At 34.1% G+C, this 72,089-nt stretch overlaps 2 protein-coding genes across 2 annotated transcripts; both read left to right on the top strand.

The window, feature by feature from the left end:
- The first annotated feature begins 23,555 nt into the window (after nucleotides 1-23,555).
- Nucleotides 23,556-26,042, top strand: LOC125834810 (uncharacterized). Its single transcript, XM_049513959.1, has 3 exons — nucleotides 23,556-23,900; nucleotides 24,016-24,136; nucleotides 25,687-26,042. Exons 1-3 carry the CDS (start codon nucleotides 23,607-23,609, stop codon nucleotides 25,857-25,859), a joined length of 588 nt encoding a protein of 195 aa, XP_049369916.1. The 5' UTR covers nucleotides 23,556-23,606; the 3' UTR covers nucleotides 25,860-26,042.
- Nucleotides 26,043-48,360: 22,318 nt separating this feature from the next.
- Nucleotides 48,361-51,198, top strand: LOC125834817 (uncharacterized). The gene has a single exon (XM_049513971.1). It carries the CDS (start codon nucleotides 48,361-48,363, stop codon nucleotides 51,196-51,198), a length of 2,838 nt encoding a protein of 945 aa, XP_049369928.1.
- The last annotated feature ends 20,891 nt before the right edge of the window (nucleotides 51,199-72,089 follow it).

Genomic DNA, 72,089 nt, shown 5'->3' with positions numbered 1-72,089 from the left:
GATCTTTTCGGCACATACTCGCCAGTAACTAGAATTACATTCATTTGGATGTTAATTTTGTTAGTTGTGGTATATGACCTCCAAATTCTTCAAATGAATGTGAAAACAACTCTCTTAAATGGAGAATTGGAGGAAGAAATTTACATGGAACAACCCGAGGGTTTTGTGGTTCATGGTAAAGAAAAGAAAGTGTGCGAACTTGTTAAGTTATTTTATGGACTAAAACAAGCGCCCAAACAATGACATAAGATATTTGACCAAACTATGTTGGTAAATGGATTTAAGAATGATGGAAGTGATAAATGTGTTTACATTAAAATCACTAGGTCATTGTTTATTTGTATAATTGGTGATATGTTGATCATCAATAGAGACACTAATGACATAAATGCTACTAAACGTATGCTAGAAAAGCAAGTTTGGAATGAAAAATCTTGAAGTTGCTGATGCGATCTTAGGTATAAGAATCCTTAGAACTCCAAGATGTTTAGCATTGTCACGGTCTCATTACATTGAAAAAGTATTTGACTAGTTCAAATATTTGGATTTTAATATTGTCAAGACTCCAATAATGTGAGCTTTACACTTCAAAAGAATGAAGGTGAAAGTGACTCACAATTGAATTATACTAGAGTATTGGGAAGTATGATGTATATCAAAAAGTGTACACGATCAGATATAGCTTGTGCTATTAATAAACTGAGTCGGTTCACAAATAATCTCAATTAAACTCATTGGATGAAAATGAAAAGAGTTTTGGGGTATTTAAAACATACTCAAAACTATGTCTTGCATTATACAAATATCATACAATATTGAAAGGATATAGTGATGTAAATTGGATCACCGGGATCAAATAGAGTAAAATCCACGAGTGGATATGTATTTACTCTTGGTGGAGGAGCAGTCTCTTGGAAATTTTTCAAAAAGACATGTATTGCTAGCTCTACAATGATCTCTGAGCTAGGTGCTCTAGATAAGGTCGGTGAACAAGTTGAAAGACTCCGAAATTTCTTGATAGATATTCTTTTTGGCCCAAACCTTTGGCATCAGTATGCATACACTTTGATAGTCAAGATGCAATAGGTAAGGCATGGAGCATGATGTATAACGGAATGTCTCGTCATATAAGACATAGACATGATACCGTTAGAAAACTACTCTCTAGTGGAATTATCATAATTGACTATGTAAAGTCAAAGGATAATGTGTCGAATCCACTTAAAAAAAAAGGCCTAACTAGAGAGAAAGTTGAAAGATCATCTAAGGGAATGGATTTACAGCTTAGGACAAGTCATCATGGCGGTAACTCTATCTAGCAGACTGGAGATCCCAAGAGCTAGATTCAAGGAGAAAAACAAAGTTGTGACTGACGGTTCGGCATTGTCAACTAACTCAATACATTCTCATGATGAAGACAATGCTCAGGAACAAGGATACATCATTAAGGCTTGTTATAGAGTTAATAAAGCTTAATGTTTTTAATGATTTGCTAAGTTTGGCAGATTTGACCAAATAGTGTATCTACGCGATAACACGGTTAGAAATCACCTATGTGAGTGTGAAGTGTAAGCCGCTTCAAAGAGGATGATTGTCAAAAGCCCATCTCTCTATACACTCATGAAACCAGGAGGTGTTCATGGCTGAAACGAACACAACCGTAAGAACCATAAACAGTAAAGGGTTAATTGTGTGACATATGGTTGTCTAGGTATACACCAAAGCTCGACGGTTCAAAGATATCGCATCTACCGATTGACCGAGTATATCCGACATATGTTCACTACGGAAAGTCCAAGGGGAAACCTACTTATCCAGATGCAATTAATTTTTGCTTGTAAAGTACACATACTTGTCCGTTTCTTTGTCTTGGAGTCATTCCCCATTCATGCGGGGGATTGTTGGGTTTTAAAAGGTGTGAATGGAAAATGAAGAGTTGCGACTTTTATGAAGAGTTGTGACTTTTATGAAGAGTTGCGACTTTTATGAAGAGTTGCGACTTTTATGAAGAGTTGCGACTTTTATGAAGAGTTGCGACTTTTATGAAAAGTTGTGACTTTTATGAAAGGTGGTGACCTTTCCGAAAGATTGTGACTTTTCCAAAGGTTTGTGACCTTTCCGGTAAGGCACAATAAGAACCTTTTCACACTACCCTTTGTTTTCTATAAATTGAGGGATTTCCTCTCATTTTAAAAGTGAACCAATTTCTGGACTTCTTCTTCTACTAATAAATCTAGTATTCTAAGTGTACTTTACTGCCGTTGAGTGGCTCGCTGACACCAGCGTTTTGGGTATCAATACATTGGTGATTGAGATCATTCTATCCTGGGAGGACATATTCCAAATCAAACCTCGGATACTAGAGGGGAATAATTTCCTTAAGGGGACACTGTGCATTCAGTGGGCTTGATCTTCTTTCTGTTTTTCCAGATTTCCAGATTCTGGTATGTGTTACAGATTTTAGATTTGTGAATTAATTTATGTTCTTCTGTTCTTCACCGGTTCATTAAACTTTGGTAACTTCGTGTTTCTGCAAAGTTTGTTGGAATCAGTAAGATTCTTTAAACACATATTGACAACAATTCTTCTTTAAGAAAAAAAATATTTCGTATATTTTATCTAATTTGTTTCTGATTCTAGTTTCTCTACTAGTTTTAATTTTCTAGTTGTGAAAATGTTCTTAAACTTTATTGTGTCTTACCAAGTTCTTCAAAGTTTTGTTCTAAGTATCTTGGGAATACAAGACGAACAACAGTTATCATCATCCTTCATTAGCAATTTCATAAAAGAAAAAAATGATGTCACGGGCCCTAATATTCTTTGCATGTTCTATCTCTATTCATAAACTTATTTTCCTTTTCTTTTAGCATTGTTGGCGCTCCTAGAACCAATAATGCTAAGAAAAAAGGGAAAGAAGTTTACGAAGAGAGTCAGAACATGCAAAGAACACCAGGGTCTGCAACGTCAAATTTCATTTTTATGAAATTGTCCGTGAAGGCTGAAGATATCTCCACACTGACTAATGAGATAAATGAAAAATAGTTTGTTAGTACTCATAATTAGTACAATTTATCATCTAAAAGAAAGACAATGCAGGAATTACCCGTAGAAAATTATTAGTATAACACCTCTTTGCACGAAACATCCTATATGGATCTAATGACAAGAGATGATATATCATATATATATATATATATATATATATGAATCTGATGGCAAGAGAAGATATATCATATAAGTATCTGATGATAAGAGACATTATGAGAAATAGAGTTAAATATGCATCGTTCTTTACCAGAAGATCTAGTAGTTGATATTCTATTAAGATTGCCTCTGAAAATACTCTTGTGCGTTTCAAATGTGTGTGCAAGCACTGGTGGGCTTTCATCAAAAGTATGAATTTCATAGAAAAATATTTTCTCCACAAGAACAATTGTGCACTTCTTCTCGTTTGCAACTTGAAAGTATCAAAGGAAGAACACGCCTTGTTGTATTCTCCTTACATCCTAAAAAAATAGTTTCGAGTGTATGTGAGAAATGAAAGCATAAAGAGAGGAATTCTCCTTTGAGTCTTGAGATATAGTGAAAAAATGAGGAGCAAATATGTCTATATTTATAGGACTATGAAATCTTCAAATGAGAAAAGTGGTCAATAATGTAGTACCCTTATTTAATTTGTTACTAATTATAATATGGCAGTGGAAAAGTGGGAAAAGAATAACGACAAAAAAACATCAATTTAAAAGAGTGAGGATTTTCTTTTTAAATCTTCTTCTTTAATAGTAAGACTTATAATGATTTTCTTTTTAAATCTTCTTCTTTAATAGTAAGACCTATAATATGAATAAAAAAGATTTTATCAATCTAGGAAAAATTACAAATATATTCCAAGTCAAGCAAAGTAGTTATAATAGATAACTCAATGTAATATTTGAAATTAAGTAGAATATACATTATAGATTGAAATTAATTTTTGAATGCTATATGTTAGCACTATTGTGGGTAAGAATATACTAAAAATGGTCAAAATTCCCTTAAACTATGTGAAATGAACAAAAACGCCTTCCGTTTATACTTTGGTCATAAGTGTCACTGTCAATATTTTGGTTCAAAAATGTCCTTGTCGTTAATACTTTGGTCCAGAAATAGCCCTATTGTTACTAAATGGATCAAAAATCCTTTTTTCCAAGTAAGTACATTATCACTTTTCTTTTAAAACACTTCTTGTTCCTAATAAAAACATTTCTTTCAAAAACCCCTATTCTTATTTTCCTTCTTTTAAAACAACTTTAGCTAACAAAATTGTAGGAAATAATTTTTTTTCTTCTTAATCTAATTTTATCAATTAAAATAGAATAACTTCTATCAATTAAAATAAAAACAATTTCATGTACCCTTTTAACAGACCAATTTACGTCATATATATAAGTTCAAAGTAAATTCAACATTAATTTGTATTTAGATAACGAAATAACTTTTCATGTGTGTTAGTCAATGAATTAATTTTTTTATTTATGATTTTCGATCACATATTTTCCAAAACATTTACAAGACCCTCTGTATTGACCTGGGAAATAATATGTATAGTCTCACAATGATCCACGCTATTTTTTTAGTATTTAGGAGCCACTTAACAAAAATTAGATGATTTTCTCAGTTTTTTGTGTATGTTATAGTCGATGAATATTTTGGTGATATAATTTTTGGACATTTTTTTTCTAAAACCTTTACAGGACCCTCTGTAATGATATGGGGAAACAATATGTATAGCATCACTGTGATCCACACCATTTTTTAAGCATTTAAGGGCCACTTAACAGAAATTAGGCAATTTTCTCAATTTTTCATGTGTATTAGTTAATGAATTCTTTGGTGAATTTTCGGGCACTTTCAAGTTGCAGACGAGGGTGTGTAATCCTTCCTCTACTACTTTCAATTTGCAAACGAGGAGCCGAGCATGATTATTCTTGTGATGAAATTTGTGTTCTATGAAACTCGAATTTTTTATGAGAGAATATAAGTTCTTGCACAAATATTTGAAACGCAAGAGGTTATTTCACATGCAATCTCAATAGAATATCAACTACTAGATCTTCTAGTAAAAGTCAGTGATTATTTAATTCAATTTCTCATAACGTCTCTTGTTATCAGATTCCAATTTGATATATATTCTCTTGTCATTAGATTCGTACATGATATATCATTTATTGTCATCAGATTCATATAGGATATTTCATGCAAAGAGAGGTAATACTGATAAATTTTTTACAGGCAATTGTTGCACCGTATGTACTTGTGATGGTAAATTATCACTACAACAAATTTGATTATCAGGGACGAATAATTTCGTCATCTATAAATCATATTTCGTCACTAAAACTCTTGTGTGACGAAAAAAGTTTCGTCAATCAGTCGTCACTAAACGTGCGTCACTAAAAGTATACAAAGACGATTTAGTGCTTCGTCACTAAAATATTATATTAACTACAAAAATAAAAATTGTCCCCAAATGCATAAACATTTGTGACAAATTTATTTGTCATAAAAAGTGTAACAATTTTGTAGTTAATAGTATGTTTTGTCACTAAAAATATTATTATTAGTGACAAAATTAAATCATCACTAATTATTCTGTTCAATCAATGATGACATCAAATGTCTCTAAAGCTATATGTATTTCGTAGTTGAAAAAATACAATATCGTCACTAATGACTATTTTTTTATATACAATTTTTTTTTGTCATTAAATCTAAAAATTAGGGACAAATTTATTATTATAAAAAAGGTTAATAATTTTGTGATTAAATATATCATTTTGTCACTAAAAGTGTTGCTTTTATCGACGATATATATTGTCCCTAAATATTATCATAAGTAGTGACAATTACAATTGTCACAAAATAAAAAAATAATTCATATTCAATAAAAGGGGTACTAGGACAATACATTTTGTGTCACTGAATGTAACTAACTTGTGATGAATTAATTTAATTCATGACACAAATATTTGTCATAAAATTCACCCATGATCATACAATAAAAACAACTAAAATTATACTAAATTAATAATATCTCATTACAAACTCCTAAAATAAAAGTAAAATATGTCCAATGACAAGAAAATCAAACTAAAAATATACTAAATATTACTCCTATACAAAGACATATAAGTAAAAAAATTTCCAAAATATCAATAATGTGGTAACACATAGCTTGTAATCAATCTTGATTCATTGCTCACCCTTTATACCTGTACAAAGAGAGAGAAAATAAAACAAAAATTTAGATTGAGATGTTTATACTAGAGTCAAAAGTAAAATAGGTAACACAATTTGTCTTTCATATGTTCTATTGCCCACTTTTATAAGGCTTATTTGATGGATTGTCCCTTGTATTTGTCACGATCCAAAAATGGACGTGATGGCACTCTCTTAACCCACCAAGACAAGTCAGCCTAAAACTCAACCATTACAATAAAATGCGGAATTTTGTTTATAATAAACTCAAATATATTCCCAAAATCTGGTTGTCACGTGTACAAGCCTCTAAAGTATTACAATTGAATCAAAAGAAAAATACAAGTCTCATATGACATTGTTTCTAGAGTAGAACAAGATCATAAATAGGAGTAAGAAGGATCCCTGAGAAGACAAACAACTACCTCACAAATCTCCCAGAAGCCTTGGAAAAGAAGAGAATGACAAGTACCGCAAAAATCCAGGCTCGTAACCTACAAAAATTTGTAGAAGCAAGGGGTGAGTACCAAACCACACGGTACTCAGCAAGTAAACCTCTAAACACGAGCTAAGGGGATAGAATACAAGTACTCCTTACACCCCAATCGAACCTTCAGAACTACAATCTGTATAAAATCAACCCAACCTAACAGTTCACAATTTACAAGCACATATCTCAACAACAACATTCTAACAATCATATATTCTCAACAACAAGCTCAATATTTATCAATTACCACCTCCACAACTACAACCTGCTTAGTACCAGCCCAACATAACAATTCACAGTTTACAAAGCACATCGCTCAACACAACACTTTAACAATTTCATATCTTCAACAATAAGCCCAATATTCATCAGTCACAAGTTTCATAGAAAGGCACTCGCAAGATCAGCAACGCACAAGATCAAGTTCACCAATAATAAAGAAGTGCAATGCAATGAAATGCAATGTCAAGTATAGTGATGCATGTCTGACCTAATGATATACACCCGCTGTCTCTCAGTCCGGGACCAATGGGAGATATATTTGTCCATGCATCCATCGCGGCGCCTGATACGACCCTCGATAATAGTAACCATCGCGGCGCGCGATACGTCCCTCGAAATATAGTATCCGTCGCAGAGCGCGACACGTTCCTCGAAATATAGTATCCATCGTGGCGCGCGATACGTCTTTCGAAATGGTACATCCTCTTTATTTTCTTATTCTTTCTCAATGCACATAACACTTGTCACAACCATGTCTCAGAACAATGCAAATGACATGTTCACACAAATAATAAAGAAATGACCATTTTCATAACATTGCACAATTCACAACAACACAATCAGGATACAACATCAACAATGATTCAACAAGCCTTTCAAACAATTCTCAACACATCACACAAACAATTGATCACATTGACTTTTATTATCCCTTTCTCATCATTAGAATTAATCAATGTGGACAAGTCAACCCATCACCAAGCCTCATTACCCTAAACACATATTACAAGGAAATACATGAATTACACTTAACAAGGGTTTAGAAATCCACTTGCCTTAAATAGTCAAACAATCACTCCGGGACTTGAGCCTTTCCCTTTCGTTGGGCTCCAAATTAATACAATCTATCCAAATAAATTACCACAATAAGATTTTGAAACTAACAACACCCACATTACTATGTGTTTAGCCTTGAACCAAAATTCACCCAAATTTATAATCAAGTTCATAAATCTTGATGTCAATTAACATTTCAACTATCATACTTTTCAAGTTTCAAGTCTAGGGTTAAGTTTTGATTCCCTCAAATAGCATAATTTTAATGGTATCCACATACTACAATACACCTAATATGTAATTAGGTATCTCAATATATTAAAATCTTGATCACAATATGCTAACCAAAAATAAACATAGAAACCAACTTGTTACGGAAGATAATACGCAGAACCTAAGTTAGCTACAACTTTTCTATTCCACTCATTATTATCTCATCATTAATTTCCTCATCATTACTCATCATGAAACATCAATCCACTGCCATAAATAAATACACCCAATCAAAAATAATTTACATTACAATATCTCCAACATTCTATAAATATTCAACTCTTCCAACCTACCAATTTAATAATTAATTAAACTCTTACTCCTAAAACTAGTACATATGAATTAGAGATGAAGATTAGTTAGGCGAATTCTTGTTTTACCTGAAGCGAGAATGCTTTCCTGTGGCGCCGAATTATCTGCTTCTATCATAAATATTTTTCTTTTCTTTGTAGTTAATAAAAACTAAACTCCATTCTACTTTAATTCATTCTCATACATGGGACAAATGGGTATATGATATTAATAAAATTATATTCTTGGCCCATTAATTACTAATTATATTAATTATTAAAGAATTCTTATCAATAAAATAACCATAGTTAAATGAGTAATTCAAAATTCTCATTAAAAATTTACAAAAAGGATCTTTTATGAAAAAGCGATGACTAATTTTCAAAATGACCTAATGTGATAACAGCAAGGTTAAGGGAGATCACAAATAGAGAATTAAATATTAGAATGCGGAAGCACAAAGAAAAGAAACAAAAAAACTAAATAAAGATATGGTAAATTCGAAGGAAAGATCCACGAATTTCCAAAGATTAGATGTTCTAAGGCCTTGAAAAGATCCAAGTAACAACGTATAGATTTATGGAAGAAATCTAACGCCTTTACTTGAGAAAACGAATCAAAACGATAGATTCGGATCTTGACCGCTTTATGAGTAACTAAAGACAATAATTAGTATGTAGAAACTAATCACCTTCTAAAGAATACCAAAAAGAAACCACAGATATCACAAGAAGAAGTTACTTTATACCTTAAACTATGAAACTAGTAAAGGTTTAAAGATAAATTCTCAAAGAACAAGTCACAAAGGTTCAAAGAACTCTCCCAAATATTATTAATATCAATCTAAATTGTCTTTAATGAATGAAAAGGACTCCTATATCTAGGAGAAGGGAAAAACGTCCAAGAAGCCAAACCCTAAAAAAACAATTACAAGGAATCCTACTCTAGAAAGGAAATAAAGTAACCTAACTAGGAACAAATTTAGTACTTCTAGGAAAGCATTAAATGGTACTTAGGAGACCATAAATAGACTAAGGAAAATATTAATAACCTATATATAAATAAATAAATAAGGTAAATCCCAACTAGGAAAAGAATCTTGACAATCTTGGAAAGTTTGACTAGTCTTCTCTCAAAACTTGGGCAGAAAGCAACTCTTGTTGTGGCTGATTCTTGGACTCTTCTTGACCTTTTTTGCACGAAATTGGACCTTAAAATTCCTCATCTTGGGCTTGAATTTGGGCCACCAAATAATTGTAGCATTTGGACAATTCCTCTCCCTTGGGCTTGAGCTCTTCTTCCCCAATAAGAAACCTTTGGATCCGCGATTGAAGCCCATTGAGCTTATCATTGAACTCCTTGGTTTGAGATCTTGTTATGGGCCTCCTTGGAGTTTCTAAAGCGTCATCCTTGTCCTTCAATGGAGTAGAGCTTCCTTGGATGCTATCATTCCCCTCTTCTTGAAGAGAATTCGTCCTCGAATTCAAATCTGCATCAAAATGGGAAAGATCAGAAACATTAAAAGTAGCACTAACTTGGAACTCACCAGGAAGATCAAGTTTATAAGCATTGTCTCCAATCCTTTCAAGGACTTTGTATGGCCCACTTCCTCTAGGATCTAGTTTGGTCTTTCTTTTGGAAGGAAATCTTTCCTTTCGCATATGCACCCAAACCAAGTCACCAGGTTTAAAAACAACATATTTTCTGCCCTTATTCCTTCGCAATGCAACTTCCTTGTTCTTCTTTTCAATTGCAAGCCTTGTTTGTTCATGAATTTTCTTCATCATATCAGCCTTCTTCTTACCATCAAGATTAGCAAAATCATTAGTAGGCAAAGGCAATAAATCAAGGGGGGTAAGGGGGTTGAATCCATATACAACTTCAAAAGGAGTCTTACCAGTAGAAGAATGGAAGGTCCTATTATAAGCAAATTCTACAATAGGTAAGTAATCTTCCCAAGAAGTCAACTTTCCTTTCAAAATAGCCCTCAACATGTTCCCTAAAGTTCTATTAACCACTTCCGTTTGCTCGTCCGTTTGTGGGTGACAAGATGTAGAAAATAGCAATTTAGTTCCCAACTTTCCCCAAAGAATTCTCCAAAAGTGACTTAAGAACTTGGCATCCCTATCGCTAACAATAGTTCTAGGTATTCCATGCAATTTAACCACTTCCTTTACAAACAAGTCAGCCACATGAGATGCATCATTAGTCTTTTTACATGGGATAAAACGAGCCATTTTAGAAAATCTATCTACTACCACAAATATACTATCCTTACCATACTTAGTCCTTGGCAGCCCCAATATGAAATCCATAGAAATATCAATCCAAGGGGAATTAGAAACAGGTAAAGGAGTATAAAGACCATGCGGCAATGTTCTAGACTTAGCCTGTTTACATTCAAGACAATAAGAACACACTTTTTCAACATCCTTTCTCATGCTAGGCCAATAAAAATGTTCAGAAAGTATTTCCAGTGTTTTGGGTACACCAAAATGTCCCATTAGCCCTCCACAATGTGCTTCCCTAACAAATAGTTCACGCAACGAGCAGTTAGGAACACATAATTTATTTTCCTTGAATAGAAATTCATCTTGAAGATTAAATTTCTCAAAAGGACCTAACTTACATTCAGCAAAAATCTCACCAAAATCAGAATCATTAGCATAGAGGAACTTGATTTGGTCAAAACCCAATAACTTTGAAGTAAGAGTAGAGATCAAAACATACCTTCTTGAGAGTGCATCAGCAACCACATTCTCCTTTCCTTGTTTGTAAGCAAATACATAAGGAAAAGTTTCAATAAACTCTACCCATTTAGCATGCCTACGACTAAGTTTACCTTGGCTCTTCAAGTATTTTAATGACTCATGATCAGTCTTGACCACAAATTCTCGAGGCCACAAGTAGTGCTGCCATGTAGCTAACGCCCTCACCAAGGCATATAGCTCCTTATCATAAGTTGAGTAGTTCAATGTTGCTCCACTTAGCTTTTCACTAAAGTAGGCAATTGGCTTGGACTCTTGCATCAAAACTGCACCTATGCCCTTACCAGAGGCATCACACTCAACTTCAAAAGACTTAGAAAAATCAGGCAATTGCAAAAGAGGCGCAGAACACAATTTATCCTTCAGCAAGTTAAATGCATCATCTTGTTCCTTTCCCCATGTAAAAACCTTATCTTTTTTAATAACTTCAGTTAAAGGAGCAGCAATGGTGCTAAAGTCTCGCACAAACCTCCTATAAAAACTAGCAAGTCCATGAAAACTCCTAACTTCAGTTACACTATTAGGTTTAGGCCATTCTTTTATTGCCTTGATTTTCTCATCATCTACTTCAACTCCCTTAGAACTGACCACAAAACCTAAGAAAACCACACGATCCACACAGAAAGTACACTTTTTGAGATTAGCAAATAAGCGCTGATTTCTAAGAACTTCAAAAACTTGTTTTAAGTGCTCTAGGTGTTCATCCAGATTTTGGGAAAAGATCAAGATGTCATCAAAATACACCACAATAAATTTTCCATGGAAATCTTTAAAAACATGATTCATTAGTCTCATAAAAGTGCTTGGTGCATTAGTCAAGCCAAAGGGCATAACTAACCACTCATAAAGTCCATATTTGGTCTTAAAAGCAGTTTTCCATTCATCTCCAGGATTCATACGAATCTGATGGTAACCACTCTTTAGATCAATTTTAGAAAAGATTTTGGAACCATACAGTTGGTCCAACATGTCATCAAGACGAGGGATAGGATGGCGATACTTTACCGTTATCTTGTTGATGGCTCGACAATCTACACACATCCTCCATGTTCCATCCTTTTTGGGGACCAATAGGACTGGAACAGAGCATGGGCTCATACTCTCTCGAACAAATCCCTTTACAAGCAATTCTTCAACTTGCCGTTGTAATTCTTTGGTCTCTTCAGGATTGCTCCTAGAGGCAGGCCTATTAGGAAGTTGAGACCCAGGCACAAAGTCTATTTGGTGCTCAATCCCTCTCAAAGGTGGCAATCCCTTTGGAGTGTCATCAGGAAAAACATCTTCAAAATTCTGCAAAAGAGAAGAAACACTATTTGGCAAAGAAGGAGTTAGTTGTTCAAAATTAATCAATACTTCTTTGTAAGTAAGTAGTATTATGGGCAGTCCCTCTCTCCTAGCATTCAAACACTCTTTGGCTTTTATATAAAGGCTCTCATTTTTCTTTTCCTTAGCCTCTTTCCTCTCACCAAAACATTTTATTTTTTTACTCACACCCTCTTTTACCTCTTTACTTAGATCGCTGCCCTCTCTCTCTTTCTCTCGGCCATCTCTCTTTTTTTCTATCTCTTGGCCTTTTTCTTTTCCCTCAAGCTCACTTTTTACCTCTCCCTTTTGTTTTCCCATTGTTTCCCTCAATCGTTTTTGATCTTCAAACACTTGAGAAGGAGATAATGGTGCAAGAGTATACTTCTTACCATTATGCAGAAGACTATACCTATTCTTTCTCCCATGATGAGTAGTATCCCTATCATACTGCCAAGGTCGGCCAAGTAAAACATGACATGCTTGCATTGGAACTACATCACAAAGAATCTCATCTTCATACCTACCAACATTGAATGAAATCATGCATTGTTTGTTTACTTTTACTTCTCCACAATCATTCAACCATTGGAGCCTATATGGGGTAGAGCGCTTCATGCATGCAATTCCTAGTTTATCCACCAAGTATGAACTCACCACATTTGCACAACTTCCCCCATCAATAATCATAGAATAGGTCTTCCCTTTTATCCCACACCTAGTATGAAACAAATTCTCTCTCTGCCCTTCATCAACACTACCCAAATTGATAGTCATAATTCTCCTAACCACCCCAATTATACCATCATTAGGCAGTTCCAAATCATCTTCCTCACTTACACCTTCTCCCTCTTCTTCTTCCCCCTCACTTTTTTCACTCTCATATTCTCCATTCTCTCTAAGTAGGATGTTTCTTCTACTTGGACATTCATGCATCATATGCCCCCTTCCATGACATTTGTGACATTGAATAGAACTTGAAGGTTTAGAAGATTTAGGATTAAAGGTTTTACCTCCCTCCTCAACCTTACCTTTACCTCTATCATCTTGAGGTTTGGAAGGAGCTTTCCCCTCTTGAGTTGACCATGGCTTCTTAGAGATAGTGTTTGGTCGACTTCTCCATGAGTTATTTTGCTGCTTTTTCTCAATTTGTTTTTCAACTTTTACAGACAAATCAACTAACTCATCTAAAGTTACATATTGTTGTATCTCTACTACATTAGCTATTTCTGTATTTAAACCATTTAAAAATCTAGCTATTGTAGCCTCTTCTTCCTCCATGCAGTTAGCTTGGATCATAGCCATATCCATGTTTTTGAAGTACTCATCCACCGACATGGAGCCTTGCTTCAAGCGTTGAAGGCGAGATTGTAGATCTCTTTGGAAGTATGATGGAATAAATCGCTTCCTCATTACCCTCTTCATCTCTGCCCACGTAGCAATAGGTGGTAACTCCTCTTGCAATCTGTCCCTAGCAAGCTTTTTCCACCAAGAAGCAGCATAATCAGAAAACTCAACAACAGCAAGTTTAACTTTCTTACCCTCAGAGTAGTTATGGCAATCAAAGATGGCTTCAACTCGTCTCTCCCAATCAAGGTACAAGTCTGGATCCCTTGTCCCCTTGAAAGATGGCATCTTCATCTTTATACTATTTATATTATCATCTTCTACTCTACCTCTTTGTCCCCTCCTATCTCTTCTTTCTAGATTAAATTCAACATCAAAATCATCATTATCATATTCAGGATTTACAAAAGGGATATGGGGTACATTCCTTCTAACTTGGGGTCTAACATTATTTGGGGGTACAACATTATTCTCCCTCCTAATTGCAGCTATGGTGTCATTCTGCTCGATAATCATATCCCTCATCTCTTGAAATTGAAGGGTCCATCTCTCAAATTGTTGGTGCATAGCTTGAAGGGTGAAGTCGTTCCTTCCTTTGACCTCGGCTTCTAAACGAGCCCTTTCCTCATCACCACCTGAATTAGACATCTAAAAAAAAAAGAATAAATGATCAAGTATCACACTTTTAATATGACTTTTACCCTCTTTTAAACTCACCCACACTTGCCTTTTTCCACTCAAAATCACCTTTGAACGAGAATACTTTGTAGATTTATAATTAAACCAAAACGTGTATCAAGTTCGTAGTAATAAAGTATGGAATCTTGGGGTACAAAAGAAAGTAAAGAACTAGTCCTAGAACAAGTAGGATTTAGTTGAAACAAAACGCGAATAAAAAGGAACTTATTTTAGAATTATAAGAACAAGAAAAAAAAAATTCCTCTTATTCTTAAAGGTCTAGAATCCCCTCTTCTTGCTACCTTCTTGCTTGGAAACAAATTAATGCAAAACTTGGAGATCAAGTAATAAGATTTCTAGAATGGCAAGTAATAAACTTTCTTGGGTATCAAGTAATCAAATTTCTTGGCCCATTAATTACTAATTATATTAATTATTAAAGAATTCTTATCAATAAAATAACCATAGTTAAATGAGTAATTCAAAATTCTCATTAAAAATTTACAAAAAGGATCTTTTATGAAAAAGCGATGACTAATTTTCAAAATGACCTAATGTGATAACAGCAAGGTTAAGGGAGATCACAAATAGAGAATTAAATATTAGAATGCGGAAGCACAAAGAAAAGAAACAAAAAAACTAAATAAAGATATGGTAAATTCGAAGGAAAGATCCACGAATTTCCAAAGATTAGATGTTCTAAGGCCTTGAAAAGATCCAAGTAACAACGTATAGATTTATGGAAGAAATCTAACGCCTTTACTTGAGAAAACGAATCAAAACGATAGATTCGGATCTTGACCGCTTTATGAGTAACTAAAGACAATAATTAGTATGTAGAAACTAATCACCTTCTAAAGAATACCAAAAAGAAACCACAGATATCACAAGAAGAAGTTACTTTATACCTTAAACTATGAAACTAGTAAAGGTTTAAAGATAAATTCTCAAAGAACAAGTCACAAAGGTTCAAAGAACTCTCCCAAATATTATTAATATCAATCTAAATTGTCTTTAATGAATGAAAAGGACTCCTATATATAGGAGAAGGGAAAAACGTCCAAGAAGCCAAACCCTAAAAAAACAATTACAAGGAATCCTACTCTAGAAAGGAAATAAAGTAACCTAACTAGGAACAAATTTAGTACTTCTAGGAAAGCATTAAATGGTACTTAGGAGACCATAAATAGACTAAGGAAAATATTAATAACCTATATATAAATAAATAAATAAGGTAAATCCCAACTAGGAAAAGAATCTTGACAATCTTGGAAAGTTTGACTAGTCTTCTCTCAAAACTTGGGCAGAAAGCAACTCTTGTTGTGGCTGATTCTTGGACTCTTCTTGACCTTTTTTGCACGAAATTGGACCTTAAAATTCCTCATCTTGGGCTTGAATTTGGGCCACCAAATAATTGTAGCATTTGGACAATTCCTCTCCCTTGGGCTTGAGCTCTTCTTCCCCAATAAGAAACCTTTGGATCCGCGATTGAAGCCCATTGAGCTTATCATTGAACTCCTTGGTTTGAGATCTTGTTATGGGCCTCCTTGGAGTTTCTAAAGCGTCATCCTTGTCCTTCAATGGAGTAGAGCTTCCTTGGATGCTATCATAATGGGTCATTACAGTATTACAATTATATATATATATATATATATATATATATATATATATATATATATATATATACACACACACACACACACTTTCTAATTTACAATATAAATTTTATCATTACAAGTTTAACACAAGTGAAAGTTTATGGAGTATATATCATCACAAACTACTCTACATGGCAACATAAACTCTATCATTCATGAAAACTATTAAAATATAATGTAATCTATGTAGGAATTCTCACTATCGAATCAAGCATGCGTGAATTAAAGGAGAAACTACATATAACTAGAATTTATAGCCTCATCCATTTTGTTGCAAAAAAAAAAAGACAAGAGTTCTAAAAAACAAAACTCAAGCAATTTCTTAGAACAAAATAGAAAAAGGCCATCAATCATAAAACAAATTAATGTGATTAAGAAATGACACAAATGAAGCAATCAAAAGTCTCTTTTTTCATAAAGTTGACAGATAAATACTTGAAAGTCCAAATCTTTTTTATCTAGCTCATTTAACTAAAAATTGAAATATTATGTCAGTTAATTAGGTGCATGTTATCAACAATGTAATTCGCATTTGCTAAATACAAAAGCCCTAAAATAACTCATGAATGTGACAGGTGAATACAAAAGCCAAGAACTGATGTTGTTTAGGCAATGAATAAAAGTCTCTTAATTGAAACAAATATTTCTAACGTGCCTAAAACTCACCTAGTATTAAAAGTACTTACTCTTATTTTGGTGAATTTTAGAGAACTAATCTTTCATTCTATTACTATATTAATTGATACTATTTTTAAATAAATTAATCCTCATATCAAAGGATTCAACTAATCCAAAATGAAGTAAATTCCATTTTAACAACATAACTCATTTGTTTGTTTATTAGGTAATCACATTTATTTTAAAATATGTAAATTAAAATAGACAATTGACATGAACATTAAGCTACAACAATGTCATAAAAATAGTGGCTTGGGCATGACAAAATTAAACAACAATAACAACAACAATAACAACAACAACAACAACAAATAAAATAAAACAATTCTTACATTATATAGGACTTCATTCATTAAATAGAGATATAACACTTTAACCCAATCTTCATTTCAATCAAATTATAAATAAAATAAAATTATAGAAAAACTTATCACATAATTACATAAATTTCCATAAATAAATTAAAAGATAAGGTCAAGTTGAGTACCACAAATGAAGAAATAAGAACCGCAAAATTTTGATCGAAACTCGATTAAAACGCTCATAAATACTTTTTTTGGTGTTGGTGTGTATTGTATATTTGTTTCTGTGTGTGGTTGTTGCTTTGCATGTATATTTTATTTTATTTTTGGTTTTTGCTGATCATCCCTTTTTTTTTGTGTGTTTTTGTGTGATGGTAGTATAGGAGTTTTTTTTTCCTTTTGTGCTTTTTTGTCGTTTGCTGGGTTTGGAGCAGTGTAGGTGTGTTGTTGATTCTTTTAGTTTTGGTTTATTGTTGTGTTAATACATGTAATGATTGTGTGTGTGGGTAGATAGTGGGTAAACAATTAGGGTAGTGGGAGGAAAATAGGATGGTGCAGGTGCAGTAGTGGGGTAAGAGGTAGTTTAGGTTGGTTTTTATTTATTTATATAAAAATTATAAAAATATTAGCTAATTATTTTGAACTAATGAAAATATAAGAAAAGATAATTAGTTAATCTAAAAATGTAATTAAAGAAAATATTAAAATTACTAGCTTATTTATTAAACCTAAATTAAAAGAAAACATATAAAAAAAATTATATTTTTTTATTTCTTTTTAAAACAATTGAAAAAATAAAACTTACCTAAAATTGCGATTCAATTTTTTGTGCTTTTCAAATCATTTAAAATAAACTTAATAAAATAAAATTAAAATTAAAATATTTAATTTAAATTTTAAAAAAATATTTAAGCACTAAAAATAATGTAAAACTTAAGTTTGATAAAAAAATTACATGTCTACACAATATATTAAATCAAATATAATAATCTAGAAAAATGACCTAATTGACTGTAGATGTATGAGGATATGAGGGTTTTAGAATAAAGAATTCAAAATAATATGGCCAAACGATTGTAATCTTAGTTGAATTGAGTGGCCTATTGTATTAGGAATTTAGTCAATTGAATTTAATTATTGCCAAATCGAATCAATTAGCTAAATTCGATTGAAGTTGAAATAAGACAAGTAATTATCGATTAATTATTTGAGGTTCTTAATTTAAATAAGACAAATTATTTCTTTAAGACATAAGTTAATTAATAATTATACATAAATATGAAGTTAACTAATTTAGAGTTATATATGTATGTGTGTGTGTATATATATATATATATATATATATAAAGTATTTAGAGAATATATTTAAACTATTTTTGAAATTTTCAAAAATAATGATTTCAAATTGAAGAAGCTCGATAATTAATACAAAGTGCATATGATCAAAATTGGGTGTCAACACTCGTGATGATTGAAAGGTGTCCTATATTATAATTGTATATAATCAATGTTTATACACACTTATAAAGTGCAGGTACATTATTTAAAAATTATCTAATTGATTTGTGTATGTGTTGTTTAATTATGTATAACAATATAAAAATTTATATAAGCACCTTTTGTACAATATTATACACGTATATATACAAGTGTGTACACTATTTTGAATTAAAAAAATATTCAGTATAATTATAAAGTTATATAAAATTAAACTTTCGACTTTATTAAAAGAAATACTAATTAATACTCAGTTCACTTCGATCGGTAAATCAAATTTAAAAAAAATATTGATACCCACAATGATAGTACTTTATCTTAATATATTCAAAATCTTAGTTGGTTAATTTTTTTCATTTGTGCTTTCATTTTTTTTAGTTTATTTCAATTTTCATTTTTTCATATAAAATAAATAAAAGATTTGATATTATTATTCAATTTCTCTACGTAAAATCAAATGAACAGAATAATAAAATTGATATATTTCAAAATAAAAAAAAATCTTAAAAATGGTGGAAAATCTACCATTTTATAAATTCAGCTTCTAAGATATCAAATAAATTTCCGTTAATAACATCGTTGGAGTACAAAATTTGGAATCAAAATATAAAAGTAATTTTTTTTTAATTTTATTCTAATTGCAGGAAATTCAATTTCTATTAAATATAAATAAATTTCTTTCTACAACTAACATTTTTCTTTTTATAATAAACTTTAGCATTCTCAAGTCATTAGTAGCAATAATATATTTCATTTCATCTTCCATTGAATAAGAATCAGGACTTGTATCTTCTTTTACTGTGAATTTTGTTTTCAATCATTGAGGTAAAGTTCTTTTCTTCAGAGTAATTTGAAGAAAAAGTAGTGGGAAAGAGAAACAACTAAAATATGGGTTAAAGACCTAATTTCACATAGACATGAGTTCTATTTGTATAAAAATAGTCAAGAGACCAAACATGATAAATTATTGAATACTTAAATGACTAAAACTAGTAAATGCATAGTCAAGAGACTAACAATGATAGGTATATAATTAAGAGACCAAACATGATAATATTTTGAATAGTTAAAGGACTAAATATGATAATGTATAGTTATAGGACAATTTTAGACCTACTTTAATAGTTGAGGGACCGTTTATGAAATTCTCTAATTATGAGCAATCGTAAATGAATTTTTTTAGAAAATAGTTGAATTATTCAACTACAAATTCTAAGTCGTCGCTATTTAATACCTTACATATTTTGTGACAATTTTTTGTTGTCACTAAATCGTAGGTTGATTAGAGACAATAAAATAATTGTCACCAATTGTTTATATTAATAGTGACGAAAATAAATGTTACAATAAAATCTAAATTTTTATAGCTAAAATTTAGAATATTTTTTGACGAAATTATTTTGTGTCTAAAAATTAATTAATTTTAAGACAAAAATAATATGTCACAAATTAAAAACATCATTACTGACGAAATAATGTGTCACTGGTAACTTTAAATTCGTGACTGACAATACTCAATAAATAGCGCCAATACATTTTTTGATGGGAAACTTTAGTGGACAAAACTTTGCTACGAACTATTATGTTTCGTCACCAAAAGTATCTGCCGTGTACATTTCAGCACGAAAAGTAATTTTTGTCACTAAAAGTGAACAATTAATGACGAATTTTATGTCGTAGCTAATAATTTCGTAGCTATATATCATATTTGTTGTAGTGTATATGATCATGATACTCACAAACTGCTTTTCATTTAGCTCATTAGTCGATATAGAGTTATTGTCATCGCCTTCACTAGCAATTTCATAAAATATAAATTTGATGTCAGGGACCCTGATGTTCTTTGCATGTTTTTTCTCTCTTCATAAACTTCTTTTCCTTTTCTTTTAGCATTGGTGGCGCTCCTAGAACCAATAATTCTAAGAGAAAGGGAAAAGAGATTTACGAAGAGAGTCAGAACATGTAGAGGCCATCAAGGTCTGCAACGTCAAACTTCATAAAAATGAAATTGTCAGTGAAGGATGAAGATAGCTCCATTTTGAATAATGAGATAAATGAAAAACAGTTTGTTAGCACTCATGATCGGTACAATTTATCATTTAAAGTACAAACAGATCAGTAATTGCCCGTAGGAAGTTATCAGTATAACAATTCTTTGCACGAAATATCTTATATGAATCTAATGACAAGAGGAGATATATGATGACAAGAGATGTTATGAGAAATATAGTTAAATAATCATGGTTCTTTACCAGAAGATCTAGTAGTTGATATTCTAATGAAATTGCATGTGGAAACATTCTTGCGTTTCAAATGTGTGTGCAAGCATTGGCATCAAAAGTCTGAATTTCATAGAAAAGCATTTTCTTCACAAGAAAAATTGTGTCCGTCTTCTCGTTTGCTTCTTGAAAGTATCAGAGGAAGAACACACTTTGTTGTATTCTCTTTGCTTCCTAAAGAAAATAGGTTCGAGTGTATGTGAGAAATGAAAGCACAAAAAAAAAAATCACCTTTGAATCTTGAGATATAGTGAAAGAATGAGGAGCATATATGCCTATATTTCTAGGACTTTGAAATCTTTAAATGAGAAAAGTTGTCAACATTGTAGCACCCTTATTTAGTTTCTTACAAATTATATTATGGCAATGGAAAAGTGGAAAAAGAATAACGACAAAAAACTTCAATTTAAAAGATTGAGGATTTTCTTTTTAAATATTCGTATTTAATAGTAAGAACTATAAAAAGAATGAAAAATGATTTTATCAATCTAGGAAAAAATAAAAAATATATTTCAAGGCAAGTAAAGTAGTTGTAATAGATAATTCAATGTAATATTTCAAATTAAGTAGAATACACATCATAGATTGAAATTAAATTTTGAATCCTATAAGTTAGCACTTTTGTAGGTTAGAATATACTAAAAATGATATATAAAAAAAATGTCCGTAAACTATGTGAAATAGGCAAAAATGTCTCTCATTTATACTTTGGTCATAAGTGCACTACTGTCAATACTTTGATTCAAAATTACTCTTGTCGTTAACACTTTGGTCCAGAAATATCCCTACGGTTACTAAATGGATCAAAAATTCCCTTTTCCGAGTAAGTATATTATTACTTTTCTTTTAAAACATTTTTTTCCTAATAAAAATATTACATTCAAAAAATCATATTCTTGTTGTCTTTCTTTTAAAGTCACTTTAACTAATAAAGTCGTAGAGAATAATTTTTTCTTCTTAATCTCATTTTATCATTTAAATTGAATAAATTCATGTAGCTTTTTAACGGACAATTTATGTTATAAATATAAGATCGGAGTAAACTCATCACTAATTTTTTATTTAGATAACGATAAAACATAATTTTTCTTCTGTGTTAGTCAATGAGTTTTTCTATTTATGATTTTCGGTCACATATTTTCCAAAACCTTTACAGGACCCTCCGTAATGACCTATGAAATAATATGTATAGTCTCACATAAATCCACACTATTTTTTTAGTATTTAGGGGCCACTTAACAAAAATTAGACGATTTTCTCAATTTTGTGTGTGTGTTGTCAATGATTTTTTGGTGATATGATTTTCGGACACTTTTTTTTCAAAACCTTTATTGGACCCTCCGTAATAACATGGGAGTGGGGGTGGGGGTGGGGGGAATACGTATAGTCTCACCCTAATCTACACAATTTTTAAGCATTTATGGGTCACTCAACAAGAATTAGACTATTTTCTTAGTTTTTTGTGTGTGTTTGTCAATGAACTCTTTGGTGAATTTTCGGGTACTCTTTTTTAAAACTTAATAGGACCCTACGTATTGACCTGGGGGGACAATACGTAGAGTCTCACAATGATCCCTGCCATTTTTTTAGCATTTTGGGGCCACTCAACAGAAAATAGACGATTTTCTTAATTTTTCTGTGTGTATTAGTCAATGAATTGTTTTGGTGATATGGAGTTCAGACGCATATTTTGCAAACATTTATAGGAACCTCTGTAATTAGCTAAGGGGATGATATGTATAGCCTCACTATGATCCACGCTATTATTTTTGCATTTAGGGATCACTCAAGAGGAATTAGGCGATTTTCTCAGTTTTTTCGTGTGTGTTAGTCAATAAGTTTGGTGATATAATTTTTGGGCATTTTGTTTTCCAAAACCTTTAGAGGACCCTCCAGAATAATTTCAGAGAACAATACGTATAACCTCACCATTATTCACATCATTTTTTTTTAGCTTTTAGGGGTCATTCAACAAGAATATGGTAATTTTCACAATTTTTTGTGTGTAATGTCAATTAAATTTTTGGTGGTTTTTGGATACTTTTTTTCAAAAAATTTAGAGGAACCTACGTAATGACTTGGGGAAACAATACGTATAGTTTCAACATGATCCACACTATTTTTTAGCATTTAGGGGACACACAACATGAATTAGATGATTTTCTCAGTTTTTCGTGTGAGTTAGTCAATGAATTTTTTGGTGATACGTTTTTCAGACACTTTTTTTCAAAACCTCTACAGGACCCTCAGTAATGACCTGAGGGAACAATTTGTATAGCATCACTATGATCCATGCCATTTTCTTAGCATTTATGGGCCATTGAAGAGGAATTAGACAATTTTTTCAGTTTTTTGTGTCTGTTAGTCAAATAATTTTTTTGATGATATGATTTTCAGACACTTTTGTCCAAAACTTTTACCGGACTTTTCATAATGATCTGAGGAGTAATATGTATAGCCTCACTATTATTCCATTATTTTCTTTTGCCCTATCGAATGGAGATGATGGAGTCAATCCATAAGTTTTCATTTTATTTCTTTTGATGGCATTTATATAATTACATTGAATATATTAAAAACCTATTTTGTGAAAGGAAAAAAAATAGAATTTGTACCTCTCTTCCTTGCCCAACACACCATTCCCCAACCAAGTGCTTTTTTACTCATAGCATGAGTCTTTCACCTTCCAGTCCACTATACCATTTTCTTGAACAAACTGAATATTCTGAACAATAAAAACTCCATCAATGAATCCAGAAAGCAACAATAACAACAGCCAAACAAATCCCAGAAAAAGACCATTAGTAGAAGAACCTAACAATGATAAACAACCAATAACACTAAATTCCATGGTGGTAGCCATTGATCACAACAATCTCTTTTACACAGTCTGTTCTATATGTGAAAAGACTCTACCTGAACCTTCTCCAAATACCCATATCCCCAATTCTTCTTCTTCATCATCATCTTCAATACCCTTTTGCAAAAATTGCAACTTTAACTCTGCTTCTTATGGTTCCAAACGCCTCTTTCGTGTTCTTGTACGTGAATTTTTCTTTTTCTTTTTGTGTTGTTGTGTGCAATTTTGATGCTTTTTTGTTGGTTTTTGTCAAAGATTTGATTTTTTTCTGTGGGTGATTTTGGGTTTTTTTATAGATGTCGATAGCTACTGAGAAAAGAGTGGTTGTGGTGATAATGTTTGATAGGGCGGCTAGGGTTTTGTTTGGTTGTTCTGCTGATGAGTTCTTTGATTTTGCCAAGACTCACCCTTTTGCTGGTAACTTTGATTAATCTCCCTTTTTCCCTCTTAATTTCCTTTTTTATCTTTTAAAGTTGCACTGATGCATCATTTAGGAGGTGTGTGATAGGCTGGTTATAGAGGTTTTTAGGAGAGGTAGAAGTAGGCTTAAAGAACTAGGGAGGTGATTAGATAAAATATACTAAAACACATATTTTGCTTACTACGACATTACCCTACACAAGGAGAGGTAGAAGTAGGCTTAAGAAGAACTAGGGAGGTGATTTGAAAGAACATGACACATAGTTTGCTTACTACAACATGACCCTACACAAGGAGAGGCCGAAGTAGGCTTAAGAAGGACTAGGGAGGTGATTAGAGAGAACATGACATATATTTTGCTTACTACGACATGACCCTACATAGGAAGGTATGAAAGGCGAGAATTAGGTTAGAAGGGTAGTGAGTAGTCGAGAGGTAGTCTATAGCGGGTTTTAGGAGAGGTAAAAGGACGTTTAAGAAGAACTGGGAAAGGTGAATAGACAAAACATGACATATCTTCAGCTTATTGAAGATTTGGGAAGGTATGGAGGTCAAGTATTAGGCTAGAAGGTAAGTAATCGAGTGTTGTTTTACTTTTATGTGGTTGAGACATGGGCTAGTCTACTCTCCTCATTTAGTAGTATTAGTTAGTATACCCAATGGGATTTTTCATTGGTATGTTGTTGTTTTTACTATTTCCTGCGGCTTATTTTGTTTTGTTTCTCTTGCTATTTTGTTATCGTTATTTTCTTTTCAATCTGGCTTTGATTTCACTTCTCTTGAGTGGAGGGTCTATCGGAAACAACCTCTTCCAGTTTGCAGTTTACAATGGCAATTTCACTTATGCTTGAAATTAGACAACGGCATTGTTTGCAGGATATTTTTGGCTGCTATAATGAGATGCTGTAGAGAGTATACTAAAATATAATATGAAAGTCAGTTCCAAAGAAAACTTAGCCGTTATAGTGAAATGTTGTTAGAGACAGGTTTGACTGTAGTAGTAAATGAAAAGCACACTTTTTATACTTGCCTCTGTCATCAATATGAGTTCTAAATTTTGTTTTCCTTATGCTTTAGGAATTCTATGAAACAAAAAAGAGTGAAAGAGGTAGGAGATGACGGGGGAATGTTTCTGTAGGAATTGAAAATTCTAATGACACTTACTCCCTCTGTCCCAATTTATGGGATAACTCTTTTTATTTGGAGATGTCCCAAGATGGTTGACACTTGGCACTATTTTATTGCCACACGACTTTCTTGACTTTCAAGTATTCTAATTTATTAATCTTATTCAAATTTCATATTTTTGTTGCAATGTTTCTCCATCTAACTATACTCCAACAATCATTTTATTATTTTCTTCTACTATTGCTAAATGTAATATATAAGTTCAATTAGTATCTTAAAATTCTCATGTTAAATGGAAAAGAGAGAGTATTTGGTCATGGTCCATAAATTTTTTTCCAAGAATCTTATAAGTGCATCTTACAGTGTTTTGTTGGGCCATATGAAGAGGATTCTGACTTTTTGAGAATTCTTTTATGCAGCCGCGTCTGCCGGTAATGCTTTGGAGGGAGAGATGTTGAAGATCACCTTGTCCCAACCAAAGAATGGAAATGCACGACATCTACGAGTGGTATCAGTTTTTCCATTGCGGACAGGTTTTCAGCCTGTGATCGAGACCTTGAGGGAACTATATCGAGCAAGAGGCGGTTCATAGCTATTGCATTCAGGTGTTTGTGTGTCAAATGTTCTTTTGAGCAGCCTTAATGTTTGTGTACATCTCCATCGTTCAATTGACAAAAAGAACATGAATGCATCTTTTGTTAAATATTAGTTTTCTCCTTTAAACACTACTCTGAGCTTAGAAGACCATGGGGTGCGCTTCCATTATTATAGTTATGTATCTTGTGAAAGCTTTAAACGAAATGTGAAATTTAAGTCTTGGGTAGCATATCAAAGTTTGCTTGATGTGCCATCTAACAACATCAATAAACATGTGATTATGTTCCCCATTCAGTATGTTCAGCTCAATGAGGATATCTAAGACATAAATAAACAATCTTGATGTAAATGAATTGGTTTAACAGACCGGAAATGCATGGGGTCCAAGTTTATGGTCGTTCGAATTGGAGAAATTTTCTTCAAGCTTGGTATGTCGATACTGTCTGTTTCAGAGCCAGAGGAATAGGGGACCTGGATCCTGTGTAATCATCTAGGTCTATATTTAGCTGAATTGGTTGAACATACAGGACCTGTAGGCTATATTTGTTTTTTTCAAGCTAGTCCAATATTTAGTGCAGAATATGTCAATGCACAACCTGTACCAGAGTCCGAGGAATCAGGGCATTGTTCCAGCTGTTTATTTAAAAGTTTATCCTCTGACTGTGAAAATTTAACTGACGATCCTGCTGCTTGAGTATCACCACTGAAGGGGTAAAAGTATGAAATATTTGCAAGTATTGAGCAATTCACTTCAGCGTTGAAAGTGTTAGTTACATGTTCTGCTGCTGCTGGGGAAAAATCAATCTGTTTTCTTCCCCGCAATGTTGGGATATGATCATATCAGTGTTAAGGCACAGAAAATACGGAAAAAGCCAGTTCTTAACATCAGTTAAAGCTAGAATCAAAATTAGTTTCGTCAGTTCTTGTATTGAATGGCTTGCCTGTTTATGCCCTTTTGTTATCCCCTGAATACTGTTCGATCACAGTGCTCCTTACAGGTTTGAAATTATTAATTGTTTTTACACCAGCGTGATCAACAGAATGCAGGATAGGATTAACAAATCATGAGAGTAAACAGTGTGTTTCACTGTATGTCATAATGCTTAATCCAATATCTTAGAAGAACATTCACCTGAAAAGGTGAAATATATCTACATGACTTTCTATGTTTTGCTAATTTTATAAAGCTGGTAAATTGTTAATCTGTTTCAGTGTATGTGTTCTTGAATTGATTCTTCACAAGTTGCCATGAGTCCACCTCTGAAGCATTTCAAGTGCTGCCTTAGGTTGGTCCATTGGCACCATATGACCTGCATCGTGGACCTTGAGGAACATCAGTGGTCCATACTTCTTTTCAACACCTTTCTCCTCACCGTCTACTGTGAAAGAAACAGACGGTGCAGCCTCAAAGCCTTTCTGCCCAGACCATTCTACTGCATGCACCCAATTTGAGTTCCCTGTCCATTTCAAGAAACAATTGAGTTCATCTCTGTCCTTCGGGTGAGCACTCTTTGGTAAGCACTTTGTGCGCACCAGGTAAATCTCACACTGTGTAATAGCCTGTAAATCACACAAGGGATATAAACGACACTAGGAAACCCCTATGCGACAGACTCGACTCAAAAGACAATACTGAGCAGGGCTCGATCCCAAATGTCAATATTTCATTCTTATTTTTGCCTAAATCATATAAAAGAATTCCAATCTACAAAAGCATTTGCCCTACGCATAAAAAAAAATGCACTTTGTATAGAGGTTTAATGCTCAAAAATATTGTTTTAGATCATATATTTCAAAAGCTTATTTTTTATTATTATTCTTAAATTATGATAAAATAGTAAATGATAATTTTGTGAAAACCATTTTTGTCTAAAGGAGGGACTTTTAATAATGGATAAAAAGTTTAACCAGCATTATTAAAGGTATACTTTTAATACAGTATTATACATAGATTAATCTAGTTGACTCAAATAGGGATATTGTAATTACACCTTTATTTATTATTCCCTTTGTCCCATTTTACTTGGTAAAGTTTAACTTGGCACACTTATTAAAAAATGGAAAAGGGTCAAAACTACCTTTAAACTATACGAAATAGCTCAAATATACCTTAAAACTATATTTCGGCTCAAAAATACCCTTCCCATCAAACTATTGGGCCACACCTATCTTTCTGGTTAACGGAAGTATCTATGTGTGTGTTAAACGTCACATGGATGCCGCATATGCACGCCACACAGACCCCACCTCCACATAGCCGACTACGGAAAATTAAAGGGTCAAACCTATCCTTAAACTATTCAAAATAACTTAAATATACCCTTAAACTATATTTCGGCTAAAAAATGCCCTTCCCGTCTAACTATTAGACCACACTTGCCATTCTGTTTAACGGAAGCATCCATGTGTGTGCTAAAATGTCACATGAACTCCACATGTGCACGTCAAACACTCCACATAGATGACTTAAAGATTTAATTTCACTATTTTCCCCTCATTTCATCTTGAAAAGTATATATTGAACCAAAAAAAGGAAAAAACATTTGCAGAAACTTGTATACGTGAATGAAGTAGAGAAATGCAATTTGATGACCATTTCAAATACAATAAAAGAAACAATCTAAAGTATAATATAAACACACTCATTTTAACTAATCAGTTAACAGTAATTTATTATTTTAATTTCTCTTAATAAATTAATTTTGTTTAAACAAATCTTAGCGAAGCTTTCTTGTTGATTCAACTCACGGTCATGGCGCAAAATAGCAATTGTCGTAAGAGACCTAATATACTTATCACCGAAATTCCAGGCACATGGAAGACGACTACGGCGGCTTCCCTAGCGGTGGTCACCAAGCTTGTAACGACCCGAGAGCACCCCCTAGCCATTACATGCGTATTCGACCTCTCAGAGGTCTTATACAAGCCTTAGCATTCATTCATCACATAGATCATAAAAATCACTAAGAATTTAAAACTTTTATTCAATAAAATCATAAGACTTCAAGAGTCAACAACATTTGAAAACATCAATACGGAAGCGGAACTACTAAGTCTCTTTAGCCAATTTTAGACAAGAACTTAAAACGTACTAAGGGACACGACCCTTTACAAATGAAATGAAACTTAAGTGTCTATTACAATGACTAAGAAACTTCTAAACATAGTCCTCGAATCTTGAGGACATACCAAAGACTTGGAAGAGTGAAGCAATTCAAGCAACTCCAAAGCACAATCTCCTCCTAGTTACCACAACCTACACTTGTAGTAAATTAGAAGAAAGGGGTTAGTACAACACACGTACTAAGTATGAGGATATGCAAAACATGCTAAAAAGGATATTTGTTTGGAATTTATGTTTTCATGCCATTTTGATAAAATCTCATGAACATCAACATAATGGGCACCTTACAAGTCACAACCAACAATACAAAGTCATATGCTTCACAATACATCATAAACAAACATAACCCATTTACCTTTACCTTCTTGCCTTGGACCTCCACCTTAAGTAACCCTTAAGCAATACATTTGTGCAATGTATGGGCAACGTCTCATACCATCACCCACACTAAGGCACCACCTTAAGGTCACACAAAGTGCACTTACCATGCATACCTCAACCTTCACCAATTAATCACATAAGACATATAAACACATAAGCCAACAAGTCACTTCATAAAACTAGAACACTCATCAAATGTCATCCCAAGACTCACCTAAGTAAGACATGGTGAGGTATCCCATACTACCTCTCCATACCACACCCAAGTGATCCTTAAGGCTACACAAGACAAGCTCCATTCACATCTCAACATAAAGCGTTCATTCAACTTAATGCATTTATACAACTTCATTCACTAATGACATAAGATCATCACATACATTCAATTCAACATAAGCACTTACATTCAATTCATTATGACTCACTTTCACATTAGCATGCTCAAAGACCAACACTTTCATTAATTAGCCCAATAAGACTCATTCATTCATTATCATTACTAAGACACACCAAGATCTCCCTTAAATGTCTACTTGTGCAATGTCTAAATGATGTCCCATTCCACCACCTATCCTAAGTAGTACACCCTTAAGAGACCCTAGTTCATTCATTCATTAATGTGGGGGGGGGGGGCAGAGCCTTAACCGACATAGACCATGGAGTTTGACATGGAATCCCGGTAGTAACCCTTATCGAATGAGGGATCCCCACTTGCCTAAGGTAGGGTCATTCTTTTAGCCTTTACGTGGTAGAGACCGCTAGCTAGTCCTATGTGGGCACATAGTTAAGGGATAGAAGGATTGCTTCTAAGTACCCACATCTCAACTAACGAAGGGGCACCCATCTTAAGGGTTGCTACTAAATACTCACATCTCAACTAACGAAGGAGTATCCACCCATCTTCATATCCTCTCGGTGCTAGACATTACTCCCCTACGGAGTTTGGACATTCATTTCATTCATTCATTTAGGGATAAAGATTGCTACTAAGTACTCTCATCTCAACTCACGAAGGAGTACCCATCCTAGCCCAACATTCATTCATTTAGGAAGCTCTTGGATTCAAAGATGAGAAAACCTTTCATCTAGGAACCTCATTCATTTGAAAGGAGTACTTTATGACACTATCCTTACAATAGACCCAACGTTCATTCATTAGCATTAACTCCCATTCTTTTCATTCATTCTCACATTCTTTCATTCATTCTTCACTAGGTGAGAGTAAACATAGTTTATCCCAACCTCACCTTCATTATAAGTCCTCAAAGAAGACAACAACCAATCATAACACATAAAGTCCTCTCATGCTCTTAGACCATACACAAATTTCACATCATATCACATTACCTTCACATAATCAACATTACTCAAAACAACAATCATCCAACTTTGTCTATAAGGCATGATCACAACATGCTTATAAAGTAAACACCTTCCCACTTTCAAAGGGATCAAACCTCACAATTCTAACATCTACAAAATATATATATATATATATATATATATATATATATATATATATATATATATATATATATATAATACTAGAGTCAATAATCTATTCACAACTTCATCATCATCATAAACCTTAGGTTACAATTGCCCATTCAAGGACAACATCCAATATACCACAATTGACCATCAATTCCTCATAATTCAATATAGAACAATACATAAATCAATAGCCCATAACAATCTACACATTAATATCACATTATTAGCTCAAAATCAATAGACCCACTTTAGACCCAAAAATTAGGATTTCAAGATATGCAAGGGTTCATGGAGTTTTTGATCTTAAAACCATCAATATTAACATAAATCATCATTTGAAATACTTTCATGCAAGAACCCAATCTTAGAATTAAAATTGGGGTTTTTAGTGTTTTTGAAAAACATTGAAATCACTTTGATTTGGCTCTTTGATTGAAAGAAGAATCAAAGATAAAATCCCCATACCTTTGTGATTAATTTCCTTAGGAATTTGAAGGAGAAATCAGTAGGAACCCATCCCCTAGCTTGAAAGCTTCATCAATATCTTCCATGGAGTTCTAGAGAGAGAATTTATTTGAGAGGGAAGGTTCAATTTGGATAATGAGGTCTAATTCTAGGTTTTGGGGTTTTAACCAACTTAAAATACCCTAAAATAGGTAGAATAACCGTTTATAATACCCAAACTACCCCTCACTTAGTTGGACCTTTTAAACAAGTCAAACTTGAGTTTTATTTTTGTAGATTTCATCGGGAAACAAGTCCGCAATGCGGGGGTGTTCCCACAAGTTTTTGGAAATTAAATTTCGAGACAATAGAGTCCACAACGCGGGCCAAAAATTTGGCCTATGGTGGAGCTAGTCCGCGACGCGGACATGCTCCCTCCATGAGCACTTTCAAGCTGCATTGGAAGCTTGTTTGGCCAAGGATTGGGGTCCTCCTCGGGAACCCTTAGGGTGGTCCCAGGGAGTCGTACCCGGATGTTTTGACCCTAAAAACATTTATTAAGACACTAGCGTCACCTCCACTGATTTTAGACTCCAAACAACACATAAAAACATGAACAACATACTAGAACACAGCAACACGTAAAGACTAGTTTCTGAACGTCTTGGTCGTCCCTTGACGTTTGACTTCCAAACTCTTTAAAACTGACTAAAAAGGCTATTCTTCATTATTTTAACAAGTTATTAATGCATAAAACCCATGTGAGGCTCTACTTTATCCTACTTCATTTTGAGGGTTGTTACAAAGCTCCGCCACATCAACGTCGGCGATTTCGCTAATGAGGAAAACTTGACGAATGACTGGGATGACACCTTCGATTGCTACTACATCAACGAAGACCTAGTAAGTCTTTATAGATTTCTTAATTTTTTATTTTTTTTACCAATTACCTTATTTTTGTTCAAGTTTTGAGCTTTTGTGGTCCCTAATCTAGAAGATGCTTTAAATGATTGAAAGGAAGTTTTAGATTTTATGGAAAGTTAAAGAAACATTCAATATAATAGATGATTTAAGGATTAGATAGCAGAATTAATTTGAATTTTGTTTAAGTTGTGATCTTCAAAGTACAACATATTAGTATCGGAATAAAATAGAACTGAATTGAGTCAATGTATATTGTATATTCATATAGATATACCCATATAAGGAAAAGATGAAATGAGGGGAAAATAGTGAAATTAGGGCTTTAAGTCGTCTATGTGGAGGTGGGGTGTGTTTGACGTGCACATGTGGAGTCCATGTGGCATTCTAGCATACACATGGATGTTTTTGTTAAACAGAAGGGAAAGTGTGGTCCAATAGTTAGACGGGAAGGGCGTTTTTTTAGCCGAAATATAGTTTAAGGATAGTTTTGACCCTTTTTCATAGTCGTCTATGTGGAGGTGGGGTCTGTTTGGCGTGCACATGTGGCATTTAACGCACATATGGCTACTTCCGTTAACTAGAATGGTAGGTGTGGCCCAATAGTTTGACAAAAGGGTATTTTTGAGCTGAAATATAGTTTATAGGTATATTTAAGTTATTTCGGATAGTTTAAGGGTAGTTTTGACCCTTTTCCATACTTTTTATTTAAATTTGGAATTTCCTTGATAATGGTTCATTGCTCGAATGAACATTTTGTTTGGATGATTGTGATGGAATTGAGAAATTATTAAGGCAATTTGACATGAATACTTTATTAGGGTGTTCATTTTTATAAGAAGAAAAAAACTCAACTTATTAGCTCAAAAACGAAAATCCAAAATAACCAAACCATTAATTCGAAACCAAACTTACAAAAAACTATTCAATCCGATTTATTTGGAATGGATTTAGATTTGAGTTCTTTTTTTCGAAAAAAAAATCAAAGTTTTTATATCCGACATAATACACGTAGGACACCATGTAGGATAAAAAATGACATGTAGGATGTCATGTAGGATATGTGTGTCTATTTGTTCAACTTTATACAAATTTAAGTGTCTACTTGTGCACACCGAAAGTTGAAAGGCATAAATGTGATTTGAAGCCAAATTAAATGGCATATTTATGTAAAATAAAATTTACCATCATTTGACGTGCATTCACTATTAAATGAACCGATATACTTGCATCAATATAAATGGAGTTAGAATTTTAACATTATATGTTCGGATGAATTTTAGAATGACAATTTCAATTACTAATAACTGAATTCTGAATTTAATATATTTTAATTATTTTCTTAACTTGAGAAAAAATAATTGAGCTCGACGAACCATATATGAACTTCTAGCACGGTCGCGCTTACATGTGCAAGTGGTGAAACTTTGAGCATGACTCCAATTTTTGAGTGAGAATACCAGATCAACATACTTCTAGATTATAATTTCCAAAATATTGATTGTTGTATAACTTAGTTGACGCATGCAATATATTGATTATAATTTCTTGATGTGTATCAACACAATTATTTATTATATAAATGTATGTTAAAGAGTGACAAAAGTCGCACATCGGTGGTTAATGAGATGGGTGGACTCCTTATAAGGCTTGGACAATCTTCCTCCCTTTGAGCTAGCTTTTGGGGTGTGAGTTAGGTCTAAGACCTAATTTAACATGGTATCAGAGCAGGGCCCGTCTCACCCGATGTTGGGGCCCCCAAAATCAAAATTGCCCACGCACCAGATGCACTGGGCGTGAGGTGGGGTGTTAAAGAGTGACAAAAGTCGCACATCGGTGGTTAATGAGATGGGTGGACTCCTTATAAGGCTTGGGCAATCCTCCTCTCTTTGAGCTAGCTTTTGGGGTGTGAGTTAGGCCTAAGACCTAATTTAACAATGTATTAACGCCCCAGTGCAACATAAGTTGTTCATATCTTATTACTTATTATTTTTGTTTTGAATAGAACATATCTTATTATTAAAAAGAAGGAAGTCAAAGAAATGAGAATATAAAAATTGTATTATGTCACACATGGTTCATATATACTTATTTTTAGGGGTGTGCAAAAATTGAACCGATCAATAAATCGAATCGAAAAAATGTTATTGGATTATTGGGTTTTTTAAAAAAAGTTATTGGGTTATTGGTTCGGTTTCGGTTTTTACTATTGGGTTATTGGTTAAATTGATAACCCAATAAGACAATAATAATTTACTACTTTTGTAACACCCCGTTATTTGAAAGATCTAGAATTAGAAAAAACCATTTTTGGAAAGAAAGAAAAATCTGAAATTTGGCAAAGTTATGTAAAGTATGAGTTTTGTGTCAACTTCAAATGACCATAACTTTCAGTACAAGATGAGTAAGGTGGCAAATAAGATGTCAAATGAAAGGTCTTGGAATTATCTTTCCAATGCCACCGAGTTTGCTAATTTTTGAGTTCATATGAGGGAGATATGCCCGTTCGAAGTTAGGTTGTCTAGATAAGGAAAGTTAACCGGATTTTAAAGGGGTATTTTGGATTTTTCCAAACCAATTAATTTATTTCGTTTTTGGTAATTAAGTAGGGGTCTAAACTGAATTGGTTCAGTTTACGCACTCAAAGATTTCACGCTAGGATTTTTAGAGAAAGAACTCAAGAGGAGAAAGGAGAAGAAAAGGTCAAGATTCGTCAAGTTCTTGCGATTTGGTTGTGGATTTCGCCAAGGGTTAATCCCTACGAGGTATGTGAGTTCACATAGCTTTGAATTCGTTTACCCACGTGCCAAACATGTTTATTTCAGCGTGAATTCGTCCTAAAAGTTAAAAGTTTGAATGTTCTTGATGTGTGTTCTTGAATTACTTTTGTTCTTGATTTGGGATGAGATTATTGAGTTTCTTGAGATAATAGTTACGGTTAGTAGAGTTGTTTTGAGTTAGATTCTTGTGTACATGTTTTGGGTATAAGAACCTAAAGAGAAATTGAGAAAAAAGACCGACTTTAATAGAATTAAGATCAGAAAACGAGTTGGAAAATTCGTTGGGAACACCTAGGGAAGGGCTGTCGCGGCGAGCCCCAGATGCACTAGAGTGGCTAGGGCGGCGCGCCAGAAATGGATCTCTGAACTTTTGGGGCAGACGCAATGCGCCAGCAGTGCACCCGGGTCGTCCGCCCCCACCTGTTTTTGTCGTTTATCCCGTTTGAGTCCTTCTAAAGTGTACTAATTTCCTATCGATTTTAACTACTCTAAATGACTTCTAAACATCTAGAAATCATCCAGAAACATGAATCATAACCTTGAATCCATAAATTTAAATTCAAGGAAAGTTAAGAGCCAAGTCTAGAAAGTTCTTAGAGTCTTTTGAAGAAGTCTTTTGCAAATGCTTTAAACTTGTTTTAAGACTTGAGTTTTGAGTTGAGTAAAGAGTAAGAAATGAAGTTCATTTTCTTCAAAAGAGTATATTGGGACTATGTATTCCCAAAGAGTAAATGTTTTCACATTTAAACAAGAGAGGAAACACCGATTTCCAAAAGATCTTCTGAGCTAGTTTTTGAGTAAAGAGTAAATGTTTTCACATTGCTAGTATTTGAGCAATTATCTCAAATCACAGAGAGAGTTATTTTTTTAAAATATGAGCTAATTATATTTTTGGGAGTAGTATTGAGCACCGATTTGGGGATAAGTTGAGTTAAGATAATTCATGGTCTCCATAAATTGTGTAGCCAACATGGGTAGAAAATGGTCATACTTTTTAGATGATTTCTTAGTGATTTTTAGCATAGACTAGTGGATCCACTTAGTAGTTAGGTTCTATACCCCCGACATGGTATAGGACGGCCCTGGCAGCATGAGGCAAAACATTGTATCATCACTAGCTCATAGTGATGGTTGTCAGTTAGAGAAACTACCACAAAATATTTTGTACTCTTACATACACATAGTTATTTGTATTTTCATATACAAACTTAGCTATTGTTGTATTTTTCAATACACAAAGTTGTTATCCATATTTTAAAAGTTTTTCTTTATATTGCATTTATATTGAAATGAGTTGAGTTGAGACCAAGTATGTTCCTTCAGTTCCTTTCAAGCTTATGTCTTGTTTTAGTATTTCCCTCGCATGCTCGTACATTAAATGTATTGATGCCATTTGGCCTGCATCTTTTATGATGCAGATAAAAGTAACCAGAATCAGCATCCACCGCATCCTTGATTCAGTTGAGCTTTAGAGTTGTTGGTGAGCCTCATTGCTTCTAGAGGATCCTTTTTTAGTGTTTTATCAGTTTAGTTCATTAGGATGTCGTGGATCTTTTCCCAACGTCCATCTCAGTTTTTAGAGGCTTCATAGATAGTTAGTTGATGTTAGTTCTTGAGTCTTTCCATTTCAGTTTTGATGTTTGAGACTTGAGTTGCCATCTGGGCTAGTTGAATGTTTCTTTTAAGACATTCTAAGTTTATTGCATGAGTTTATCTTTTGAGACGGTTTTATTGCTATTTAAGTCTTCCGCTAAGAGTTAAGACAGGCAAAGGGTTCGCTTGGGGTCAGCAATGGTTCTCGAGTGCCAGTTCCTCCCAGGGTGTAGGCTCGAGGCATGACAAACTTGGTATCAGAGCTTAGAGTTCAAGAGTCCTAGGGAGTCTATGAAAGTTGTGTATGTAGAGTCCTAGGTATCGGTGTGAACTGTGTCACATCTATAATTAGGAGGCTGTGACATTTATGAATTATCTCAGTTCTTTCATACTCATTTCGTGCGATATAGGTTATCTCTAAAAAGTTTCTTTTAATTTGTGCTTGCGCGTGATTTTCAGATTATTCCTCCACGAAGAGCTGTCAGAGGTTGTCCCGCTAGAAGGAATGTTGAACCACAGGAACAAGGGGTACCTAATGCACCTTAAGTGCAAACCCAAGGAGAGGTCACCAATGGTGAGTTTTGGGAAACTATTTGGATATCGAGTCAAGTTGTGACCAATCAAGTTGGATAGAGAGAGAATCGACAGAAAATGGCTAATACTTCTAGGATCCATGAGTTCTTAAGGATGAATCCTCCAAGCTTCACTTGTTCAAGTGTCATTGAGGATCCAGAAAACTTTATTGAAGAGCTTCAGATGGTTTTTGAGATTATGCACATTGTTGATGCTGAGAGGATAGAATTAGTTGCATACCAAATGAAAGGTGTCACTAGAATTTGGTTTGATCAATGGAAAAAGAATAGAGTTGAAGGTGCACCACTTGTGAGTTCAGCTTTGTTTGAAGAGGTCTTATTGGGGTGTTTCTTTTCCTGTGAACTGAGAGAATCAAAGGTACGAGAATTCTTATTCTTAAGCAGGAATGTATGAGTGTTCATGAGTATAGTTTGAAGTTCACCCAACTGTCCCGCTATGCTCCAGAAATGGTTGCTGACATGAGAAGCATGATGAGTTTTTCGCTGCTGGGTTGTCTCGTGAAGGCAAGGAAGCTATGCTGATAGGAGACATGGACATAGCAAGGTTGAAGATCCATGTGCAACGAGATGAGGAAGATAAGCTGAAAGATAGGGAAGAGTTCTGAAACAAGAGAGCTAAGATAGGGAATGAGTCCGGACAGCAGAAGAGTAATCCCAACCGGTCATCTTTCTAACAGAAAAAAAGGGACATGCTCCATCATCTGCAAGTGCACTTGCACCAAGGAATAGAGGTGAGTTTCAAAATCAGAATTCACATAATTTTAGAACTAGACCTGCGCATTCTCAAGATAGTGTGGCACAAGGGGGTAATAAGACTCATGCATGTGCTAAGTGTGGTAGGAGCCACTAAGGGGTGTGTCGTGATGCCTCTACTGGTTGCTTCAAGTGTGGTCAGAACGGTCATTTTATGAAAGAGTGTCCTAAGAATAGACAAGGAAATGGTAATGGGGGCAATAAGGCCCAATCTTCTTCAGTTTCTCCACCAGACAAAACTGCATCTAGAGGAGCAACTTTAGGGGCAGGCGGAGGAGCAAACCGTCTTTATGCTATCACTAGTCGCCAAGAGCAAGAGGATTCTCCAGATGTTGTCATTGGTATGATCCAAGTCTTTAACTTTGATGTTTATGCTTAGCTAGATCCAGGAGCGAGTCTATCTTTTGTGACTCCTTATGTTGCGATGAATTTTGATGTTCTTCCTGAGAAACTTCTTGAGCCCTTTAGTGTCTCTATACCTATTGGTGAGTCTATTCTAGCAGAGAGAGTTTATCGTGATTGTACCATTTCTGTCAATCACAAGAGCACAATAGTTAACTTAGATGAGTTAGATATGGTAGATTTTGATGTCATTCTAGGTATGGACTGGCTTCATGCTTGTTATGCCTCAGTTGATTGTAGAGTTCGAGTTGCTAAGTTCCAGGTTCCTAATGAGCCAGTTATAGAGTGGAAGAGTAGTTCAACAGTGCCTAAGGGTCTATTATTTTGTACCTTAAGGCGAGAAAGTTAGTTTCCAAGGGGTGTGTTTATCATTTAGTCCGAATTAATGACTCTAGTGTTGAGATACCTCATATTCAGTTTGTTCTAGTAGTAAAAGAGTTTCCAGAAGTCTTTCCAGATGATCTTCCCGGAGTCCCTCCTGAGAGAGAAATAGACTTCGGTATAGATATATTTCCCGATACTCGTCCTATACCTATTCTGCCATATAAGATGGCACCAGTAAAGTTAAAAGAGTAGTTGAAAGATCTCCTTGAGAAGGGTTTTATTCGACCAAGTGTCTCACCTTTGGGGCACTCCGGTCTTGTTTGTGAGGAAGAAGGATGGTTCTCTTAAAATGTGCATAGATTACCGTCAATTGAACAAGGTTACCATCAAGAATAAGTATCCTCTTCCAACAATTGATGATCTCTTCAATCAACTTCAGGGTGCCACTTATTTTTCTAAGATAGACTTGAGATCTGGCTACCATCAGTTGAATGTAAGGGAATGTGATATTCCAAAGACAGCTTTCAGGACCTCTATGATCATTATGAGTTCCTAGTTATGTCCTTTGGTTTGACCAATGCTCATGCAGCATTCATGGACCTTATGAATAGAGCATTCAAGCCTTATTTAGATATGTTTGTTGTCGTATTCATTGATGACATACTAATCTATACGAGGAGTGAGGAAGATCATGTTAGTCATCTCAGAGTAGTTTTCCAAACTCTAAAGGATAAAGAGTTGTATGTTAAGTTCTCTAAGTGTGAGTTTTTGCTTAAGTCTGTGGTATTCTTTGGCCACATTATTTTCGGTGATGTAATTAGAGTTGATACACAGAAAATAGAGGCAGTGCAGAATTGGCCTAGACCCACATCTCCAACTGATATTAGGAGTTTCTTGGGGTTGGTTGGATATTATAGAAGGTTCGTCAAGGGGTTCTCATCTATTTCATCCCCATTGACTAAGTTGACTCAGAAAACAGTGAAGTTTTAATGGTCTGAAGCTTGTGAGAAAAACTTTCAGGAATTGAAAAATGGTTGACTATTGCCCCAGTATTGACCTTACGAGAAGGTTCGCAAGGCTTTGTGGTATATTGTGATGCATCCAGAGTTGGATTGGGTTGGGTGTTAATGCAGAATGGTAATGTTGTAGCTTATGCCTCCAGACAGCTGGAAGTTCACGAGAAGAATTACCCAACCCATGATCTAGAGTTGGCTATTGTAGTATTTGCTTTAAAAATATGGTGTCACTATCTTTATGGTGTTCATGTAGATGTGTTCACCGATCATATGAGTCTTCAGTATGTGTTTAGTCAGAAATGGCTTAATCTCAGACAGAGAAGGTGGTTAGAGTTACTCAAAGATTATGATATGAGCATTCTCTATCACCCAAGTAAGGCTAATGTTGTTGATGATGCCTTGAGTAGCTTGTCTATAGGTAGTACCGCCCATGTTGAAGGAAAAAAGAGAGAGTTAGCAAAATATGTGCCCAAACTTACACGATTAGGAGTTCGACTAATGAATTTCACTAAAGGAGGAATAATGGTGATGAATGGGGCTGAATCATCATTAGTGTCTGAAGTGAAAGAGAAACAAGACCAAGATCCTATTTTGCTTGAATTGAAGGCAAATGTTCATAAGCAAAAAGTAATGGCTTTTGAACAAGGGGGATATGGTGTATTGAGGTATCAAGGTAGATTGTGTGTACTAAGGGTGGATGAACTCCAAGAGAGGATCATGGAGGAAGCTCATAGCTCCAGATATTCTATCCATCCGGGTTCCACAAAGATGTATCGTGACTTGAGAGAACTATACTGGTGGAACAGTATGAAGAGAGGTATCGCAGAGTTCGTTGCTAAATGTTCGAATTTCCAACAAGTTAAAGTAGAGCATCGAAGGCCCGGTGGTATGGATCAGAATATAGAACTTCCAGAATTAAAGTGGGAGATGATCAATATGGATTTCATTACTGGCTTGCCACTGTATCACAGGCAACATGATTCCATTTGGGTGATTGTTGATCGAATGACTAAATCAGCCCACTTTTTACCGATAAATACTACCCATTCAGCAGAGGATTATGCAAAGTAATATATTCAAGAGGTAGTAAGACTTCATGGAGTTGCATCTTCGATTATTTCAGATAGAGGTGCACAATTTCAGAAGTCATTCCAGAAAGGTTTGGGTTCAAAGGTCAACTTGGGTACTGCTTTTCATTCTCAGACAGATGGTCAAGCAGAGCGCACTATTTATACTTTAGAAGATATGTTGAGGGCATGTGTGATTGATTTCAAAGGTAATTGGGATGATCATATACCTCTCATTGAGTTTGCTTATAACAATAGTTACCACTCTAGCATTCAAATGGCTCTGTATGATGAGGCCCTTTTATGAGAAGCTATGCAGATCTCCTATTGGATGGTTTGAAGTTGGTGAAGTTGGGTTGATAGGACCAGACTTAGATCATCAACCTATGGAGAAAGTGAAAAATATTCAAGAAAGGCAAAGTCGTCAAAAATCCTAGACTAATGTTAGGAGAAGAGAATTAAAGTTTGAAGTAGATGATTGGGTATACTTGAAGGTTTCACCCATGAAGGGTGTTATGAGATTTGGTAAAAAGGGGAAGCTTAGTCCCCGGTATATTGGTCCTTATCGAATATCCAATAGGATTGGTAATGTAGCTTATGAGTTTGAGCTACCACAAGAGTTAGCAGCAGTTCATTCAGAGTTTCACATTTCTATGTTGAAAAAGTGTATGGACGATCCTTCACTGATTATACCAATTGAGGATATTGGTATTAAGGATAGCTTGTCTTATGAGGAGATTCATGTTCAGATTCTAGACCACCAGGTTCGCAAATTGAGAACCAAGGAGGTAGCTGTAGACATTAAAATTTTGCAGACTCTACAAGACATGTTCAATTCGAATTGAGACTCTAGGAGATGTGTTCAGTTTCAATTAGAATTCTTGGAGGCTACTCAACCCTAAACACTAGTTTATGCCTATATAAAGGGTACTAAATTTCCTTAAAAGGTATCTCAAAATATCTCATAAACTCTTGGGTATTTTTAAAGATCAAGATCTCGAATATTCCACAAATTAATGGAATATTCATGTATAGATCAAACCTAAATCATCCTATTTTGAGAAATACGCTACTAATGACCCTCAAATCATGGATAAATCAAGGGAGAGTAGAATCAAGGGAGGAACATAATTGTACCCGCATATTTATCAATAAAGTTATGTTTCTTCAGATTTTATTTGTGTGGTTTATTTATTTTACATATGTTTAAAATTTGTTGCAAACAGTAGCATCAGTCAAGGTCTTATGGAGAAACCAGATTGTTGAGGAAGCTACACGGGAGGCTGACGATGACATGAAGAAGAGATACACACATCTCTTTGAGCCCAGAGACACTCCAGATCAAGGTACTAATTTGCTTCTTAGTACTCTTTAATTGAGATTTGCTTGTTGGGTGTTTGAGCTGAATTTTAGATGATACACCCTTAGTCCACTTAGAGTAATCTCATTCGAGGACGAATGTTTCCAACGGGGAGATATTGTAACACCCCGCTATTTGAAAGAGATAGAAGTAGAAAGAACCATTTTTGGAAAGAATGAAAAATCTGAAATTTGGCAAAGTTATGTTAAGTATGAGTTTTGGGTCAACTTCAAATGACCATAACTTTGAGTACAAGATTATTTAGGTGGCAAATAAGATGTCAAATGAAATGTCTTGGAATTATCTTTCCAGCGCCACCGAGTTTGCTAATTTTCGAGCTCGTATAAAGGTGCCCGTTCAAATTTGGGATGTCTAGATAAGGAAAGTTAACCGGATTTTAAAGGGGTATTTTGAACTTTTCCATACCCAATTAATTTATTTTGTTTTTGGTAATTATGTAGGGTCTAAACTGAATTGGTTCATTTTACGCACTCAAAGATTTCACGCTAGAGTTTTTAGAGAAAGAACTCAAGAGGAGAAAGAAGAAGAAAAGGTCAAGATTCGTCAAATTTTTGCAATTTGGTTGTGGATTTCATCAAGGGTTAATCCCTACGAGGTATGTAAGTTCACATAGAGTTGGGTTCGTTCACCCACACGCCAAACATGTTTATTTCAGCGTGAATTCATCCTAAAAAGTTGAAAGTTTGAATGTTCTTGATGTGTGTTCTTGAATTGCTTTCATTCTTGAATTGGGATGAGATTAGTGAGTTTCTTGAGATAATATCTGAACCTAAAGAGAAATTGAGAAAAAAGATCGAATTTAATCAAATTAAGATCAGAAAACAAGTTGGAAAATTCATCGGGAACACCTGGGGAAGGGCTGGCACGGTGTGCCCCAGATGCGCCAGAGTGGCTGTGGCGCCGTGCCAGTACTGCACTTGAAATGGGTCTCTGAACTTTGGGGGCTGGCGCGGAGCGCCAACAGTGAGCCCGGGTCGTCCGCCCCTACCCATTTTTCATCGTTTAGCCCGTTTGACTCCTTCTAAAGTGTACTAACACTTCTTATTGATTTTAACTACTCTAAATGACTTCTAAACATCTAGAAATCATCCAGAAACATGAATCATAACCTTGAATCCATAAATTATAATTCAAGGAAAGTTAAGAACCAAGTCTTGAGAGTTCTTAGAGTCTTTTCAAGAAGTCTTTTGCAAATGCTTTAAACTTGTTTTAAGACTTGAGTTTTGAGTTAAGTAAAGAGTAACAAATGAAGTTCATTTTCTTCAAAAGAGTATGGGGACTATGTATTCCCAAAGAGTAAATGTTTTCACATTTAAACAAGAGAGGAAACACCAATTTTCAAAAGAGCCTTCGAGCTAGTTTTTGAGTAAAGAGTAAATATTTTCACATTTAAGCAAGAGAGGAAACACTAATTTCCAAGAGACCCTTTGGGCTAGTTTTTGAGCAATTATCTCAAATCACAGAAAGAATTATGTTTTTTTAAACATTTGAGCTAGTTACATTTTTGGAAGTAGTATTGAGCACCGATTTGGGGACAAGTTGAGTTCAGATAATTCATGGTCTCCATAAACCGTGTAGCTAACATGGGTAGAAAAGGGTCATACTTTTTAGATGATTCCTTAGTGCTTTTTAGCATAGACTAGTGGATCCATTTAGCAGTTAGGTTCTATACCCCAAGCAAGGTATAGGACCTCCCTTGCAGGGTGAGGGAAAACGTTGTATCATCACATAGCTCATAGTGACGGTTGTCGGTTAGAGAAACTCCCACAGAAATATTTTGTATTCTACATTCACAATGTTATTTGTATTTTCATATAAAAACTAAGTTATTGTTGTATTATTCAATACACAGAGTTGTTATCCATGTTTTAAAAGCTTTTCTTTATATTGCATTTATATTATTATTTTATATTGAAATGAGTTGAGTTGAGACCAGGTATGTTCCTTCAGCTCCTTTCAAGCTTATGTCTTGTTTTAGTATTCCTCTCGCATGCTCGTACATTCAATGTACTGATGCCATTTGGCCTACATATTTTATGATGCAGATACAAGTAACCAGGATCAACATCCAGCACATCGTTGATCCAGTTGAGATTCAGAGTTGTTGGTGAACCTCCTTGCTTCCGGAGGATCTCTTTTTATTGTTTTATCCGTTTAGTTCATTAGGATATCGTGGATCTTCTCTCGACGTCCATCTCAGTTGTTAGAGGCTTCATAGACAGTTAGTTGATGTTAGTTCTTGAGTCTTTCCATTTCAGTTTTGATGTTTGAGACTTGAGTTGCCATATGGGCTAGTTGAATGTTTCTTTTAAGACATTCTAAGTTTATTGCATGAGTTTATCTTTTGAGACTGTTTTATTGTTATATAAGTCTTCCACTAAGAGTTAAGCCAGGCTGAGGGTTCGCTTAGGGCCAGCAATGGTTCTTGTGTGTCAGTCCCGCCCAGGATGTAGGCTCAGGGCGTGGCAACTTTACCCTTCTTAAATATTAAATATTAATTATTTAATATATAACTAGAAACTATAACTATATCAAATTATCAGTTCTCTACCCACTTCACACTAGGCCGCTTTAGTCTTTACTTTTTACTCAAAACCTAAAGACTAAAGTAAGGGTTTGCAATTGTAGCTATTTGATTGTAGTTTTAGTTTTAGTCTTGTTGGACTATTTGATTTTAGTTTTAGTTTGTAATGGTAGGTTGTAACGTTTGCAAGTTTGTAAAGGTCTGTAATTTGATTAACATCAGAAATTTCATACTATGATTTGGAGGTGACATGTACTTATAGCCTTCGCACTATATTTTCTCTTATTGATGCAATTTCTCATTATCTTTCTTGTATCACTATATCAAAGCATTTAGAGAAGTGAGAAGTCATATAATATTTTATATAGTCATTTTCTTATTGGGTAAATCGAAAACCGTACCGATAACAACCAAAAACCGATAAAAAATATCTTATTGGTTTGTTATTGGGTTAGTATATTTAAAAACCAAGAACCGAACCGTTAATACAAAAATAGAACCAAACTGATTGATGCACACCCCTACTTATTTTTGTTATCTTTCTCCGCTCTTTTAATCCGTGCATAGCACGCCCAAATATACTAGTATATATTTAATAACATTATATAAATTAAGCTAGACGAAAGAAGTAAAATATATAATAATAATAACAAATATAAATTTTTATTATATAAAAATAAATCAAATTATTGGTTTGTAAATTCAATAATGCGGCTAGGCTTTTGTTAAAATATTGCATAGTTATTGTCCCTCCGGATTTAAGGTGAAACTACAAGGATAAGTGTACAATTAATATGAAACATAGGGAGTAATTTGTGAATTTTATACCCAATAAATGAATGTGCAACAGTTTGTGTATTTGTATTAAGTCAAACCACATCATATAAAGTAAAACCGAGGAAGAGTAATATAAATGGTGACAACAAAAGTTATGGTTATGAAATATCAATTTAAATGGATAAACAAAACAAACACTAAAAATAACATCTATAAAGAAGTATTAGGTGAAATACTTTTTTAAATTTTAAAATGTTCACTTTATCTTTAATAAAATAATTAAACATAAAAATTGAAACTTTCCGATGTGTGGATCAAGATAGAAAGACCGCTAATCAAGTGATAAACAAAGGCGGAAGAATCGTTTGATTTTTATTTAAAAATATTATTACTATACCTTTTGTATTTGAATTAAAAACCCTAAAATCAAAGATTTTGTATCTATTTTAATATTTTATTTTATTTTTAATACAAAAAATGAAAGATATATAAAAGAAAAATGGCCCAAAAAAAGAAGAGAAGAGTTGAGGAGTGGCGATTCAACAATAAGAAATCTAGAAAATCATTTTGAATTAAAAAGTATGTAATTAATGTTGAGGGTAAAATATGAAAAAAATAATTATCTTTTCTTGATATGTTAAAAGTGACAAGTAAAAATAAAAATCTAGAATTAAGAGAGTGTTTGAATTGGCTTAAGTGTTTGGCAAATATAAAAAATAACTTTTAAAAAATAAAAAAATGACTTAAAAAAAGTTAGGCACTTTACATCTGGCCAAGAAACCACTGAAATGTAAGTGTTCCAGTTGATCATCATTTGTGAGGAAGGGTATCAACTCAGTATATGTAATACCCTATATTAAAATAAGGGAATAATTGTCATTCAGCTCTCATTTAAAAAAAAAAAAAAAAAAAGAGGATCAGAAATTTAAAAAAAAAAAAAGGGCTGAAAGCCCTAACAGAAGCAGCAGCAACGCTGCAACTTCAGGGATCAAAAGAAAAAAAAAGGGGACTCTTCTTGTTCTAGTGAGCGAAGGAACGAAGGAGAAACATAAATTTAAATTGAAAGCCTTAGCTCTCAAACTAAAGAGAGAGGTGGAAGAAGAAGAAGAACGAGAAGAAGGTAAGTTTCTTAACTTAATCTAAAGGTTGAATTTGTATCTTCCATGACTATAAGATTGGGAATTGGGACGTTGAGAAACATGGGTTTAGAAGAAAAAGAGGAAATTTATTTCATTCTTATGAACCAAGTGAATATAGTCAATGATTTGAACTATAAACTTTGGTATTGGGCTTATATGCAATAAGAGTAATTGGGCAGTAAGGTTAGGTTTATCTTTTTACAGCGAGAATCGACCAAGAAGAGACTAATGTGTGTGATTAAAGCACTAATTAAGTGATTGGGCAGATTTCGAATCAGTCATGAAACCTCTAGGGCTGGGTTTTTTTAATGTAGTATGAATTACCTAAATGAAGGAGTTAACACGAAATTATTATGAATGTGATTATAGATTGACCAAAGGAATTCGTACGGAGTAATTGAGTGGCAAGCTTGGTAACTCAACACAAGTACTGTGAGTAGTAATCTTACCACAATTGATGTTTTATAACTTGCATGACTTTCACATGGTTTATAAAGTAAATGTGTTATCGAATGTTTTGAACTTGCATGTGGGACAAGTCTTTTACTGGATATGATACTGAAAAGATTATTTGAGATGATCTCATTCTTATAAGATATGATTACTGATATTGAAAAGGTTTTATACTTATTTGAGAAATAGTATTTTGACAGGTGATTGTTAAACTTTGAAATGATATGATTTGATAAGATTTAAATGCTCTGTTCGATTTTGAATTGTTTTTACCTATTACAAGAAAAATATAAATGGGAGTAGACCTTGATGAATCCCGTAGCTAACGGCGGGTTCGTTAGATCTGGTGCACCTTGTAGTTCTGATTACTGATAAAGCCCTTGCTAGTGGGAAGGTAGAACTAGTATACTGTTACTGATATCCCTCGAGTAGGGATCTACTGATATGAATAACTAACTCCTTTATGAGGAGTTCACTGTTATTGGTTACTTCTTAAGGAGAAGACCACACTGATTACAAGATTCATCCTTGGAAACCTCCCAGCTATAAGATTTGATATGAAAATATTCTTTTTCTGAGTTTGCTATTATGTATTTACATTGATTTTGCTTATATGAGGCACCTAAGGTTGAATATTGTTATTGTTTCTGAAAGAGCATTGTTTCATCATCATGACTATTACACTAGCATGCTTTCTGACTTGTCCCTCATTAAAATGGTTGTGGTTAAGTATTATTACTCACTGAGCTAGCGTATCACTCCTCGCTATTTGTTTTTACAGAGAATTCAAGTGGTATTGAAGAGGATTCCATTAACTAGCGTGTGAGTTAGTAGCATCTGGTGAGCCCCGCATTGCTTCGCGTGGCAAGAGAACTATTGATTTGTTATGTTTATTTAGTTTCTTTTAAAAACTCTTAGAATTGCTCCATTTGTCATTCTTTTGATTTGAGTCAAGATTAGTCCTTCGAATTATAGTCAAGTGACTAGTTTGGAAATTTTTTTCCGAAATTTGGAGATGAATTGGTTTTTTTTTCCGAAATTTGGAGTAGAATTCTGGTGAGGCTTGCTTTGGGATTCTCCCCCTTAGCACCGGTCATGATCCTGAATTGGGTTGTGACAAAGTTGGTATCAGAGCCATTTATTCTTAGAACCTATGGAGCACACGTTAGTAGTAGAATCTCAATTATGGTTATGTTGCCAGCCATTTCTATAATCATGATTCTGCGAGGACGTGATAGGATGTGTCTTGTTTTTCTTTCTCATTCCTGCTTATGTGTGTGACGTTTAGGGCCAACTAGATTAATCTAACATTATTCGTTCTGATAACCAGATGGCTCGAACCCGATTATCTAATGGCAGAGCTACAACAGGTGTTTTTGAGGCGCCTAATGTCACTTCGGCTAGGCAGCCAACTTCCTCAACTTGGGGAAGGGACAGAGCCCACAGAACTGGTCGAGGAGAGGTTCGTAATGCTACCACAGGGAACCGCAACACCACTATTAGGACTTCAAGAGAGGTCACTCCGAAAAGGAGCGCTAGTCCACCTCCGACATCGCAGGAGAATGCTACTGCTGGGGTACTTGCCTCCATGCAGAAAGCCATAGAGAGTTTGGTCAATAGAATGGATAGACAGGAGAGGGATGGTCAGCATAGTGTTGCTGCTACTCAGACACATGCACCACTTCAGACACCTGCACGGACTTATACTTTTGGGAATAAAGAGGTATCCTTGCAGGAATTCTTGAAATTGAAATCACCAAAATTCATAGGTTTTGATAGTTCAGCGGATCCTCAAAGCTTCTTGGATGGGACATTTAAGGCCCTCCGGGCTCTAGGATGTTCTAGCGAGAGATCGGTGGAGCTAGCAGCATACAAACTAGAGGACATGGCTAACACTTGGTATGAAATTGTATTGCTAGGTCGACCTGCTGGGGCAGCACCACTGAAGTGGGATGAATTCACTAAGTTGTTCATGGATAATTTCCTTCCTAACAGTCAGAGGCAGAAGTATGCAACACAGTTTGAGAGGTTAGTACATACTCCAGATATGGATGTGGCAACTTATAACGCCAAATTTTGTAAGCTCGCTAGATATGCTCCTTTGTTGGTACCTACAGAAGCAGATAGAGTTCAGAGGTTCGTGCATGGGTTGGTTAGTCGTCTATTCAATGCCCTAGCCCCAAATATGAGTATCATGACCTATTCAGAAGCAGTTGATCTAGCTAGAAAGATTGAAGATAAGGGTCGAGAGGAGCGTGCAACCTATGATGTACGTAAGAAGGCCAAGATAGGGGGATCTTACAGCGGCGACTTGGGTGCAAATCACAGAACAGAGAATCAGGGAAGACAACAGCAGGGCTCTCAGACAGGGATAGATACAGTTTTATCAGCACAGGGACATCGTAATTCTGGACAAATGTATGCCACTGCTCCCTCCTGCCAGACTTGTGGTAAATCACATGTAGGCCAGTGTCGTGTTGTCACTGGAGGGTGCTTTCGGTGTGGTCAGTTGGGGCATCGCATTAGAGATTGCCCTCTACCTCCGAGAAACCCCACACAGACTTCTACTCAGATAGCTGCACCTGCTCAGACCACTCATAATGGTTCAGGTAATACAGGTACAGGAAATAGAGGTAGAGGTGTTGGAGATTATTTCACTGGAAATCATGGACAAGGGAATGCCGGTAGAAGTCAGTCAAGAGTTTTTGCACTTACTAAACAGGATGTTCAGGCCTCAAATGCGGTGGTTACAGGTATTCTTTCAGTTTGTTCCTTTGATGCACATGTTTTGATTGATCCAGGATCTACCCACTCCTATGTGCCCTTATACTTTGCTTTGAGATTTGATAGACAACCAGAGATGTTGAATCATCATTTTCTTGTTTCTACTCCTGTGGGGGATTCCTTGTTAGTTAAATATGAGTATCGTGATTGTCAGATAAGAGTTGAGGGTAGGGATACTCTAGCTAACCTAATTGTACTTGATATGATTGATTTTGATGTGTTGATGGGCATTGATTGGTTATCTCCTTGCTATGCTACTGTTGATTGTCATGCAAAGATAGTCAAATTTGAAATACCTGATGAGCCTACATTTGTATTAAAAGGGGGTCAAGTCCCCGAGGTTGGAAAAATCATATCCCTTATGAAGGCTCGAAGGTTACTACAGAAAGGTTGTATGGGTCTCTTAGCTATGGTAAGGGATACAACAGAAGGAACACTTAGCTTGGAGAAGATACCCGTGGTGAATGAATTTTCTGATGTATTTCCTGAGGATTTGCCAGAATTACCTCTTATACGAGAGATAGACTTCGGTATTAATTTGGCTCCTGATACATTGCCAATATCCATACCCCCATACCGTATGGCACCAGCAAAACTAAAGGAACTAAAACAACAGTTTCAAGACTTACTCGATAAGAGTTTTATCCGACCAAGTATATCTCCATGGGGCGCACCAGTATTGTTCGTAAAGAAGAAAGATGGGTCTCTAAGAATGTGCATCGACTACAGACAGTTGAACAAGGTAACGATACACAATAAGTATCATTTACCTCGTATAGAAGACCTATTTGATCAATTACAGGGGGCTGTCCACTTTTCAAAGATGTATCTTCGGTCTGGTTATCATCAACTCAGAATCAGGGAGGAAGATGTTTCCAAGACAGCATTTAGAACTCGATATGGACACTATGAGTTCCTTGTGATGCCTTTTGGATTAACCAATGCGCCGGCTGTATTCATTGATTTAATGAATAGAGTGTTCCGGCCGTTTCTAGACAGGTTTGTGATAGTTTTTATTGATGATATCTTGGTATACTCTCGTAGCCAGGAAGAACATGAGAGTCATTTAAAGACAGTGTTACAGACTTTGCGAGAACATAAGCTTTATGCTAAGTTCTCAAAGTGTGAATTTTGGCTAGACTCAGTAGTATTTTTGGGGCATGTGGTGTCCAAAGATGAGATCAAGGTGGATTCCAAAAAGACAGAAGCTGTGCAAAAATGGCCCAGACCTACTTCGCCTACAGAAATTCGAAGCTTTATGGGTTTGGCAAATTACTACAGGCGTTTTGTGCAGGATTTCTCCAAAATAGCATCTCCATTGACTAAGTTGACACAGAAAAATGCTAAATTTCAGTGGACAGAAGAATGTGAGCAAAGCATCTAGAAACTTAAAATGTGTTTGACAACAGCACCTATATTGTCCTTACCATCAAGTTCTGGAGGTTTTACGGTATTTTGTGATGCTTCGAGAGTTGGGTTAGGATGTGTTCTGATGTAAAATGGTCGTGTTATTACCTATGCTTCGAGACAGCTGAAGAGGCACGAGCAAAACTATCCTACTCATGATTTGGAGATGGCTGCAGTGATATTTGCTCTTAAAATTTGGAGGCATTATCTATACGGTGAAACTTGAGAGATATATACTGATCACAAGAGCTTAAAGTATATCTTTCAGCAGAGAGACCTGAATCTTCGACAGCGACGATGGATGGAGCTACTCAAGGATTATGATTGTGTTATTTTGTATCATCCTGGAAAAGCTAATGTTGTGGCTGATGCATTGAGTAGAAAATCTATGGGCAGTTTAGCACATATAGTTCCTGAAAGGAGGCAGTTGGCAAAGGATGTCCAGAAACTTGAAGGCGCAGGTATTAGATTTAGTGTGGGAAATTCAGAGATATTGTTAGCTTGTGTGCAAGCCAAATCTTCATTAGTAGAGCGCATTAAAACTACTCAATATGAGGATAAACAACTTTGCAGATATCGAGATGAGGTCACAACTGGTAAAAGTGAGCAGATGATGGTTGATGGTGCTGGTATGCTTCGACTAGGTAACTGGTTGTGTGTACCAAACATAGGTGGGTTAAGACGAGTTATTCTTGAAAAAGCTCACAACTCTAGGTATACTATGCACCCTGGTTCCACTAAGATGTATCATGATCTGAAGCAGTTGAATTGGTGGGAAGGTATGAAGAAAGATATTGCTAATTTTGTTTCTAGTTGTTTGACTTGTCAACAGGTTAAAGCAGAGCATCAACGACCTGCAGGATTATACAAGAGATCCAAATTCCAGAGTGGAAATGGGAAAGAGTCACCATGGATTTTGTGGTTGGTCTACCCCGAACTCTCAGAGGTTATGACTCTGTATGGGTAATTGTAGACCGATTAACAAAATCAGCACACTTCTTACCGGTAAAGGCTAATTATGGTGGAGTGAAATATGCCCAAATATTTATGAATGAAATTGTTCGACTTCACGGAGTGCCAATATCTATCATATCTGATAGAGGGTCACAATTCACTTCACGCTTTTGGAGATCCTTTCAAGAAGCCTTGGGTACTCGAGTAGACCTTAGTACTGCATTCCATCCACAGACAGATGGGCAGTCTCAGCGTACTATTCAAATCTTAGAGGATATGTTGAGAGCTTGCATTCTTGATTTTGGAGGTAGTTGGGATGCTTACTTGCCTTTAGCTGAATTTGCCTACAACAATAGCTTTCAGTCCAGCATTCAGATGGCTCCATATGAAGCCTTGTATGGAAGGCGATGTCGGTCTCCTATAGGTTGGTTTGAAGTTGGAGAGGCCAATGTGTTGGGACCAGACTTAGTACAAGAAGCCGTGGATGAGGTCCAGTTGATTAGGCAGAGATTGCTCACAGCTCAAAGTAGATAGAAGTCTTATGCGGATAAGAGAAGAAGAGATCTAGGGTTCATGGTTGGGGACAAAGTTTTTCTACGAGTTTCTCCTATGAAAGGTGTGATGCGGTTCGGCAAAAGAGGTAAATTGAGTCCGCGATATATAGGACCATATGAGATACTTGACCGGGTAGGAGGAGTGGTGTATCGTTTGGCACTGCCTCCCAACATGTCTTTCATCCATCCAGTATTCCATGTTTCTATGTTGAGGAAGTATATCTCAGACTCCTCTCATGTACTTGAAGCACCGACTATACCAATTGATGAGAACTTAACGTATGAAGAGGAACCTGTGGCTATTGTGGACAAACAAGCAAGAAGGTTAAGGTCAAAACAAATTGTGTCCGTGAAGGTCTTATGGAGGAACCATACCACTGAAGAAGCTACTTGGGAGTTGGAAAAGGATATGCGAGACAAGTATCCTCTCTTGTTTCAGTCTACAGGTATACACTTACTTTAGATTCGGGGACCGAATTTCTTAAGGTGGGGAGAATGTAATACCCTATATTAAAATAAGGGCATAATTGTCATTTAGCTCTTATTTTAAAAAAAAAGATCAAAATTTTTTTTAAAAAAAAAGGGGCTGAAAGCCCTAACAGAAGCAGCAGCAACGCTGCAACTTCAGGGATCAAAAGAAAAAAAAAAGGGACTCTTCTTGTTCTAGTGAGCGAAGGAACGAAGGAGAAACTTAAATTTAAATTGAAAGCCTTAGCTCTCAAACTAAAGAGAGAGGTGGAAGAAGAAGAAGAACGAGAAAAAGGTAAGTTTCTTAACTTAGTCTAAAGGTTGAATTTGTATCTTCCATGACTATAAGATTGGGAATTGGGAATTGGGAAGTTGAGAAACATGGGTTTAGAAGAAAAAGAGGAAATTTATTTCATTCTTATGAACCAAGTGAATATAGTCAATGATTTGAACTATAAACTTTGGTATTGGGCTTATATGCAATAAGAGTAATTGGGCAGTATAGAAGAAAAAGAGGAAATTTATTTCATTCTTATGAACCAAGTGAATATAGTCAATGATTTGAACTATAAACTTTGGTATTGGGCTTATATACAATAAGAGTAATTGGGCAGTAAGGTTAGGTTGATCTTTTTATAGCGAGAATCGACCAAGAAGAGACTAATGTGTGTGATTAAAGCACTAATTAAGTGATTGGGCAGATTTCGAATCAGTCATGAAACCTCTAGGGCTGGGTTTTTTTAATGTAGTATGAATTACCTAAATGAAGGAGTTAACACGAAATTATTATGAATGTGATTATAGATTGACCAAAGGAATTCGTACGGAGTAATTGAGTGGCAAACTTGGTAACTCAACACAAGTACTGTGAGTAGTAATCTTACCACAATTGATGTTTTATAACTTGCATGACTTTCACATGGTTTATAAAGTAAATGTGTTATCGAATGTTTTGAACTTGCATGTGGGACAAGTCTTTTACTGGATATGATACTGAAAAGATTATTTGAGATGATCTCATTCTTATAAGATATGATTACTGATATTGAAAAGGCTTTATACTTATTTGAGAAATAGTATTTTGACAGGTGATTGTTAAACTTTGAAATGATATGATTTGATAAGATTTAAATGCTCTGTTCGATTTTGAATTGTTTTTACTTATTACAAGAAAAATATAAATGGGAGTAGACCTTGATGAATCCCATAGCTAACGGCGGGTTCGTTAGACCTGGTGCACCTTGTAGTTCTGATTACTGATAAAGCCCTTGCTAGTGGGAAGGTAGAACTAGTATACTGTTACTGATATCCCTCGAGTAGGGATCTACTGATATGAATAACTAACTCCTTTATGAGGAGTTCACTGTTATTGGTTACTTCTTGTCACACCCCTTTTCGCGACGGCGGCGGAAGGGTTTTTCCAATTTAAGTGACGGTATTGATTTAGGGATTATTTTATTTTTTCAGAGTCGCCACTTGGAATTGAGTTATGGTGTTCCAAGTCACCTTTTGTTTAATCCCTAATCAAAAGGAAATGACTCTTTAGATGGTCTGCGAACTAGAAATTCGGGTAAGGAATTCTGTTGACCGAGGGGAAGGTATTAGGCATCCCTCGAGTCTCGTGGTTCTAGCACGATCGCTTTTCTTGACTTATACTTATTTGTTACTATTTTTGGATATATTATGTCTACAGGCCATGGGTTGCTTATTATTATTATTATTATTATTTTTATTGTTGAATTTTTTATTAGTCTTAAATCGGATGCATAACTGCATTCCCGATCTTGACATTTAGAGACATAACTGTCTTTCCCTCTCGAGCGCACCACCTAATATTCTCAGTTTACAAATTTTAGTTTAAATTTAATAAATTTGACGATTAAAATAATTTGTCCAAGGTGCATAACTGCATCCTTAGATATTTTTTAGGTGTTTCAAAAAAGATGTGTAACCACATTCTTATTGGAAACTCATTATTATTATTATTATGATTATTATTATTATTATTATTATGCTCATCTTTAAATATTTTCATAAAGATGTGGAATCACATTTTTATTGGAATCCACTTTACTATGTGTCTTAACTAGTTTGTAGTTCGACACGTCTTAAAGCTTGACTAAAAAAATAATTTAACAAAGCTATACGATCTTAAAAATAATAAAAAAAATAAAAATAAATAAAAGAATAAGTTTAAAGTTCTACAACAAATATATCCTTTATCATGTTTAATCCAATTCTTTTTTATTGTTTATATTTATTGAACAAGTGATGATAAAAATAATAAACAAATGCACACCTATCAAGTTAAAGATGCCATATACATATTAAGGAAAATGAATAAGATTGACAAACAACTTGCACTATGATATGAAGATAGCATTTAGATGTACTATTCGTTATAACACTAAAGCAAATTTATTCTTACTATATTAATAACCTAGAAGCCTCTTGATTTAAATTAATGAAAGTTAATTATTAAAAAAATTTGGCCAAGGTGCGCAACCGCATCCTTGAATTTGTTCAAGGTGCGTAACCGCATCCTTGAGTTTCTTAAGTATCTCAAAAAAAGATGTGGAACCACATCCTTAATTGAGAGAAATTTAATTACATTTGTACTCATCCAATGTATAATAGATCCTAATATATACCTATTATTATGTTAAAACAGTCTAAAAGTAAATGGCGACGTTAAAATGTTAAAGTAACCTAAAAACCTTTTCTATATTTCACTTATCACTTCCCCCCCCCCCCCCCCCCACAAAATATTACATTTAATTAATTAAATCTCATCTTATTAACATAATAATATTTCCAGTCGTTTAACAAAATGGAGCATTGTTATTCGAGATATGTTTTTTACTATTCTAATTATAAATAATAATTTTTAATGAATGATAGAAAAATAATTAACAAATTAAGGTCATGCTTTAATTAATTATTAATAATACGTGTTGATATATCTTAATAACAAAAGAAAATATCTTAAAATAACACTTTTTATTTCTGTAAGTTAGTAAACTCAAATCTAATACCCTAATTAATGAACCCATAAAGTTGCTTTTAGAGAAAAATAAAAGTAAAAAAAAAACATCATTAGTATTTATGCTAAATTTAAACTAGCATTAGATCTATGACCTATAGAATACCAAGATTCTAAAACACTTTAAATGATAAGATTAAATTGCATAAAAAATGTATTTTTTGGCTAACAAACCATGATTTACTTAGTCCGTTTTTTAAATTATGCTATCAACGAATAACTCAAAACTATGTGAATTGATCAAATTAATTAATGACAATCCACGAGTCAGATTTCGGCTTGATAAAATAGAGCGAATAAAGAAAAATATTGAATCCTTAGTGAGCAAGAAGCAATTATACGTTATATCATATTTTAATCCAAATGCAACACTACAAATATTTACATGTATTTCAATATTATAACGGCAAAAGCTAAACACACATGAAATTTGAATAAATTCAGGACACCGGAATTAAGTACTATATAATCATGAAAATCAAATTATAAAATAAATGTTAAATAGTACCTCTTGCGAAAATCAACTCACGAAAGAAAAGCAATTCTAACAGGGAACCACGAACTCGAAACCACGAAAGCAAACCTTGAACTCAACCTTTGTTTGTGAGTAAATTAAAATGTATTATAAGAGGACAAATATGTACGTTGTGTGCGCGTGCAGGTTATATTTTCCTTTTCTTTGGTTTTGTGCGTTTCTCTCTGTGTGTGTATGCCCCCATTGCTGTACGTATGTGCAACTATATATAGAATAAGTTTTTGGCAGATTGTAGTAGTAGTTTAGTGGGTATAGGAGTGGATAGTGGTTTGTTTAGTTGAGGAGAATGTGAGGGAGTGGGAGTGTGTGTGGGGTAGGTTAGTTAGATTATTTAGGTTATTTTTTTATTTTTTTTATTTTTTTAGTTTTAGTTTTATTCTACTTTTAAAAGAATAAATATTAATAGTAAACTATAATAACATACCAACTAATTATTTAAAATTAATAAAATCTTAGAAAAAGTCAAACATCTATATAAAAAAAATAAAAATAAAATAATACTAGCTTATTTATAAAAATTTAATTTTAAAATAATATAGATTTTTGTAATCTTTCACTTCTTTTTAAATAATTGAAAAAATAAAACTTACCTTAAAAAGTGATTCTATTTTGTTGTTTTCAAATCTTTTAAAATAAACTTAATAAAAATAAGAGAAAAGTCAAAATGTTTAATTTATATTTATAAAAATATTTCAGCTCTAAGAATGGTGTAAAATTTCAGGCTCGGTCAAAAATACGTGTCTACACTTCTTAAGGAGAAGACCACACTGATTACAAGATTCATCCTTGGAAACCTCCCAGCGATTTGATATGAAAATATTCTTTTTCTGAGTTTGCTATTATGTATTTACATTGATTTTGCTTATATGAGGCACCTAAGGTTGAATATTGTTATTGTTTCTGAAAGAGCATTGTTTCATCATCATGACTATTACACTAGCATGCTTTTTGACTTGTCCCTCATTAAAATGGTTGTGGTTAAGTATTATTACTTACTGAGCTAGTGTCTCACTCCTCGCTATTTGTTTTTACAGAGAATTCAAGTGGTATTGAAGAGGATTCCATTAACTAGCGTGTGAGTTAGTAGCATCTGGTGAGCCCCGCATTGCTTCGCGTGGCAAGAGAACTATTGATTTGTTATGTTTATTTAGTTTCTTTTAAAAACTCTTAGAATTGCTCCATTTGTCATTCTTTTGATTTGAGTCAAGATTAGTCCTTCGAATTATAGTCAAGTGACTAGTTTGGAAATTTTTTTCCGAAATTTGGAGATGAATTGGTTTTTATTTCGTGACAATTTGATCCTTGATGGATATTAAATGGTGGTTTATAGTTGCTATTAGTTGTGTTGTGAAATTATGAGACAGGAAATATCCAGGATAGGCCTAAAAACAAAGGAAACTCTGCCCGATTTTCTGTAGAATTCTGGTGAGGCTTGCTTTGGGATTCTCCCCCTTAGCACCGGTCATGATCCTGAATTGGGTCGTGACAGTATATGTCACTCCTCGAGCCTACACCCTGAACGTAACTAACACTCGAGAACCATTGCTTGTTTCCAAGTGAACCCTTAGTCTGACTCAATATTCAGCGAAAGACTTACTTGGCAACATAAGAATACAATTGCATAGCTTAACTTATAAGACTTCAACAAAACAAGAAAACTCAATAGTCTCAATGGTATATAAACTCATAACTGTCGGAAAAACACTCTAATAGCCATAATAAATCAACTCAAGTCTTGAAACAATAACAAGGAAAAGGAACAAGACTCCTCAACTACTACTATCTATGAAGCTTCTAAGTACTATGATGGATGTCGGGACAAAACCCTCGATCATCTTAACAAAACTGAAAATAAAAGTATAGTGTGGAGCCCTCTGGAAAACAAGGAGGCTCACCAATCAAACTCTAGCACTGCAAGTGGTATCAACGGAACGCCTGTTGATTACCCTGAATACTTGTATCTGCATCATGAAAAGATGCAGGCCAAAAGACGTCAGTACATTGAATGTACTAGCATGTAAGGGGAACTCTAAGGCACAAACATAAGCTTGAACTGATAAAAAGGAAGAACGTACTCACTCATCTCAACTCAACTCGACTCAACTCGACTCAACTCAACTCAGTTCAAGCAACAATAAAGATGCAGTGTAAAGAAAGCTTTTGAAACAGTAAATAACAACTCAATGTATTTAAAAATACAATAATATCTCTTTACTCTTATGTGAGAGATTTTCTAACTGAAAATCATCACTATGAGCTATGTGATGATACATCGTCTCGCCCACGCTGCCAGAATTGTCTTATACCTTGCCAGAGTATAAGACATCCTCAACTAAGTGGATTCATTAAGCTATGCTTAAAAGCAATAAAGAATCATCTAAAAAGTATGACCATTTACCCATATTGACATACATGGTTTATGAGAATTTTGAGCGTGCTCAATACTCCTCCCAATAATATATATAACTCATGCGTGCTCATATGTTTTAAAGAAAACATATCTCCTCCTCAATTTGAGATAATTACTCAAAAGCTCTCTTAAAAGAGATAATGCTCAAAACTCCTCATGAACTCAATTAGAAAATAAGGTTTCTTCTTCTCTTTTTAAATGTAAAAGTTTTACATGCTGGAATACTTAGTCCCCTCATACTCATTTTTAAGAACTAACTCAACTTTCCTCATACTCATACTCATACTCAAGTCTTAATCCAAGTTTAAAAAGATTGAAAATGACTCCTCAAAAAGGTTTCTCGAACTTTGCTCTTAATCTTTACTTTAATTTGAAAAGTGAAATTAAGAGACGTGATTAGGATATATGTAGGATCTCTCAGTGAATTATGAAGGTTTAGATAGTTATGATTAAGAAGGGAATGAAAGCTCGACTCAAATGAACAAGTAAGGAACAAAAACGGATTGGGGTTTGATTGGGTGCACTGCTGACGCGTCGCGCCTGACCTCTATTTATTAGGGGTCTGATTGGGGGCACTACTGATGCATCGCGCCATGCCTCTATTTAATGGGGGTCTGATTGGGCACACTACTGGCGTATATCTACTCAGGTGATCTCTAACTATAAAGGCATCTACCTACTTGAACTTATACAATTTTTCTTAAGGAAATCACCCAGGCATTTCAACTTTTTAAAACAGAAAAAGCTCTGTCAAGATACTTGCTAACAACAATAGCAAACACTTGTCTTCACATTATGTCAAACAACTTTAACATGTCCTTATTTTTCACAGGGAGATCTTCTCAGGCACTTCACTATAAAGGCACCAAACTACCTGAGTGTTTGTCTATAAATAATTATACTTAACAAGTTTTGTGTTTGGTAGCCTCAAAGTATTCTAGTTGTAAATAAATATATTTAACAAGTTTTATGTTTATATGCAGAAAGTTTGGTAGCCAAGTAGTAAAAGTATTCTAGTTGTAATGCCAAAACACAACAGAAGAAAAGATTTGTAAGGATGATCTTTGTTGTTTAACATGCAATGAATACAGACCCAGAACCCTAGCACACATATTGGGGATTTTCGATTGTATTGATTGTCGGATCCAATCAAAGGGTAACAATTTTACAAATTCATTGGTTATCATTTCAAAGTTCCAGAAAATTCAAATAAACTATTTTTCTACTAGCCAAGATCATAAAATTAGGGCAGATCAAGAAATTGCTTAACAAGGAATGAATATAGACCCAGAACACTAGCACTTATATTGGACATTTTCCATCATTGTTGGGTTAGTGCAAAGGGTATAACAAATTTACAAATGCACTGGTTATAACAAATTTACAAATGCACTGGCTATCATTTTAAAAGCCACATAAAATCCAATCAAGGTTGTAAAACTAGGGCTGAGCAAGATAAATTTGCAGTTTAACTAGCAATGAATAAAGACCCAAAACCCTAAGACATCGGGGATTCTCCATCTGCAAATATCATTTCAATGCTATAGGTATAACAAATTTACAGGGTTAATACCTCAGATGGTCACTCAACTATCCACTTTTGCCTCAGAAAGTCACTCAACTTTTAATTTTCACTAAAAAGTCACCATGTGAGCGACTTTTTGAGGAAAAACTGGATAGTTGAGTGACCATCTGAGGTATTAACCCCAAATTTACAAATGCATTGGTTATCATTTCAAAGCCACATAAAATCAAATTAAGCTTGTAAAACTAGGGCCGAGCAAGATAAATTTGCAGTTTAACAAGCAATGAATATAGACCCACAACCCTAAGACATATTGGGGATTTTCCATGTATAAATTGTTGGATCTGTGCAAATATCATTTCAATTAATGTTGTATCTAAGAGCAAATTATAATTTACAGTTTAACAAGCAATTAATACAGAGCCAGTACCCTGACATATATAATGGGGATTTCCCATTGTATTCATTTTTGGATCTGAGTAAAGGGTATAACTAATTCACAAATGCATTGGATATCATTTCAAAGCTACTCAATATTCAATTATGCTTGTACTCTACTAAGCAAGATCATAAAATTTAGGGCATAACTGTTTAGGCTCAATATATTTAAGTTTTTTAGTGTATCTATGTACGGGTACATAGTGGTCCAAGAGACTTGAGGTAGACTTTAGCGAAATAAACCTAATTTTTTTGGCTGCGAAATAAACCACATTTTTAATTTTTTATTGAAAATAATCACATCTCGTAGGAAAAAAAGAACTCTCTGGGCTTTTTTAAAGTTTGGCGAAACACACTAGGTTTGGATTGACTTTTAGTTTATGACTTATAAGACAAAAATCATAAGTTAGAATTTTTAATTCATGACTTTTGACTTATTTTTGTTACTTTAACTTAAAAATAAGTGTTTAAACAATTTTTTAATTTAACTCAGACACTTTAAAATTGCTTACATTTTTTTTTTTAAAACATCTAAAATAAGTGTTCTATTGTTGCTTCCAAAATAAGTAGCTTTGTTGCTAATTTAAGCTCTCTCATTGTCCACAATGTTCTATTTCTAATTATCATATTGCCTTCTTCAAAAATGTTTCTTTTGAAGGTTAATATGAATCGATATGGTTTCCATTTCTCCCTTCTCTTTTCAATACTACATTTACTTTCTCGATTTAAAAACTCTAATGTTAAATAGTGATGCACAAAATGGTATTGGATCTCATAGAAACATTTCATATGCTTGCCTATACTGGCTCTTGCTTATTTCAACTTGCTATATAAGTGGATATATATAATACAGTGCAACATAGCCACCTGAAATTATAAGGAGATGTGAGTTGTAAAAAGATGTTGTGTTTACAGATTTTGTACTCAGGACAATTTGCAATTGTTGTTCGTCTTGCATTCCTAAGATACTTAGAACAAAACTTTGAAGAACTTGGTAAGACACAATAAAGTTTAACATTTTCACAACTAGAAAATTAAAACTAGTAGAGAAACTAGAATCAGAAACAGATTAGAAAAAATATACGAAATATTTTTCCTTAAAGAAGAATTGTTGTCAATCTGTGTTTAAAGAATCTTACTAATTCCAACAAACTTTGCAGAAACACGAAGTTACCAAAGTTTAATGAACCAGTGAAGAACAAAAGAACATAAATTAATTCACAAATTTAAAATCTGTAACACATACCAGAATCTGGAAAAACAGAAAGAAGATCAAGCCCACTGAATACACAGGGTCCCCTTAAGGAAATTATTCCCCTCTAGTATTCGAGGTTTGATTTGGAATATGTCCTCCCAGGATAGAATGATCTCAATCACCAATGTATTGATACCCAAAACGCTAGTGTCAGCGAGCCACTCAACGGCAATAAAGTACACTTTTAGAATAGTAGATTTAGTAGTAGAAGAAGTCCAGAAAATTTTTATTTTAAAATGAGAAGAAATCCCTCAATTTATAGAAAACAAAGGGTAGTGTGAAAAGGTTCTTATTGTGCCTTACCGGAAAGGTCACAAACCTTTGGAAAAGTCACAATCTTTTGGAAAGGTCACCACCTTTCATAAAAGTCACAACTTTTCATAAAAGTCGCAACTTTTCATAAAAGTAACAACTCTTCATAAAAGTCGCAACTTTTCATCAAAGTCACAACTCTTCATAAAAGTCGCAACTCTTCATTTTCCATTCACACCTTTTAAAAGCCAACAATCCCCCGCATGAATGGAGAATGACTCCAAGACAAAGAAACGGACAAGTATGTGTACTTTACAAGCAAGAATTAATTGCATCTGGATAAGTAAGTTTCCCCTTGGACTTTCCGTAGTGAACATATGTCGGATATACTCGGTCAATCGGTAGATGTGATATCTTTGAACCGTCGAGCTTTGGTGTATACCTAGACAACCATATGTCACACAATTAACCCTTTACCGTTTATGGTTCTTACGATTGTGCTCGTTTCAACCATGAACACCTCCTGGTTTCATGAGTGTATAAAGAATAGGCTTTTGACAATAATTCTCTTTGAAGCGGCTTACACTTCACACCCACATAGGTGATTTCTAACCGTGTTATCGCGTAGATACACTATTTGGTCAAATCTGTCAAACTTAGCAAATCATTAAAAACATTAAGCTTTAGTAACTCATTAACAAGCCTTAATGTTGTATCCTTATTCCTGAGCATTGTCTTCATCATGAGAATGGATTGAGTTTGTTGACAATGTCGAACCATCAGTCACAACTTTGTTTTTCTCCTTGAATCTAGCTCTTGGGATCTCCAGTCTGCTAGATAGAGTTACCGCCATGATGACTTGTCCTAAGCCGTAAACCCATTCCCTTATATGATCTTTAAACTTTCTCTCTAGTTAGGCCTTTTAGTAAGTGGATCCGACACATTATCATTTGACTTTACATAGTCAATTCTGATAATTCCACTAGAGAGTAGTTTTCTAACGGTATCTTGTCTATGTCCTATATGACTAGACTTTCTGTTATACATCATTCTCTATGCCCTACCTATTGCATCTTGACTATTAAAGTGTATGCATACTGATGCCAAAGGTTTGGGCCAAAAAGAATATCTATCAAGAAATTTCGGAGTCTTTCAACTTATTCACCGACCTTATCTAGAGCACCTAGCTCAGAGATCATTGTAGAGCTAGCGATACATGTCTCTTTTTTAAAAAAAAAATATTTCCAAGAGACTGTTCCTCTACCAAGAGTTAATACATATCCACTCGTGGATTTCACTTCATTTGTCCGGTGATCCAATTCACATTACTATGTCCTTTCAATATTGTTGGATATTGTTAAAATGCAAGACATAGTTTTAAGTATTTCCTAAATACTCAAAACTCGTTTCATTGTCATATAATGAGTTCGATTGGGATCACTCGTGAACCGACTCAGTTTATTAATAGCAAATGTTATATCTGATCGCGCACACTTCGTGATATACATCATACTTCTCAATACTTTAGCACAATCCAATTGTGAGTCACTTTTGCCTTCACTCTTTTGAAATGCAAAGGTCACATTTATTGGAGACTTGACAATATTGAAATCCAAATATTTGAACTAGTCAAGTACCGTTTCAATGCAATGAGACCGCGAATATGCTAAACATTATGGAGTTCTAAGGATTCTTATACCTAAGATCGCATCAGCAACTCCAAAATTTTTCATTCCAAACTTGCTTTCTAGCATACATTTAGTAGCATTTAGTGTCAACATATCACCAATTATACAAATAAACAATGACCTAGTGATTTTAATGTAAACACATTTTTCACTTCCATCATTCTTAAATCCATTTACCAACATAGTTTGGTTAAATATCTTATGTCATTGTTTGGGCGCTTGTTTTAGTCCATAAAGTAACTTAACAAGTTCGCACACTTTCTTTTCTTTACCAGGAACCTCAAAACCCTCGGGTTGTTCCATGTAAATTTCTTCTTCCAATTCTCCATTTAAGAGAGTTGTTTTCACATTCATTTGATGAATTTGGAGGTCATATACCACAGCTAATACAACTAACATCCAAATGAATGTAATTCTAGTTACTGGTGAGTATGTGTCGAAAAGATCAAGACCTTGTTTTTGTCTTGCTTTATATCTGTCAACAGTTCCATCGACTTTCATTTTCCTTTTGAGGATTCACTTTGACCCCAAAAGTTTATTTCCTAGGGGAAGATCAACCAACTTCCAATAGGATTGCTCAAGATTGAACCAATCTCACTATTAACACCATCTGTCCAAAAGGATGAGTCTACAGAAGACACAAGAAATGTTACAAAATCATATTCTAATAAAGTAGATGTCCTTTGACATTTACTACACTTCGGAATATCTTTATTAAGTACATTCTCCTTTTGTTCTTTCCAAGGTCGTTTAGACCTTCCACTAGACTACTCAAGTCTAATATAACAGTCCATTGTCTTAGGTCTTATTTTAATTGTTTTAGGAATAGGAACTTGAACTTTGGCTAGACACCCCACACTTTGAAATATTTCAAGTTGGATTTCATTTTCATTTCTCATATGGAATAGATTGTGTCCTGGAAAAACAAAATTTTCCATTGCTTTCTTTATGAAAAGGCAAAACTTTTTGTTGTTCCCTTTTGCATTAATGATAGTTCCTCCACACAAGTTTTGTGGTAAACCAAAACTTATAAGTAATGCATTGATCATTTCCTTCAAAGTTCAGTTTTTTTTTTCTCCCATTAGATTGAGGTGAATAGGGCAGCAGTTTGATAGATAATTCCATTTTCCAAACATATTTCTGCACAAGCAGATTTATACTCTCCATTCTTATCACTTCTTATGTATTTCCCAACTGATTTTCAACTTCGATATTATATTGTCTAAACATTTCTATTGCTTCATCCTTACTATTCAGCAAATAGACATAGTCATTTCTAATGCAATTGTCAATGAAAGTTATGAGATACTTTTTTCCACCACGAGATGGTGTTGACTTCATATCACAAATGTCAGTGCAAATCAACTCTAAGGGATTAGAATTCCTTTCAACAGATTTATAAGAATGCTCAGCATACTTAGACTCCACACAAACATGACATTTTTATTTATTGCACTCAAAGTTAGACAAAACTTCTAAGTTGATCAGTTTTCCTTACAAGGTTTTGTAATTGACATGCCCCAAGTGTTCATGTCACAAACTTTGACTCAAGCAAGTAAGAACAAATAAAAATATTGAGTTTGAAAAGCTCTTCGCGAGGTAGCTTTTTTTCTCACTAATATTTTGTTCCTATTTCTTATAATTTTGTGTGATACAAACATTGTTTAGAGTCATCACCTTGTCAAATGTCCTTTTCAGAAGGAACTTTCCATAACTTTCAATTGGATTGTTATAGAACTACTCATGAACAAAGTTTCATCAGGTCCAATAAAGGCAATATAGTCCAAATGTTTCTTTTACAGAACATAACAAATGACTATTCACCAATATTCATGTCTATGCAAATATTTTTATCATAATAGACATATCTTTGCATGAAAAATCACAACATTTTAAGTGACACTTTTTCATAAAAGAACACAATTATTTTGAACAAGTATATATAGAATTTGGTAGTTTCATACTAGTCACACCATATACTAGTAATGGAGAAACTCAACAACCACAATACAAAATATACTCCAAGAATTTTGTGGGTCTAACATAATACAAAAGTATCATTGAATTTCATATCTTTTGCTCCAAAATTAAATTAGACACCAAGTCTAATTTTATCTTTATCATAAGCAAAGAACCCCCACATTTTAAATGTGATCTCAAAAATATTTTTCAAGTATTTGAAAATAGTTTTTCCACATATATTTCCAGACCATTAAAATGTCATTGGCACTATGAAACCTCTTTTGGAAATATTATTCTACAAAAGAATTATATTACTTCAATTCTCTTTGACAATATTTACATAGTGTCAAAGTTCATTCATAGAGGCACAAAATCACAAACTCTAAGTCACTGATATTTTTCCATCTATCACAAATAGACATACCACTTAGTATTTAGAATACTAACAATAAAGACAAAAAAAATTGAACAATTTATTTCTATATAACAGTGAGTTTATAGAAAGTCAAAAGTACAACATTAACTTATTATGTGAAGTTTTCATAATTTTTCAAACCAATTGCATAGTCTGATTTATCCAGAGTAATAAACTACAAAAGTTTTTAGCCTACAAAAATCAGACACAATCAAATTTCACATGGAGTACAAAACTACAAAAGTTTTTTTTTTCCATCTCCAAGCAGAATTAAACATATTATTTATCACATAGAAATGTTTTTATTTTCAATAGCCTTCCAACTATAACATTTTGACATACTATTTTATCAAATAAAAATATGCATCTCTCATTTTGCAAACTAAAGAATTTTTAAAGGCAACACTATTTGCCAAGAAAAATTCATTCCACAATATATGGTTTGCAGATCTTTTCCAAAGATACACATGATAAAAAATCAAAGTTGTTAATTCTTAGAAACTATTTTCCTCCTTAGACAAAATAATAAGAAGGTTACCTGGTGTAATCTTTAACCGGAATACCACCACTTTTTCTGTACATTCTCACTTCGACCTTGCTAAACAAAGCACCAAATTATGGAGAAGTAATGCCTTAAACTTCTACTTCCATGATCTATTTCTCTCAATCAGTAGAATACAAGAAATACCAACAGTATAATAATTTTCTTAAGATTGTTGTTCGTCTTGTATTCCCAAGATACTTAGAACAAAACTTTGAAGAATTTGGTAAGACACAATAAAGTTTAACATTTTCACAACTAGAAAATTAAAACTAGTAGAGAAACTAGAATCAGAAACAGATTAGAAAAAATATACGAAATATTTTTCCTTAAAGAAGAATTGTTGTCAATCTGTGTTTAAAGAATCTTACTAATTCCAACAAACTTTGCAGAAACACGAAGTTACCAAAGTTTAATGAACCAGTGAAGAACAAAAGAACATAAATTAATTCACAAATTTAAAATCTGTAACACATACCAGAATCTGGAAAAACAGAAAGAAGATCAAGCCCACTGAATACACAGTGTCCCCTTAAGGAAATTATTCCCCTCTAGTATCTGAGGTTTGATTTGGAATATGTCCTCCCAGGATAGAATGATCTCAATCACCAATGTATTGATACCCAAAACGCTGGTGTCAGCGAGCCACTCAACGGCAGTAAAGTACACTTAGAATAGTAGATTTAGTAGTAGAAGAAGTCCAGAAAAATTTTATTTTAAAATGAGAAGAAATCCCTCAATTTATAGAAAACAAAGGGTAGTGTGAAAAGGTTCTTATTGTGCCTTACCGGAAAGATCACAAACTTTTGGAAAGGTCACCACCTTTCATAAAAGTCACAACTTTTCATAAAAGTCGCAACTTTTCATAAAAGTAACAACTCTTCATAAAAGTCGCAACTTTTCATCAAAGTCACAACTCTTCATAAAAGTCACAACTCTTCATTTTTTATTCACACCTTTTAAAACCCAATAACAATTTCTGTTGTTGTGCTAGGAAAAGATGATGTTTATAATCAGAATTGTGACTAAAAATTTATGATGGGATGAATTGCTGGAAGGAACAGTGCCATTGAGCCTGTAGGTGGTGAAGGTAATGGAGGAAAAAGCATTGTGAACTATACCAAGGTAAATAGTGTAGGGGTAATTCTACCTTTTCCCTCAGAGTCACACTTAAACTAAACTAATGTCCTATTACTCTCTAAACTCATTTTTTTTGTAATTTTGTGCACCTTTTTGGCTTACGTGGCATCCAAATATCTCCCACGCGCCTTAATTGCATGGTGTCACGGAGTGTGTCATGTAAGACAAAAGGTGTACAAAATACAAAAAAATATGTTCAGGGGGTAATAGGACCTTAGTTTAGTTAAGGTGAGTCTCTAAGATTTCGGTCATAGTCTAGGGATACTTGTGCTTGATCCCACTTCTTTTTGAACAAACACAAATGGTGGGTTCATCAAAAACTGTTTTATTTGGCTATTCTGCTCTGAAACACATGGGACAGCTTGGTGATTTTCAGCTTCATCATTAACAAACAATTATTCATAGAGCAAATTATTATTACTTATCATGTGCATAACATCGGTTGAGTCAGTATTAATTTCAAGAGGAGTTAGATCTGCAACTAAAAGACCTCAAGTGTTATAATTTTTTGTAATGTGCCGTAAACATGTACATTACATGATAATATATTTTTTCAGGCATCTATTCAGTTTTTCGGCATTCAATTTTTATTTATAAAATAAAGGGAAAACCTTCCTAGACTATGACCCAAATCTCAGAGACACACCTTAATTAAACTAAGGTTCTATTATCTCCTAACTCATTTTTTTGTAATTTTGTATACCTTTATGACTTACGTGGCATTCAAATATATTCCACGCGCCTCAACTACGTGGAGTCACGGGATGTGCCACATAAGCCAAAAAGTGTATAATTTTATATATATAAAATGAGTTCAGGAGGGTAATATGACCTTAGTTTAGTTAAGATGTGTCTTTAGGATTTTGGTCATAATCTAGACGGGTACTTGTGCCTTCTCCCTAAAATGAATAGTTGTAGTAGAAACAATTTATGTTAATTTTCCTGTTCCACGAATTACTTTGGTGTGCAATGTGGACACTTGTTAAGTATATAATAAATCACGTCTTTCATGACCAGTTTTTTTTACGACGTTTGTTACTTCAATAATTATCTTTATTTTATTGTCTAATTCGGAATTAATCAGTTTAAGCCTAGGTTGACACTTCTAGTATATAATAAAGGAAAGTAATTTGCAATGTGGTTAAATCAAATAACACGTGACATGGATTTTTTCTAAGAAAATTACTACTAACTCAAGAGTGTCAGACCACTCACCTATTTTCTAAAAAAAAAATTTAATTTTAATTTATGTTTTTCTTTTGAGAAAATAGCCAAATACCCCCTCAATCTATTATCCGATTCTCAACTACACACTTATATTTTATGGGGGTTCTATTATCCCCCAGAGTATTTTAAACACAGATATTGACATCCTTAAAATTTCACCTCCAAATCTTTGTTGTTGAGTGTAATACAGACACCTATTTTTTCAGAATAAATTTTTTTAAAAAAATTCATTACCAAAATACATCAATTTTGATGTTGTTCATTTTTTCTCCACCATTCCATTCATCTTCCTAAACCATCCCATTTTTTCTCCATTGTTCCCAAATGTCTAATCTCCTCCAATCCACCTCCATATCCATCACACCCGTCATCCTTCGTCTTTCTTCTATCTTTTCGATCATTTATTTGTACAAAATCTAGTTGTCATTGTTGATTTTAATAAATTTGACATGAATATTGATTTTATTTATTATGGTATCTTACTGCCATTATTGTCTAGTTCTGCATCTGTTGGTTCTCCCGTTGTTTTTTTTATAGATTTGAAGATGAAATTTTCTTTGCCAAATTTCAAATTCTAATACCCACTTTCGATTCCAATCAAGAAACTCACAAATTTCAAATTCTAAAACTGACTTTCAGTTCCAATCAAGAAACTTGGGTTGCTACTATAATCGAAAAGATTTATGTAGCAGAAGTTGTAATATTATTTTAAATGTCGGATTGAAAGTATTTTTCATTGAGGTCAAGAAATTTAAGGATTATCATTAACTTTCTTTTGATTATGTTGTTTATTTTTATGAAAGATTTGAAGGGGTTGGTCATGAAAAAGTTCATTGTGGATTAAAAGTGAAAAAAAATGAAAAAATAAATATTGTATAGGTGCTTGCCATGGCATCCATGTTAAAATTTAATTGCAGATGTGTAATTTTTAAAGGAGGGAAATGGTTAGAGAGAGAGTATAAAGGCAAAATAGTCTGATGGACCCTTATAATTGTATGTGTTTGTATTGTGAATCATTCTACTTGCCCCTTTGTCTTGCCCCTTTGTCTTGCCCCTTTGTCATCTGAACCCCTGAACTTATTGAAACACAATATTTTAAACACTATTTCTAACTTGGCATCCTATGTGGCATCTAATATCAGAGTGCGTGTAAAACGCACCTATTAGGAGCATTAGACCCTTGGAAAAGGGTCTAAAAGTCACATTAGGGCTTTTATATAGCCATCATCTTCCTAGTTGGATCTAACACCATTGTCGCATAGAATTTAAGGTTCTCTTGGCCTTTTATTTTTTATCTTTTCCCCCCAAATTTCTTCTCTATTGTTTATTGTCATTAGACTGCTCTCTTTATTATGAAACACACCATGGAAGGCAAACAATACTCTCAGACATCTTACACTAACATTAAGCATAAAACAAAGCAAAATTTCTAAAAGATTTCAAGAAAATCAATGTAATTGACTAAAATCCAAAACCAACAAAGACACAAATAGAAGATCAAATCCAGATTAAACAACAAATAAATACGAAAAAAAATTGAAAAACCTACCTAGATAAGTTGAAAATCAAACAAAAACAATAAAAAAAACTCAAATAATTTTCGAGATTGACCCCTGTTTCAGATCCAACCAAACACAAACTTACTGCCTTCCTCTCGTCCTCTTCACCTTCTCTGACCAAAACGCCTTCATTCTGACCGCCTCCAACAAGCTTCAATCAGCAACTACAAGTGAGAACCAACAACAACAACAAAAATACCAAACCAATACTCCGCCAATAAGTCTCGGCCTTCCTAAAGCCTCCAGCCCCGAACTGCGGCGAGATTGTGAACAACTAGAAACAATCAGACCCCCACTCTTTCTTAGGCCACTGGTCACCACCAAAATCCCAATCCGATAAAATTCAAAATCAACTCCGAACTCCGACGAGATTGTGAACAATCAGAAGTCATGCCAACATTTTTTACTTCAACGGAAGAGTAGAAGAAGTAGGAAAAAGGAAAAGGTAAGGAAGATTAGAAGAAGGGATGAAGTGAAATTGTGGGGATGGAGACAGTTATAGCAAAAAAAAAATGGAAAAAAGTGTTGTTACATTAATCTAATATAATAAAAGGAAAAATGACGTGGAGTGACTATATGTATGTGTATCATTTTATAATCATACGTGTCATTTTATAATTATTTTTAAAATTATGTGTCAGGCATTTGTGATACACACACAATTGAGCCATAAAAAATGTGTTTAAAATGTTGTGTTTCGATGGACTCAAGGGTTCAGATGACAAAGGGGCAAGTAGAAGGGTTCACAATACAAACACATACAAGTACAAGGGTCTACCAGACCATTTTGTCTTAATTAAATTTATTTATTAATTATATTGAATTCAATTAAGAAAAGATAGTTGTCAAATCATTTAATTTTGACTTATTTATTTGCCTTACACTTGCTTTCAGGAAAGTGA

The sequence above is a fragment of the Solanum verrucosum genome, unplaced genomic scaffold, assembly GCF_900185275.1.
Source record: "Solanum verrucosum unplaced genomic scaffold, falcon-dt-bn FXZP01000172.1, whole genome shotgun sequence".
Lineage (NCBI taxonomy): Eukaryota > Viridiplantae > Streptophyta > Magnoliopsida > Solanales > Solanaceae > Solanum > Solanum verrucosum.
Note: the sequence above shows the minus strand (reverse complement) of the source record. Positions and strands in the feature narration are given on the sequence as shown.

Coding starts and splice junctions, on each gene's coding strand:
- LOC125834817 (XM_049513971.1), top strand. CDS start 48,361: ATGGCTCGAACCCGATTATCTAATGGCAGAGCTACAACAGGTGTTTTT.
- LOC125834810 (XM_049513959.1), top strand. CDS start 23,607: ATGAATCCAGAAAGCAACAATAACAACAGCCAAACAAATCCCAGAAAA. Junction 23,901..24,015: donor AACGCCTCTTTCGTGTTCTT/GTACGTGAATTT, acceptor GTTTTTTTATAG/ATGTCGATAGCTACTGAGAA. Junction 24,137..25,686: donor CAAGACTCACCCTTTTGCTG/GTAACTTTGATT, acceptor TCTTTTATGCAG/CCGCGTCTGCCGGTAATGCT.